The following is a 71,794-nucleotide window of genomic DNA, read 5'->3' on the forward strand; positions in this document are numbered from 1 at the left end:
AAGCTTATGTAAAGGTATAGCAGTTGGAACTCTCTACCCTGCCTCCCAAAACTGTTGTAACTGTAGGCTTGAAAATCCAGAATGTTCCAGCTGGGAGAAGTTAAAGGGGCTTATTCCTACAGCCCAGAGACTCAGAAAGGGAACTTTGGGGAACATCAAAGTCACCTGGGAACTTTAGGACCACCAGGTTCTTGGCACACCCAAGACCAATTAAATCAGGCCCTCTGGGGTGAGACTCTGGCATCAGTAGTTCTTAAAGCTCTGCAGGTGAGAGGGAGGTGACATCAGCCAGCAGAGGGCTAAGAGGTCCCAGAGTTCATCTCACAAAAACAAAAAACAACTACAAACCAACAAAAACAGCCCAGGGAAAGCGCTGGACTACAATGAACCTGCAAAAACCCTGCAGAGCTCAAAAACCGAGGATGGCCATGCAGAAAAGTACAGGAAACATTCCACCTGTGTCACCCATCCTCAAGTCAAGAGTGGCTGTGTGCCAGGGACATCCCTTCAGGGGAATTTCACCTTCCGGAGGAAAGGAAACAGGAGAACCCCAGCAAGCCTCACTCCTGTGGATGTCTGCAGCCTCTGCTGCTACGGTCTCCCCCAGTCTACACCAGTGCTGATCCAGCTGACGGAGCTGCCCCGAGTACCCACCACTGCGTCCACTCCACAGGGGCCCCATTCACTGCTGAGCCCCACTGTCTGGGATCAGGACCTCACAGTGCATCATCATATACAAGATGGGCGCCCCCACTGCCCTGAGCCCCGCCCTCTGGGTCCCAGGTCTCACTGTGACCACTACCAGTACCACACTGCTACTGCCCTGATCCCCACCCCCATGACCCAGGTCATCACTCTGAACCATCACTTCCAAGCCACACTACCAATGCTCTGAGCCCTGCCCCTGGGTCCCAGGTCAAAACTCTTAACTGTCATTGCTCAAGGAACTACCACTGCCCTAAGCCTTGCTGCCCAGATCCTAACACAGGGTTTTAATAGGCCGTGTCAAGGACGTGTTGCCGCTGTCCTACAACTGCCCACTGGGGCCAAAGCTGGGACTTCAACCCACATCCACAGGCCGTGCTGCTACTGCACCCTGTCCCCTGAGCCCTGGGACCAAGCCACAGCTGCACTTTGTCATCCCAAGGCCTGTGCCACTGTTCTGTCACCCCCCACCCCCGGCCAGAGTCACTGTGGCAAGACTCAGAGAGCCAGACTTGGTTCCACAGGTGATGTGCACCTGTCTACACCTTAGACACCAGGGCCACTGCCTCAGCAAGTGGTCCCAGGATGCCAGCTCTGCACGCCACACCACAGCCAAGAGGGATCCCATTAGCTAGAACTTCCTCCCATGGGAAAAAACTGAACAGCAGTCTCCTGCAACCTTCACCTTCAAGGCTCCCAAGGCCTTGGCTGCCACTGCTGCCCGCAGGACCTCTGCAGTCTTGGCCACAGAAGACCCTGCAGTCTGCACCTACAGTGACCTCAGCTGGCAGAGCTGCATGGAGACTGTGCTGCTGTGCCTTCCAAGAATGAAAGACACCGCATCCCACCGGGCTAACACCTTTGCAGCCACCTTTAGGTGGAAGTCTTTCCCACTGATAGGTGAATGCACCCTGAAATGCATGGACATCAATGCAAAGCCATCGGAAACATGACACCACCAAAGGAACATAACTTTCCAGTAACCAATCCCAAAGAAATGGAGATTTGTGAGTTACCTAAAAAGAAATTCAAAACAATTATTTTAGGAAGCTCAGCAAGATTTAAGAGAACATAACTTAGGGAACTCAGGAAAACAACACATGAACAAAATAAGAAGTTCAACAAAGAGGCAGAATCATTAAAAAAAAAATAGAAATTCTGAAGCTGAAAACTACAATGAATGAAATGAAAAAGACAATAGAAAGCTTCAACATGAGGCTCAATCAGGCAGAAGAAAGAATCTATGAACTCAAAGACAGATTTCTTCATATTATCCAGACAGGGGAGAAAAAAAAGTTAGATCGAAAAAGAGTGAAGAAAACCTATAGGAATTGTGGGATGCCATCAAGCAAAACAATGCCTGCATTATGGATGTCCCAGAAAAAGAAGAGAGGGAAAAAGGGACAGAAAACATATTTAAAGAAATAATAGCTGAAAACTTCCCAATGGATAAATGGATAAATTCCTAGAAACACAACTTACCAAGAATGAATCATAAACTAATAGAAAATCTGAACAGACCAATAATGAGCAAGATTAAACAGGTAATCAAAATCTCCAAACAAATAGAAGCCCAAGAGCAGATGACTTCACGGGTGAATTTTACCAAACATTTAATGAAAAATTAATACCAATCCTTTGCAAACTCTTCTAAAAATTGAATAGCAAGGAAAACTTCCAAACTCATTTTACAAGACCAGCATTACCCATATACCAAAACCAGACAAGGACACTACAAGGAAAAAAAATTACAGGTCAATCAAGAGAGAATAAACACCGATGCAAAAATCCTCAACAAGATACTAGCAAACTGAATTCAAGAACACATTAACATGATGACACGCCATGATTAAGTGGGATACATCCTTGGGGTACAAGGATAGTTGAACATATGAAATCAATAAATGTGATATATCACATTAACAGAATGAAGGATAAGAATCATATGATCATTTCAAATAGATGCAGAAAAAGCACTTAACAAAATTTAACATCCTTTCATGATAAAAACTCTCAACAAGTCAAGTATAGAAGAAATGATCCTCAGCAAAATAAAGGCCATATATGAAAAGCCCACAGCTACATCATACTCAATGGTGAAGTGCAAAAGCCTTTTCCTAAGATCAGGAACAAGACAAGGATGCCTACTCTCGCCATTTCTATTTAGCATAGTACTGGAAGTTGTAGTCTTAGCAATTAGGCAAGAAAAAGACATAAAAGGCATCCAAAACAGAAAGAAAGAAGTAAAATTATCTGCTTGCAGATGGCATAATATTATACATAGAAAACCCTAAAGACTCACCAAAAATCTGTTAGAACTAATAAATTCAGTAAAGTTGCAAGTTCAAAATCAACATGCAGAAATCAGTTGCACTTCCATACACTAATAACAAACTATCTAGAAGACAAGTTAAGAAAGCAATCCTATTTATAATAGCACCAGAAACAATAAAGTACTTAGGAATAAATTAACCAAGGAGGAGAGGTCAAAGACCTATACAATGAAAACTATAAGACATTGTTGAAAGAGATTGAAGAAGACAAAAATAAACAGAAACATATTCCATGTTCATGGATTAGAAGAATTAATATTGTGAAAATGTTCATACTACCCAAAGTGATCTACAGAGTCAATGCAATTCCTATCATAATCCTAATGACATTTTTCACAGAAATAAAAAAAAAAATTCCTAATATTTGTATGGAACCACAAAAGACCCTGAATAGCCACAATAATCATGAGAAAGAACAAAGTTGAAGGTATCACACTTCCTGATTTCAAACTATATTCAAAGCAATAGTAATCCAAAAAGTATGGTACTGTCATAAAAAAAAAAAGTCTCATGGACCAATGGAACAGATCAGAGAGACCAGGCATAAACCCACCCATATACACTCAACTAATAAATGGTGCTGAGAAAACTGGGCATCTACATGCAAAAGAATGAAACTGGACCTCTATCTCACACCACATACAAAAAATAACTCAAAAGGATCTAAGACTTAAATGTAAGACCTGAAACTATAAAATTTCTAGGGGGAAAGACCTTTGACATTGGTCTTGGCAGTAATTTCTTGGATAAGATGTCAAAAGTACAGGCAACAAAAACTGAAATAAACAAGTGGGACTGCATCAAACTAAGGCTTCTGCACAGCAAAGGAAAACAAGCAATAAATTTAATCCAACCTATAGGATGGAAGAAAATATTCACAAAACATATATCTGATAAGGAGTTAATATCCAAACTATACAAAGAACTCACACAACTCAACAGCAAAAAAGCAAATAATCCAATTTTAAAACGGGCAAAGGACCTGAATAGACATGTTTCCAAAGAAAACATACAAAAAGTATATGAAAAGGTACTCAACATCACTAATCATCAGGGAAATGCAAATTAAAGACACCTCTCACCTATTAGGATGGCCATTATCAAAAAGACAAAAGATAACAAGTGTTGATCGTGTGGAGAAAAAGGAACCCTTATACACTGTTGGTGGGAATGTAAACTGGCACGGCCATTATGGAAAACAGTATGGCAGTTCCTCAAAAAATTGAAAATTTAACTATCATATGATCCAGTAATCCCACTCCTGGGTTATATCTGAAGGAACTAAAATCAGCATCTCAAAGAAACAGCCATACACCCATGTTCACCGCAGCACCATTCCCAATAGCCAAAAAGTGGAAACAACCTAAAATGTCCTTCAACAGATGAATGAATAAAGATGTGGCACATATATACAATGGACTATTACTCAGGCATAAAAAAGAATTACTCAGACATAAAAAAGAAGGAAATCCTGTCATTTGCAACAACATGGGTGAATGTGTAGGGCATTTTGCTGAGAGAGAAGCCAGACTGAGAAAGACAAATACTGTATAATTTCACTTATACTGTACAATTTTAAAAAGCCCATTTCATAGAAAGAGAGAACAGAATGGTGGTTGCTGGGGCTGGAGGGAGGGGAAGATGTCAGCCAAAGAGTATAAATTTTCAGTTATCAGAAGAGTAAGTTCTGCAGATCTAATTAACGCACAACATGGTGACCAGTGAACACGGTATTGTGTACTTGAAAGTTGCTGAGAGAAACCCTTATGCATTCCCACCACACACACACACACACACACACACGAGTCAACTATGTTAAATTGATGAGGTAATGGATGTGTTCATTATCGTGATCTCCGTAATCATTCTACAATGTGCATATCTATCAAATCATGTTGTACACTTTAAATATATACAATTACGTTTGCTGATTATTCCTCAGTAAATTTTAAAAAAAAAGTAGCTCCACATGGGATTCCAACAGCTAAGGCTGGGAGGTGAAGGTGCTCCCACCTTCACTGTCTGAGTTTCAGGAGGCCCGTCACTCAGTGCAGTGGGTCCCAGAGGCAACCTGAGAATCAGAGGTCTGTGCTGCCCACCTCTTCACACCCTCTACTTGTCCTGAATGCCCTTTTCTCCTAATCAGCTCAGAGTCTCCCTTTGTGAAAAGGGCAGAGTGAGAACTGCAATTGTTAACTGTCCTAGAAACTGCTAGGTAGACGCCATGCAGTCCTAGGTTTGGGCTCTCGGTCTGGCTCCAGGCACCAGAAGGCTTCCAAATGCTCAGGGCCAGAGCTGCATGGCTGGGCAGGGACCCTGGGGATAACGGGAGGGCCAGAGATCGCCCGGGGACAAATTCCTCAGGACGGGAGATGCCTGCCTTGCGTGATCGCCCTCCTCTTCCTGCCCCTCTAACAACATCTGCTGCTCTTTATGGGATGTGGGTCTTCACGGTGACTGGGAGGGGCTGGAAAACTGAACTTTGACCATAAAAGGTGAGGCTGGAGGGAGAAGGCTTGGCCCCCAGGGACTTCTGGGCAGGCCTTCTTTCTTCCCAAAGCTCAGCGCTGCCTGGTTCCTTGTGGCCAGGGAGGTCGCCCATTATAACACAAAAACAAGACAAAACCAAACTGCTCTGAGGTGACCCAGCCCCACCCTGGACCCTAGGCTGCCCATCTTTGGAGGCAGGAATAGGTATAACTGACAAGTGGTAGACTTGAACTCAGACACTCCTGGGGTCAAATCCCAACCGTACGATGTGAGACACGTCACCTGGCCCCTCTGTGCCTCAGTTTCTTCGTCTCTAGTAAGAGACGTAATACCGCCTTTCACTCCAACCCTCTGATGCTGCACATATTCAAAGGCCCACAGTCAGAATCGCATGATCTAGGGTCAGGTCTGCCTAACACTTCACCTCAAGAGCCCGTGAAACAACCATTAAATGCCTGGGACCAGGGGCAGCAGTGGGGGCTCAGGCCCTCCCTTGGCATGGTCAGTGGTTTGCAGACAGCGAGCCCTGAAACCACCCAGGGGTTCACTGCAAATGTACATTCCTGGACCTACCCCTCCACCGGAGAGTCTGATTTAGTGGGTCTGGGCTGGGCTCCTACAACCCGGCCATTTCTGACGCCAGAGGGAGGGGACCCCGTTTGGCAAACATGCTCTTGATAAAGGCTCCACCTGCCTGTGACCCAGGACAGCCCCCTCCTCAGCCCGCATCACTCCACGCTCACCTGTGGAAGACTCTGGGCCACGTTACTTCCCTCCTCTGAGCCTGCTTCCTTTTCTATAAATGTGGCTAATAACCCCCTTCCTCAGGGTCAACCTGAAGACAGGATCCCTGGGCCCTGAGTCTGCTCCCCCACGTACCAAGGAGCCTTTTTTCCTGTCAAGAGCAGGCAGTGGTCGCACCAGAAGGGGGCGCACTTAGACATAGCAGGACTCCAGGACCGCAGGACTCCAGGACCTCAGCCCTCCCTCCCAATGTTCTTCCAAGGGCGACCATTCCAGCTACAATTTGATTTGACACGGTCCTAATCAGGTGAGGTCAGGTGCCCACCTAAGCCTGCCTGTCTTGCACAAACCCAGCCACAGGGGCAGGAACATTAGGAACGTGGGGCCCAGAGGATGACTGAGGTTTGAAGCCTCAGTGTGTGACCTCAGCAAGAACTCTACCTTTTCCACAGTTTTGTTTCCACATTTACAGAATCACTGATCCTTGTAAGGATTACACAAGGCGATACATGTAGCACGCGGGGCAGAGGGCCTAACGCTGCCAAGGCTTCCCCATCGTCCTCAGATCAACAAACTAGACCTGCCTGTGAACAAGTGTTGGCCAAGCATGGGAAGAGGGATATAATGCTCCAACAGGAACTAACCCTACTTTTTTTTAAAATAGCTTTACTGAAATACAACTCACATGCCATACAATTTGCCCGTTTAAAGTGTCTCATTCGATGGGTTTCAGTATATTCACAGAGTTGTGCAACCATCACCACCATCCATTTGAGGACATTTTCATCACCCTCAAGAGAAACCCCCTCCGCCTTGGCCATCTCGGCCCAATCCCTTTAGCCCCCACCCCACCGCAGCTACTGACCAACCTTCCATCTCTACAGATTTGCCTGTTCTGAACGTTTCATGTAAATAAAATTCTATGTGGTCTTTGGTGACGATATTCTTTTATTTGGTGTAATGTTTTTAAGGTCCGCCCCTGTGCCGCGTGTCAGTACTTCGTCCCTGTCTACAGCTGAGTAATAGTCCATTTTACGGGGAGCCCACGTCGTTTATCCATTCATCCACTGGTGAACATTTGGGTTTGGGGCTGTTATGAATAACGCTGCTACGAAGATTCAAGTTCACGTTTTTGTGTGGACATAAGTTTTCAGTTCTCTCAAGAATGAATCTAAAAGGGGAATTCTTGGGTCACAAAATAACTCTATGCTTATTAACCTTTTGAGGGGCCGCCGAACTGTTTTCCAAAGCAGCTGCACTGTTTTACTTTCCCACTGGCAGTGAATGAGGGGTCCGATTTCACCATGTCCACAACGCCACCTCGTGCTACCCACCTCGTTTATTACTGCTGTCCTAGTGGGGCTGACGTGGTCACCTTCCATTTGTATTGAATTTTTTATTTTGGGGAGCATTGTTTTGAAATTTACTCATAGCCTAATGTTAAAACTACATGGAAGAAAATAAAATTAAGTAAGAAAATATCCCCTCAAGGAAAGGTTACAACAGAATGACAGAGACAGAGAAGTGCCCCCTGCAAGGCGGGAGGGAAGAGCCCCCGAGCGAGCAGACGGCACTGTTGTACGTGGGACACTGCAGTGTTGCCTGTGGTACCATGACACTGGGGTCTGCGGCACCTGGCAGGGATGGAGCAAAGGACATCAGGCCTGCTTCTTCCCTCCTAATCTTCCTGCTCCCTTTAATTCACACATGACTTCCTGGATCTGTAAAGCAAAGCTCTTTTCCAAGTAAACCAACATGGCGACATCCGTAACAAAGCTCCACATTCAAATGTCAGCCAACAAATGAAAATAGGTTTGTTATTCTTTCTCCTCAGGACAAACTCTACTGCCCAGCACTAATCTATCACCCAAAATGTAGCTGCTGTTGACCAGCTGAGGAGCTAAAATAAATTCCCCATTTCTGTCCCCCACTGGCCCCTCTAAGAGGGTGTCCAGGTGCTTCAGTGAAAGCCATGTTCACAAAAGTACAGCTCTGCTTTTCTAAAAGGTTATTATCAGTCTCCACCTTCAGGCAGAGGCACTTAAAGTGCCCCCGTCTGAGGACGGCCTCCTCTATTTTTAGCTTGAAAGATTCGAGGAATGCCTCAAATTATCCCTAACTTCTTGCTGTCTGTTCCCTCAGGCCAACTCAGCAGCTGGAGGTTTACCACCCACAAACTCCGGAAGCAGATACCAGCAAGGTGGATGTGTTAGGAGTCTCAGACAAGCCCAAGGCCTCGTAAAGAGAAACCAAAACACAGGAAGAAGGAGAAAAATGGCAATGGGGGCGGGGCGGTGGGTCAGAGAGGGGAGCAAGCAGTCCTGCTGGTAAAAGGCCTCGCAGGCTGCCCCGCTGCGTGGGCGGACACGGGCTGCTGGCCCTCGCAATCGTGCGCAAGGACAGGCCAAGGGAGGTGGTGTGTGGCCTGACTGGGGTTTACCCTGAGGGCCAGCTTGTCAACCCACACGTTTCTTGCAAAGAGTCTGAATGCATACATACACCAAGCACTGCCTGCAAACTGAAAGTCTTACACCGCTGTTTTCAAATAAGCCTGGATCGGTTGTGGATGATGAAACGCTTCTCATCTTGAGTAGTTCCTTTCTGACACTGACCACTTTTTCTAATCCCAGATGACTGAAGTACAACGATTACCACGTGGGTCTGCGAAGTTTTTCGTGTTAAGGCAGGGCTTTACTTTGGAAAGGTGTAAATCACCATCAAGTAGAAATTAACATGTTTAGGTTGTAGAAAAGGGAACCTTCCTACACTGTTGCTGGGAATGCAGTTTGGTGCAGGCATTATTGAAAACAGTAAGGAGATTCCTCAAGAAACTAAAAATAGACTTACCCTATGATCCAGCAATCCCACTCCTAGGCATATATCTGGAGAAAACTCTATTCCAAAACCTAATGTTCATAGCGGCACTATACAATAGCCAAGACATGGAAACAACCTAAATGTCCATTGACAGATGACTGGATAAAGAAGCTGCGCTATAATTATACAATGGAATACTACTCAGCCATAAGAAAGCTAAAATAACACCTTTGCAGCAACATGGATGGACCCGGAGATTGTCACACTAAGTGAAGTAAGCCAGACAGAGAAAGAAAAATACCATATCACTTATATGTGAAATCTAAAAAAAAAAAAAAAGACATAAATGAACATATTTACAAAACAGAGACAGATTTACAAACATAGAAAACAAACTCATGGTTACCATGGGGGAGAGGAGGTGGGGAGGGATAAATTAGAAGTTCAGGATTTGCAGATACTAACCAATATATATAAAATAGATAAACAGCAACATTCCACTCTATAGCACAGGGAACTATATACAAGGCCAACTTGTAATGGCCTATAATGAAAAAGAATATGAAAAGGAATATATATATGTATAAATGAATCACTACGCTGTGCACCAGAAAATAACACATTATAAATCGACTAGACTTCATTTTTAAAAATTTGAAATATGTGCATATTTAGGTCCTAAATGCCCACCAATAGGGGACAGAAAAAAATAAACGATGTTGCAGCACAAGGTCAGCACACTATGGCCAGTGACCTGTCTTGGTGAATCAAGTCTTACTGGAACACAGCCAAACACGCCTGCATATTGTCTACGGCTGCTGTACCATGCAGCTGGGACCAAGACTGTATAGCACGGAAAGCTTAAAATATTTACTATTTGTCCCTTTATAGAAAAAGTTGGTGGACTCCTGGTATAGCATATCATGAAATACACTGCGGCTACTTAAAAATAAAGTCAACACCAACTACATATATGAACAGGGAAAGATGTTCAAGCTATAATAATGAAGATGTTTTATTTCTAACTCTGACTCCTGAGGTGAGCGGGCCCGTTCACTTGTTTTTGCTGCCCCAGGAGAGGAATTAATTCGCGTTCTGGGGAAGGATGGAAACCTGGCAGGGAAAGCAGGAGGGCTCTGGGCAACAGACCCGTGGGGCTGGGGCAGCCTAGCACAGTGAGGGGCCGTTGCTCCCCAACCTGAGCGCCCTGGTTTCTCTGCAAGGCTCTCCCCAGCCCCGCAGGCCGGCCAGGGGTCCCCCAGGCCAAAGACTGTCAAGGGCTGAGGAGGCAATACCCACCCCATTCCCACCCTGGTTCTGAAAAGGATAAAATATATATATATACTCTATAGTAAGTAAGGATCCAGGTCCAAATATGCCCGTGGCCTTGGGTCGGTCTCCCTACTCGGAGCCCCAGAATCAAGCAGGCGTCAGCAGACGCACAGCTGTGCCGGTGGGGCCGGGCCCCCCAGGGGAGAGGCCCACCCAGGAGAGACCCCAGGAGCCGAAATGGAAGCGCTGAGCAGGGGGCCAGTCCTTCTCCCCGAATTAGCAGTTGGGTAAGCCCTGCCTCAGGGACGCCACAGGCCAGGAGCTCGCTGAGGGGAACCGTGTCCTCCTGGAAACCCCGAGTGTCCCCGAATCCCCGAAGGCTCCTCCGACACCCACCTCAGCGCGTCCACACCGGGCAGGCACGCGGGCCCAGGAGCTGTGTCCACAGAGCAGGAACGAGGCCCTCGCTTCCGGGGTAGAAGCCTCGTCCGCCGGACCAGCCGACCGCGCCTGCGCGCTCCCGCCATCCTCGGGGAGGGGCCGCGCGCGGACCAGGCGCCTGCCCGGGTCGCGGGAGGAGGGACGGGCCAGCGACGTTTCTAATCGAGACTCTTACGTCGTCGCACCGCAGGGAGAACGAGGCCAACCCGTCTGCAGTCCCCTCAGGGAAACCTGCAGCCAAGCGGCCGACACCCAGCAATGCTGGGGTGCGAGAAAGCGGGGAGCTGCCTTCTGCACGCGGGCGGACGCCAGCTGAGGTTGGAGGAACAGGTGTATGCTCGCGTCAGGACGGCAGGGGAAATTCTGGCCACAAACACACCACAGCTGTGAACCGTGTCCCTCCGAGTCAGGTGGAGGGGCATTTTCACTCCACCACGTCCTAAGTTTGTGATCTCGGGCCATTTCTTCACCTCTTTATTTGTAAAACAGGGCAGTTGTGAGGCTTCCATGAAACACTGCACATCAAGGCTGGAGCAGAGTGCTGTACTCAGTTAATATTAACGTATGGAACCAAATTTTGGTCTGCTCACTTACACGCAGTGAAGCCAAGCTGCTGACACCGGGTTGTGGTGAAAGAAGGTGCAGTGTTTACTGCAGGCACCAGACAAGGAGTCTGGGTAGCTAGTGCTCAGCCCCAGCTCCCTGATGGGTTTCAGGGAATGGTTTTTAAAGACAGAGTGAGGGATGGGGGTTGTGGGCTCCATGATGAGCTGATGAACATTATTCTGACTGGTTGGTGGTGAGATAATCAGGAGTCAACATCATCAGCCTTCTGGTTCCAACCAGTCTGGGGTCTACCTGCTTGTAGGCAGCATACAGTTAACTTCCACCTGGTGGGGGTTTCAGTAGCTGCAAAACAGCTCAAAGGACATGGCTCAGAATATTATCTAGAGCCCTTGAGGAGGAAGGAAAATCTTTGACTTTGTTTATTGGCTAAACTATCATTTTGTGTTGCTTGGCTGTTTTCCTTTTTGTTCCTGCATTTTCTCACTTCTCTGGTTAAATTTACTCTTTGGAACTTGGGGAAGGCCTAGGAAGCTAAAGTTTTTCTACAGACAAGAGGCAAGCAAAAGACATAGTGACAGGGGGTGGGGTTGTTTGTTCTGGGAAGACCCCACAGGGTCCTGCTCGGTGTCACCAATATTTAATAAATGTTACTATCACATGTTTTGACAATGTCCAGCTTCTATATTAAGCACGTATTTGTTTCTGTGATGTATGGTAACACATGCTCTGACCCTTCACAGTTAATTGGCAGGCATGAGAACACTGTGAAAAGTATAAATCCAGAGCCAAGATCTAAAAAGTACTAATTAGAGCACATTTTATATAAAAACCATACTCAGAGTCAAGTTGACAGACTGAAGTACATTTATTATTAGGAAAAAAAGGCAAAGACTCTTAACTCAAAATGACCAACTGAGCAAAACATTATCTCCTATTCCTCCTAATACCCGCATTTAAATAACAGAAAAGCAGCAGAATAAGAGCTATCCACCCCTCCAGCCCCCCAACAAAAAGATGGTAAAGGGGCATCGGCTGACAAGAGATTTAAACACATTCTGGAAAACTGTCAATGCGGGAGGACTGGAGAGGCTCCACATGTCTCCTGTTTAACGACATCAGCCTAATTTTCCGTGCACAGAAATCTGTCAGCCAGCACTGGACGGTCCCTCTCATGATCTAAGCCCTGGTCCTGACAGCAGTGAGGCAGAAAACAGGAGGGGCAGCACCACTGGGGCCTCTGCCTGATGCAGGTGCTGGCTCCTCAGCCCTTCTGCTGGGTCAGAGCACGAGGGACCCCCTTTCCAGCCCCACAATCTCATTTTCAGATGGAAAATCAAGGATGAAAACTTCAAAGTGAGCCGCTTTAGCTCAGAGCAGCTGGGGGTGGAGCCCGGCTGGGACCCAGGACTTCGGTGCGCCCCTCCCATTCCCCTTTCCAAAGCCACCCACCGCCACAGGCCCCAACCCCTAAACCTGCAGCATCAGAGCATAAAACAGCACGACTTCTTGCCCTTTTACAGCTGCTGAGTCAGATGAGAAGCAGGACACCCAACAGAAGACCACACACAGAGCCCCGGGCCAACTCCTGGCCCCTCACAGCCTCCTCTCCTGTTACAGTTGATACTTTCCTCAGACTGCTTCCTCCAGGGCTGTTTACTCTGAGAGCACCTGAAATGCCGTCAGGACAGCACACCCATCCTCACCTGCAGGTACTCTCCAACGTCCCGAGCAGCCAGCACGCCACCCCGCAAACAAAGAAAAAGCAGAATAGGATTAAGTATATAATTGTTTAATAAAAACTCTTCATTGACTGTAAATAATTCTATATAAAATAAACTTTATTTTAAAAATGTTTAAGAAGTCACACCCAGCACAGGAGGTGATCAGATGCAACTGGGTGAGGTTACGTAAAAGCTGTTTGCAAACTGGTTAGGATCTCAGCAGAGGCCTGGAGAATCTTCAGCTCTTCTGTCCACAGCGTTTCTACCAAAGTTAATTGGTTTATCAAAGCCGATTCTTCATCTTTCATATGAGAAACCTGGAAGTTATTATTTTTATTTTTTTAGTGTAGTAAAATATACATAAACATGAAATTTAACATTCTGACCATTTTTAAATGGACAACTCAGTGGCACTAAGGACATTCACAACGTTATATAACCATCACCAGTATCCCATCCCCAGAACTTTTTCACCATCCCAAACAGAAACTCTGTACCCACTGAACATAGCTCCCTACTTCCCCTTCCCCAAGCCCCTGGTAACCTCTCTTCTACTTTCAGCCCCTATAAATCTGCCTATTCCAGGTATCTCATATAAGCAGAATCATACAAAATTTGTCTTTTAGTGCTCTGGTTTATTTCACTTAGTACAATATCTGCAAAGTTCATTAAAATTAGTTTTTAATCCCAGTAATGTTTTCATTCAAATAAGCTGATTCTTCATTTAATTAACAAATCACTAAATGAAAAGGAAAGAGTGCCTTAAAAATTTACTACCAAGAATTCATGCAATAACTTTACCTATTAAAAGGTATAGATACATGTTAACAGTCAAAAATCACAGAGATTCAAATATATGTATGTATATGCATGACTGGGACATTGTGCTGTACACCAGAAACCGACACGTTGTAACTGACGGTACTTCAATTAAAAAATTTTTTTTCATTTTTAAAAAATTAAAATGAAAAAAACACAGAGATTATGTCAACATCCATTTATTAAGGCATTAACAGCACCCTAATAAGGTGGACTATCCTTATCCAACAAGCACAAAAGAACTTCTTAATCAAAACACCTCTTTAAGAAGAGAATGCAATATTCCAGAAGCATACCTTTTGGAGCACAGCATTAGTCTCCTCTATGAAATAATGACATATTTTCTGGGCTATGTCCAAACTTGTCTTCTCATTTGTATCTGAAATTATTTCCCCAAGAAGTACTTTTTTCCAGCATGTACTAGAATCAAAATATTCAGTAAGATCATTTCAGCAGGTTCTCAAAAAATAAAGAAGGCATTTCCACTTCAACACAATGCACATTCTCGTCTCCTATTTTTTTCAGAAACATAGTAACTCATTCCATCAGCACATTTCCTCAAAGCTCCCACCACATGTGGTTCTTGTGTTGAAGCAGACAAGGTATTTAAGAAAGAAGAGGGAACCCTGAGGATAAGAAGAGAAGGGCCTGGTGCTCCTGGCAGGGACTGAGTGACAGCATCACAATCCTGTGTCTGGCACGTAAGTCAGCAGAGTCACATGCCCTGGTCACGGGACTAGAACAGGGGACAGACAAGGGGGTGAGTCCACAGCCAAAGGACTAAAGACCAAAGAGCAAAGGCAGCAGTTTTCCTTTTCTGCAAGCGAGTCTTTCCCAAAAAATGGCAAACTGAACAGGACATGTTCCACAAAGTAAAATGCTCTGCACATGGAAGGAGGGATCTACAGTGAAGCCTTTCTCTCCATGCAGGTCATTCCAATTTTATACTAAAAAAGTCTGTAGGAAATGGGGTTCAGTGGGCTGGGGGGGCCAATTCTCTGCAGGCAGAAGAGGGCAGGCATCTGGGGGTAGGCAAGAGGGAGCCACAGCGCGATGCCGAGTCAGAAGGCAGCCAAGCCAAATCTACAGTCTAGGGAGAAGCACCAACCAGGGAGGCGGGCAGGGAGGAGGCACAGAGTCTGGATGCAGAGAATCTGGACACGGAAGTGGTTGAGGAGGGAAAGGCCAGGGGTTGGCCACACCATCCGAGTAGAGGTCACAGGGAAATTCAGAACAGTCTACGGCCAAACCACCCTGAATTTACCCAGTCTCATCTGATCTCGGAAGCAAAGCAGGGTATGGCCTGGTGAGTACTCAGATGGGAGACCACCTGGGAATACCAGGTGCTGTAGGCTTTAAACAAAAAAAAAGAAAGAAAGAAAAGAAATTCAGAACATCAGACAAGCCACACAGGAAGTCAAGTCTTAGAAGTCTTTAGTTTTAGAGACGATGGTGGCAACCCCAGAACAGAGGGGTTCTCAGGAAAAGAAGTAAGGAAAGACATTAGTCTGTGCCGGGCACAGTGTTCTACGTGCAACCACTACCTGTTTTAATCTTCACAACTGCCTAACAAAGAAAGCACTGTTATACCCACGGTAGACACAAAGAAACTGAGAATCCACAACAGTGAAGAACTCACCCTAAGTGACAAAGCTAATGAGAGGGAGAAACAGCATCACACACCCATCAGGCAGAATCCCAAACACATGCTTTCCCTGCCACACCACTCCAGACAGTCAGGAACAACTCAATGGGAAGAAAAGAGGCCTCGGGGGGACCTCTGGCAAACATCCAGTAGTTTTAATTTGAGGTTGACGTGTCTGAAAAGGATTCATACCTTTTCCCAAGAAGGATTTAAAGAAGCTGACGTGGCTACACATGAGATAAAATAAAATGTAAGATGAACAGAGAGAGAAAAGAAGACAAAGGGAAGATGAGAGCAGGAAAGATGAGGTACAGCGAGCAAAGAGTCAGTGACAAACTGCATGCCTTAAAATGCTGCACACTTGGATGGACCACAGATCTGCCTCTGAGTTTTCTAGCGAGCAATAATCTGATCTGAAACGTATCAGATACAGAAACCACAGTGTCTGTTACACAAAAACACACCGCCTGCTGAGAAGAGACACAACTATTTTTCGTGCTGAGACCGGGCAGTAGTTTTTCTCCCTGAGTCCCTGCAAAAAAGGAAGCAAGCAATGTCATCAACAGTGACGTCACAGGCAGGACTGAATGGGCACCAACTACTTCTAGGCATTATCACATCTAATCTCCCCAACAGCTGGAGGATGGGGCTCGACCACCTTCAGGAAGTCCTCCCTGAGCTTTCACTAAGTCGTAGGCATTATTCCCCCGACTCCCTGACCAGAACCCAGGCTGCAGGAGCTCTAGGGCTGGGCAGTGCTCAGCTCTATGTGCTGATGGTCCTTCCCACGCTGAGGGGAGGACCGACAGCCTCTCGGGAATGCTAAGGAGCCTGACCAGGATGCACATCTCCACCAGGGGCTCTTCCACCTGCCAGCCCCATGGAAACTTCCAGGCCTCTCCCTGAGCAGGGGTCAGGGTGGTGCCTGTGGTCAGGAGCTCTGTTTGTTCCCGGGAAAAACCCACCTACTCAAGAGACTCTCCTCTGCACACGGCCAATGCCCATACTTTCCAAAGTGTTTACCCTGAATGACGAGCTGCAGGTCACCAGGGGGAAATATCTGAGTACAGACCAGTTCTCAGGACCATGTACTCTGATTATGACTAAAATCAGAGTTCCAAAAACAGTGGAAACAGAAGAGACACACAAGATGGGCAAGCTACATCAAGAATAAGCAACCCCAGTATTCAATGGCATTCCTTTCTTCTCTGAAGTTGGGCATTTGAATGTAAGCCAAAAAAAGCCAAAGTTATGTCCAAATAGTTCATGACCAACACACACGGAACTTACAATTCTTCAGCTTCCAGACATAACAGCTTAAGAGCTGTGAGTAATCGCCAAGACGGTCCATCCCAGCCAAACGTCAAATTTCTAAAGTAGGAAAACGAATCTGTCACTTGGTACATCTTTAGACCATGGCAAATGGCTAAAAAGCCAAACACTTTTTAAAAAGGCCACTAAACGTTACCACCATCTTAGTCACAAAGACAAGAGAGAAAAATAAGTCTGCAAATACTCAAGAATAAAGCCTGAGTAACAAAAGGTTCTTTGTGTTAAGAAAAAAAGGAAAACACTATTTTTATTGGGTAAGAAGCTGAACTTGGATAAGGGGACCAGGCTGAGATGAATGATGAAGAATCTAGATTATCCTGAGGCTCAAACGGTGGCCACCATGCTAGCTGGCTCTCACACCCCTGCTGTGTTGTTTAGATAATTTTATCTCTAGAAGAAAATTTGAAAGGAAGGGTCTCAAATCCCATTTATTGCATTTGGCGCAGAATCGCCCAGGCACCCCCACCCCAAGAGCCCGTTGCTGGGTGACCGACAGCCAACCTGAGCTGCAGTAGCCCAACGCCACACACACCCATCAATCCAGACGGGGCTCTGCTGGAACCATAATTTAATATTTCAAGCGTATATCTTATGTCCCCAAAAAAGTGTCCTGACAGGCATCTCACACTCCTCGTGTGCCCCATAACAACCATCACAATGGACTGCACATAAGTCCTCAATAAACAGCTACCTGTCACCTGATATGGGTCAGGAGGTAGCTCACATCTATGTAAGGAAACCCTAACCCTCCATTTTTTTCATCAAAATTCCTTAGAGTGAGAAGCACTTACTCTATAAAGTCATGATCCTTTAAAATGGAAATCTTTTTGTTCATCTGCTTATCTGTCGATGGAAGATATTTAACAAGGGTATCTACATAAAAAAAGAAAAAATCAGCCTGAGATTTGGGGTATAATTCAGACCGTTCCTTCTCAGCTCACCTTCTTGCCGGTCAGCAATCAAGGCACGTGTAAACAATTTTACCTAATTCACACCCAAAAAAAAGAAATCTATTCTTCAAGTCCAACTCAATGAGAGCATCATTCAGCCCTTGAAAAGCTACAATTCCAAGGCAGGGGACAAGACACCCACTGCCTCAGCTCCCACTCCCACTAAGCAAACCAACCGGCAGAATCAGGGAGTGAAGACACCAGCAGGACGGCTGGGAAGTCACGGCCACTGTGCAAAGTACAGGCCCTGTGCAAACAGATGTTTCCAAGATCAAGTTTTTAAAAGTCAGAATTCAAAACTCTCTGAGTATTAGTAATTGTAATCATAAGCAACTGAAAATGGATATGTAAAAATTAACAAAGTTCTTTGGGATAGTAGGGTAAGGAGGGATTTCCTGTTTTAAATTTCTTCTTGTATTTATTTTTTAAATGCAAAAAATAACTAAAGTGTAAGTTTTGTTCAAATTATTTAATAAATCAGCATTTCACGGTCAATACGAAAGTTATTTCAATAACACGAGGCTAATCTCAAAGCTCTCTTTCTAAGGGGCCAGCAAGACCCAGTTTTCACTTTTCTATTTCATTTTGAGAAACAACATTATTTCTCTGCCTATAGGATAGAGCAGTAACTCCTTGACCAAGTTTCTATTTCCACTAGAACTCATATTAAAACTATTATACAGTCAGTAAATCTCTAACCATTTCTTCAATGCCTAGAAAACTGTTTCTCTGCTGCTTCAAAAGAAAGGGGGAAGAAACCAGCCCTCTGGGTACTACTTTTAATACTGTATTTGGAGTTTTCATAGCATAAACTTGATAGGCAAGTCATTACTTTAGAAAGAGTAATACGAATGATGACGGTGGGTAACAAAAGACCCGGAATTGAACCCACGCTTTATCACAGCATTAACCAAACAAGAACTGGCTACCACCACACTTCTCCTGTGATCCGTGCGGTGCCTTACGCACAGTGGGTGCATAAGAAATATGTTTTATTTGCTGCTCTCTAATCCTATTCTGTCTGTAGTGACAGTGTCTCGGTACAAAAACTTCCGTTTCTTTCCGTCTGTTAATACTCTAATTCCCCTAGCAGTCCTCCTCATCTTCCATTCTATGGTCTGCCCTGATGCATAATAATTTTCTCAGTTCTTATCCTCAATATCGAGCAAAGCTTTGTTGTTTTCACTTCCACACTGAAATTACATGGTCAATAAAAATTAGCTTCGCCTTACCTAGGAGAAAATACGATATGCATTTTAAGAGTTTGCCATTTTTATAAAAACTTAACCACAGATGGGGAAGAAAAACTGTATCATCTTAGTGATAAAATGATACAAAGTTAATTCTAACCTTCTGAGACATAAACACAAGCATGAGGGTTACGGACAGGAACAAATCCATACTCCAGGAGCAGACGGTGGTTATCGTGAGGACCATAGCAGATGAAGACCTCTTCGTGTTTTCTACAGCTTGTAGCCGTTCTAATTTCATAACAGCGAGTTTCCTCATTAAATGCTGCTTTTACCTAGAAAGGAAAATTGTAGAAGAGTTTTTTAAAGCAAGGTAGAAAACTAAACAGATTGAGTGATGGTATAAATTTACGCCCGATGCAGCTTTCAAGCACTCGTGGGGAAATGATCTCCATGCAGAAAAAATGCCACGTCCGCACATCCGCCTCTTTTATTGGCCTCGACTTCGCCCCATCAGTGAGAGAGGGAGTCCCACCTGAGGGCTCTGATGGCCGGACACGTGACACCTGACAACGGACAGTTGAGTGACAGCAGTTGTAGGTCACACGTACAGCCCAGGGTAGAGGGGAGGACATGGCAGGCCATAGGAGGGCTGCGCTCAAGAGAAGAGTGACCAGCAGGGGCCACGGGAAGCAGGCTTGAAGGAACAAGAGGTGACCCCTGGTTCCTGTGGGAAGATGTGATTTGCTTGTTTGAATAGTTTCGAGGGCTGGCAGGGAGGTGAAATCCATCAGATGGAGGACCAGGTGGCATGCACCTAGTCCAGCTGACAGGGCAACTAGCCAGGTGGGAAGCCTTGCCCGCTGGGAAATACCCAGTGACAGCAGAGGAACTCATAGTCAGGGCTCTGGGGCCCTGCGAGGCCCAAAGATACCAAGGCCGCACGTGAAATTCCAGGTCCTACAATACACAGCCCTTGGGCAGCACGGTATTGGTGGATACCGTCACATGGATTTAGTGACGGTTTTGTTAGTTAAGAGACATAGAGGAAAAGACAAAGAAGACCTAACTGCTCCCACAACAAGGAGTGGGTGCAAGCACCAGGGCCTCCTTACTAAACAGCAAATCCCAGCGAGATAGAACTCCTTCCTTGCAGCACCAGATTAGGGCCACGGTTTGGAGTGTTATGTCAAAAGCCAGCCGTGGCGCACCTTCCACCAGGGGTTGGCAATCTTTTCCCATAAAAGGCCAGAGAGTAAGCATTTTAGGCTTTGCAGGGGCCCTGGGACCACATGCCCACAGGCTACACTCAGCTGTGAAAGCACTGGTTTAGAAAAAATGCACTAACAGCTGGATAAAAATAAAGTCACACCCATGGGGACTGAGTCCCTGTGTCCAGCACCCTATGTACTGCAACCCCTGACTTTATTTCATCAACATCAGCCACAGAAACACCCATCTAACTTCAGGCTCCTCTGCTTAATTTTGTTAGAGATGCAGCTTTCTACAAAAGTAACGAGCGGACAGGCAAGGAGATGGCCCTAGCCGAAGAAAGCAGTAGGGTCTCCCCACGCTCTCCTCTCACAGGCACGTGGTTAACCAGATGGCTTTGACCTTCATGTGGGTCGTGAAGAGGACAGTGTGAGTGCGGGTCCCCGCCAGTGTGCCTCCCAGCACACCCTGAACAGGTTATGGGTTAGCTGATACACAGACATCCACTGCCCCAAAGCCAGACCTTGACCCCACTGTGTCCTGCAGATACAATCACCTCCTTAATGTGCCAGAGGGGAGATCTCTGACTCCCAAAGCAGGACTCCTTAATGATGTCCCAAAAATATCCATCCATTCAGAAAATATTTAGCAAACGCCTACTAGGTGTCAGGCCGTGGGGTTACAGAAAGGAACAAGGCAAGGTCCCCGTCCTCTAAGACTGCAGAGCGCCCGGCGGAAGGAGTGAGTCTGTCAGTGATCACAGCAAGGGTCAATCCTGACAGCGATGCCACCACGTGACACAGGGAAAGGGACAGGAAAGCAAGCGAGACTTTACTCCCATGTATGGAAAGAGGAAGGGGGCCGCTGCACCATGGCCGGGGGTGGGGGATCAGGTCGGGGGAGCTGCTGGTTCAGGCCATCCAGGGAATACAGCACCAGGCTCTGTGGGCGTGGAGAGCAGAGGGGGAAAACAGGGCAAAGGAACAAAGCCCTGGGAGGAAGGACGGGAGCACACCTGACGGCGGGAGGTTGACCAGCGGCACCTTTCCCTGGGGTTTCGCTTACGATTCCTCGTCACAGGTTCTACACGTTAGAGTCCCTCCTACTGAAACAGAACACGGGTCCCCTTGTTAGCGGCTCACCTGGACGCGGGGGCTGTGGTTCAGCAGATCCAGGTAGGGGGCGAGCGCGTAGGTGTCTGGCTCTGCAGAAAGGCAGGGCCTCGGCGGGCGCTTCATGTACACAGCCCTGGTGTTGACGGTGCACCAAGCCCACAGGAGGGCGCTGTGGCTAAAGATGCTCTCGACAGCCTGGGAAAACAGAGGCTGCAGGGAAGAGAAAAAGCCTCTGGAGGAGGTAAAGAACTCCCGCACATGGGTTCTCTGCTCTCTGGCCTTTGCTTTCAGAGGTCTGGGAAGAAGATTCACCACTTCCGGCTCCAAACAAACAGGGCAGGTGTAGGCCTCTGGTAACACCTCCAGGTAAGGCTTCCAGGGCGACTGATTCCCAGCATGCTTTTCTGAAACCAGAAAGGCGCACAGAGCCAGCAGGGGAGACGGAGGAGGCTGCCACCTTTTCAAATGAAAAGCCAGAGATTAAAGGGATTACTTTCATTCAAAATATGGAGTAAGCAAAAGATACAGACATCTAGTGCCTAGTTCTGCCCCCAGAGGGACTGTGGCCAAGCTGGCAGTACACTCCAAGTTTACTTACTGCACCCAAGAGAGGGCCTTCCTTCCTCAAGGCCTCCCTCCCTGGACCGCACCCCAGTACAAATGCTGTGAACAAGTCACAGTGATACAAGAACGGCTTCAACTAACCCAAGTTCCAGCTTTGTTGGCAAGAGATTCTTTTTCGAAAAACCTCTTTGCTTCCAACTTGGTTCTTCAGTTTTAAAGCTTCTGCTGAAGTCCACGTGTTTCTCTTGGTTAAGGGTATAAAACTTGGGAGGGCGGGGGGCAATTGGTGGAAAGAACCTAGAAGTGACCCCTCCAACACAGTAACCACTGGGTACATATGGCTATTTCAATTTTAATTTTTTTAATTAAATAATATTGAAAATTCAATTCCTCAGTCAAACAAGCCACATTTCAAGTGCTCATCAGCCACATGTGGCTGGCTAGTGGCTACCACACTGGACACTGCAAAGTGAAACATTTCAATCACTGCACAAAGTTCTATTGTACGATACTAACCTAGGCAGACAATTGAATATGCTCATTATATACTTGTTACAGTTCTAAAGCTCTTGTCTTAAATTTATCCATCCTATTGCAAATTATACACTGCAGTATTTTTGTTACCAATAAAAAGATCTCATGTTGCATGAATGTATTCAGAAAGGTTTTCATTAATCCTTCAAAGTACAGATACCATGCATTCTATCCAAAATTTCAGAAGGATACAGAAAATGTTAATACTATGAGCACCCTTGCCTTTACTCAGGCCAATGAAAATACATCAGCCCTCTTACCAAAGTAAGCCAGGGGGAAAAGGGTCCAGAACTTACTCTGGATTGAGAAACAATACAATCTTTCAACCCTTCTAATTTAGAAACCCCTTATGCTGAGAATCTCACTCGCTCTGTTCTCAGAAGTCCCCCAAAACGGAGGCCCGCTGTAAAAGAAGCCAGAAAATAGTTCTCAGCTCCCACATTGACCTCCTCTCTTCTATGCCAAATAAAACCAACTCTTTCATACTGTCAACAGCTCTTCATAGCTAAAAGAAATTTCAAGTAAGTACAATAAGGGTAAAAATTAAAAAGGGTAAATAACATTCGTCAGAACCTACTCTGATGGAGGACAGTACCATGAGTCAAGGCACTCAGTCATCATTTATGTCTATTATCCCATTTAATCCTCATTTTCTAGTAAGGTTAGATCAGGATTCAAACTCACGTCCCAGGCAGCCTACTAAAAACCTTAAAAATGCAGTTTACAGTGAATTAAGAACCAATTTCACATAACAGAGTAAACCTTTCAAATCACTTCAGATACTGATCAGCTATACACAGGGACTGTGTTCTAACAAACCATGTCTTGGATGATATATTTGCCAATGACAGAGACTTCAAAGGAGAAGCACTTGTCCCAGATGAGCAGGTGTGCAGTCACTTACTTAGCAATGTACGCCCCTAAGTAGCTTCTAATCACGGTGTCTGTGGTCAGCAGGCAACTCTCAGGCAACGAGATAATCATCTGTCCCGCCTTACCAAAAAGAAAGTGAAGTTTAGAACATCCATACTTTGGGAAGGACCTGTGTGAGTCTGTTAAAGGCCCTGATTGCACAATCATCTACTAAGAACGCAGGAGAGCCGAACCACAGACCACCAGAGACTGGCTCCCCAGCCTCTGAGTCCGCAGATGCAGGCAAGGCCACTCCCACGCCAGGTACCACCCCAACAAGACACCCATCACCAGTCAACCTTTCACCAGAAAGGAACATGTAAATACTCTGACAACTCAAATCATATTGTTCCTTCATGTTCTTAGGCCAGGAAATAGTATGACCTACAGGCAACAGACAGAAACTACTCAAAAAAATTCTTCCAGGGAAATCCACGTGTCCAGGATTTGTTCCCAGCAACGGCCTGCCCCCCATACAACCTGCGCCAACTAGCTGAAGACAGGGCAGCCCACCCAGCACCAGGGTCTCATTTTACCACCTGCAAAAGCATAATTTTCAGTTTCTCCCACGGAGATAGAAACATAGAAAGAAAAATTAAGATGTCAAGGAATAGACACCAGAAACAAATCAAGCACTCAGAAGCCAAACATAAGGGATCCTGCTTTTTATCATAACTGACATCTAATTTCGTTAAAAATCTCAGCCAAAAATCCTCTGGGTTCAATCTCTGGTCTCCTCATTTGCAAACAAGGACTGAGCTGGGATGACCACTACAATCCCTTCCTGCTCCGGGATCCCATGACTTTCCGATTCAAAAAACGGCCATTTCATAAAATGTCCTATACCTTGACTGGGGTAAATTTCTTCATCGTCAAAACTCATCAAACTGGACACAATATCTGTGCATTTCACGATGTGTAAAATATGTCTGAATCTTCAAAAAGTCTTAACAAAAAAGCCACATTTGAAAGTACTGGTAAAGCAACTGCCAATTATCATTTCATGATCCAAATGAAAACCACACACAGTCACTGCTCTATTCACGAGAGGTATATTTCTCCTCCCCAAATTCTGCTACAGAATAAAGTCATATACCGCCCCTCAAAAACCAAAATATTGCACAACGTGAAGTACTTAATACTACCGAACTGTATACTTAAAAATGGTTAAGGTAATAAATTCTATGTTATGTATATTTTACAAATTAAAATGTTTAATAAAAAAAACTAAAATAGCATAACCGAATTACCACACTGAAAGCTACCACTCTTTAGGCTAAACATACGTACATAGCTGGATTTTATATAAATTAAGGAATTAAAAATAATTAATTTTTTGAATAATAAATTAAAATAATTAAAAATAAATTAAGGATCTAATTTCTAGCTCTAAAAAAATTGTACATCAGGTGTCCTTTAAATAGCACAGAAGAACTAAAAGAGACCTTGGGGTGCATCTGCGTCATTGACCTCCTCGCTTACCGGGTGAGGAAACAAGCCCAGAGGCTTAGGAGCCTTGCTCGGCGGAAGGCAATCCCAGGAAAGGCTCGGGGGCCTCCTCCCGCTGCTTGCTGGGTGGCTGGGCTCCACTTACTACATGATGCTCAGATGTGAGCAGCTCCCCCTCCACCCCACCCCACCCCCAACACATTTAAAATATGATCAGATTTACAAAACTTCTTGTGCCAGACTGCTGACTGCCTACCCCAATGGGCCCTCTCTCCTCCTCCACCCTAATGCGACCCCATCTGAAGGGCATGGTGCTTCCGCAGCCAGCTGGGGCTGTGCACCTGGTTGCCGGTAGATGAGACAGAGCTGGAATTTCCTGGATGAGAGGAAGTGTGCCCTTCTTCACCCCCTTGCTCTGTCCTGCTGCTCAAGCTCCGGGAGCTCCAGCCTGGACTTGAGGGTGCGGGGCTCCCTCTAAGGATGTGCACAGAGATGGGTGGAGTCCCTGCGACCCCCACACCAGCCAGGTCTGCCTATCCAGGCTTGTTTACACCACAGCAAAGTAAACTTCCGCTCTGTTACTCTGGATTTGTCTCATTAATGCAGCAAGATTTAATTCTAACTGACAGAACTATACTCAAAAAAAAAAATCCTGTATGTCTAAAATATTTTTACTTCATGTGATCTGAACCACAAAAATTAAGCAGCAAAATCTACTTTGGGTTTGAAGAAAGAAACTCTCACCTGTAGGGATGTTTTGCTCATCAGGCCTCTTCCTGTACCTAGGAATGCAAAGAAAGAAAAAGGGTAAATCCTACTCTATCTTAAGATCTTAAAGACACTGTTTTGAATAAAAAGATGTGGATGAACTTCAAAATTACAGTAAGCCAAAGCTGGGAGTCTCGAATCCTTTGACTCCCAGGGGAAACAGAGGATTAAGAGGTTGTTCTGGAAAACGTCCCGACCTCCTTTCCGGCTTATAATCTTTGAAAGGCAAAGTCAGCTTCAGTGTTGGCATCTAAAGATTGTCAACTTTATACAGATCTGCTGCTGGGTCTCTTACAGGAAACTTTAAGCTGGACCCTCCCCCCGGGGGGCCTACCTACCCCACCAGCTGGGGTTGAGGCTTCCTCCTCATGCCCACCCAACCTCAGAGGCTGGACCCTCAGGCCACTTTTACCCACTACCAGACCCAGCTTTCCCCAGTAGTGATCTCCAGTCTTTGACTGACTGCCTAGTAAAGCCCACTCAGGTCCCACAAAGCCTGCTGACCACACCCACCCCTCCCCAACCAGGCAACCCATTAGCCACGCTCTCTTTGAAAGGATGAGCTCAACAGGGTAGGTCCAGGGCCAGCTGCTCCCTGCAAGCCAGGGCCTTGGCCAGAGCAGTTACAACAGAACCTTCACCAGCTGTACTGTCAACGCCACCGACATGCAGAAGTTCACCCCTCCCACGCCCAAGGCTGCCCTCCTACTGCACCGTCGGATAAGGTTTTCTGGCAGGCAGAGGTCCAGTATGACCTACAATTATTACAGGGAGTCTCTACTCCTCAAATTCATAGTTCTTGACTTTCTTCTCTCAGCTGGGAGGGAATACAATTCTGCAAAGATCAGTGCCTGCGGGACCAATGGGAGCTCCTGGTTCTTGGAGAGAGTGCCCGCCTCCAGTCCTGAATCAGGTGTCTGGCGAGTTTGATTTGATGAGTCATCTCCCCACCTAGAAGCATACGGTCTGCTCAAACACAAGGTTTTGGTTTAAAGAACTTATTTAATTTCTTCTCTGTGTCCCATGATGGAGTTAATCAGCCCAGTGGGTCAGAACCCTTTCTGAAACCAATTACTAAAGGGAGGGTTTTTCTCTGCGGGATCATCCTTTAAAAAATTCATGTGCTAATTTATGTGGAAATTTCTCTCTGAACAGATATGAGAAGAACTTAGCATATGGAATAAATCTGGAAGATACCTATATGTCTATAATATAATGCTCAACAGACAGAAAACAGATCACAGTAATCTGCACCTGCTAAGGCAAGGTGGGAAGAGGCCATTAGGATCTTACAAAAGTGAAGCTTATTACAGACTTCCCACTGCCTTATGATTCTGCTATCTGGGAGGATTTGGCCAGTGCTTTTGGCCAGTGTTAAAAGGAAATACTCAGCCAGTTCCCAAAGCATAAATCAGGTCAGAGTCTAGAGACTGAATCTTGCCTGCAACTTAGGAGCCTTGCCCTGCCCTCCACAAACTAAGATTAATTCCCTAGAATCCTGTACACTTTGTCAGACTGCCATAAACATTGCCTCCAATCACACTCTGATTAAGAGCTAGAGATACAGGAAGCACTTAGGGAAGGTGTTGTGGACTAAATGTTTGTTTCCCCCAAATTCAAATGTTGATTTCTTAACCCCCAATGCAATGGCATTAGAAGGTGGGCTTATGGTAAGTGACTCGGTCATAGGGTACAGCCCTCATGAATGGGATTTAGTGCCTATACGAGAAGAGAGAGGAGAGCCTGCTCCATCTCCCAGCTCTCCACCACATGAGGACACAAGAAGACAGCAATTTACAAAGCAAGAATCGGTCCTCACCAGATGCTGAATCTGCCCGGACCATGATCTTGGACTTCCCAGCCTCCAGAACTGTGAGTGAGAAATTGTTTAAGCCACCAGCCTATGACAATTTGTCACAGCAGCTCAAGCTAAACAGGAGGCTCCTTGCCCCCAGAACTGTAAGCACTGGGTTCTGAAAAGCACTGGGTTCTGACCACTGCCGAACCGCTTTGCTTTAGCTCCTCCATGACCACGAATCTGGAGACGGGCCCAGAGAAAGCTGTTTCCACTTTTAAAACTGGTAACTTTTCACTGCTCCAAATTATAGACAGATTACTTACTTTCAGGCATTCCATTTAAACCACATGCCAATTCCTGCTTAATGATTTTAGATCTACCCTTCTTAAGGCAAAGTGACATCCACGCAAAGAGCAGGCAGGCCTTAGGCACAGCGAGTCCTCTCCTGACACAATTTCCTCTTGGTCATCTCATTAAAAACTCCATCCAGCAGATACTGACCACTATATATAAAACAGATGAACAACAAGTTCCTACTGTATAGCACAGGGAACTATATTCACTACTTTGTGGTAACCTATAACGAAAAAGAACATGAAAAGGAGTATATGTATCTACATGTATGACTGAACTATTGTGCTGCACACCAGAAACTGACACAGTATTAACTGTCTATACTTCAAGGAGAAAAAAAAAGAAAGAGCTCCATCCAGTAAAATGTAAAAGTATGGGTTTTACTTACTGTTTATTGACACACAGAAACAGAAAGTTAAACACTCTGTCAGAAGCTGACAAATACAGTTCACCACCATAAAGTACAATCATAAAATCATATAGCTCTGTTTGGTATCCTCATCCCCGCCTTCATCTTATTTGTCTACTCTCATTTCTCTTTTTTTAACTTTTAATTTCACTTCACCATTTTGGAATTTCTCTCCACGAGCCACGTTAACTCATTTTTAGAAAAAGGTAACGATTAAATAAATATTACAGCTACAAGGCAAGAAGCCTAACACGCAACAGAAGATGTGCTTCCAGAGAGAACACAGCCCACGTGCAAGAATCACCCCCACTTTCCCATCACCTGTGCCCACGTCTCTCACGTGCGAGCTGAATGCCAGACCTCACCTGGAAAACGAGCAGGTATTAAATTTGCATCTTCAAACTTCCTATCTTTCAGCCACTTCTTAAGCTCTATAAATTCAGGCTTGTAGCTCTCATTCACTAATCAAGAGCGGAAAGAAAAACTGATGATTAAAATCACTATATAATTAGCGTTTCACCGTATAAAATCACAATATAATTCCTTTTCACCATTTAAAAAGTAAATCTCTGATGAACCGTCTCAGTCATATAATAAATGGGAATAAATTTTAAAACATGCACAAATAATGTAAAGTAAAATAGAAAAACCATATGACCACCTCAAAGATGCGGGAAAAGTGTTTAATAAAAGCTAACATTTATTCCTGATAAATACTCGCAGCAAACAAGGAAAAAAGGGAACTTTCTCAATCTGATAAAAAATTTCTAACAAAAAACCTACAGATGACATATTCAATGATGAAAAACTAAGTGCCTTCCCTCCAAAATCAGGAACAAGACAAGGATGTCTGTTCCCCCCACTTCTGCTCAACACTGCACTAGTGGTTCTAGCCAGTGCAATAAGGAAAGAAAAATAAATAAAAGGCATCTATTATGAGTTGAATTGTGTATCCTAAAATTCATATGATGAAGTCCTAATCCTCAGTACCTCAGAATATGACCTTATGTAGAGACAGGGTCTTTACAGAGGTAATCAAGTTACAATGATGTCATCAGAAGGAACCCTGATGCAGTATGATTGGTGTCTTTATAAAAAGGGAAAATTTAGGCACAGGCATAAACAGAAGGAAGATGACAAAGGAACAAAGGGAGAAGAAGCCAAAAAGAGAGGCTTAAAACAGACCCCTCTCTTACAGCTCTCAGAAGGAACCAATCCTGCTGACACATGCTTCATAGATAAACCCTAAGGGCATTTCAATAATTTTCAATAAATGAAATAAGATGTTCACAAAAAGACAAATGCTGTATCATTCCACTTATATGAGGTATCCAGAATAGTCAAGTTCATGGGACAAAAAGTAGAATGGTAGCTGCCAGGGGCTGGGGGGAGTGGGGCATGTGGGGTTATTATTTAATGAGTATAGAGTTCCTCAAGAATTCTGAAGACTGGCTGCACAACAATCTAAATGTACTTAACATTATTGAACTACACTTTAAAATTGTTAAAATGGTAAATTTTATGTTACGTATACCTTAATACAATTAAAACTAAAAAATTTTTAAAGCTCTTAAATGAATAACCTAAGCAAATGGAGAGATACATCTTGTGTACGGGTTGGAAGATTCAGTATTGCTAAGAAGTTAAATCTCCCCAAACTAATCTATAGATTCAATACAATCCTAAAGGAAATTCAAGCAGGCATTTTTGGAGAAATTGACAAGATGATTCAACTATTCACATGGAAATGCAAAGGACCTAGAATAGCCAAAACCACTTTGAAAAACTGAGTTCAAAACTTATTACTATAAAGCTACAATAACTAAGATTGTGTGATACTGTTACCAAGACAAAGAAGTCAATGGAACAGAAAAGGCAATCAATGGAGAAAGGATAGTTTTTTCAAGAAATATTGCTTGGAACAGTTGGATCTCCATAAGCAAAAGAAATGAACTTTATCATATCTTATACAATTTACAAAAAACAATTCAAACTGAATCATAGACTTATAACACTAAAAATACAGTTACCCTATGATCCAGCAATTCCACTCCTGGGCATATATCCAGAGAAAATTCTAAATCAAAAGGATACATGCAGGGGGAGGGTATAGGTCAAGTGGTAGAGTGTATGCTTAACATGCACGAGGTCCTGGGGGTTCAATCCCCAGTAACTCCTCTAAAACTAAGTAAACCGAATTACCTATCCCCCCACTGCCAAAATAAAATTAAATTAAAAAACAAAAGGATACATGTACCCCAATATTCATAGCAGCACTATTAACAATAGCCAAGACACGGAAGTAACCTAAATGTCCATCGACAGATGACTGGATAAAGATATATCTATATAGAAATAGATTTGTGGAATACTACTCAGCCATTAAAAAGAATGAAATAATGACATTTGCATAGATGGACCAAGAGATTATCATACCAAGTGAAGTCAGAGAAAGACAAACATCATATGATATCACTTATATGTGGAATCTAAAAAATGATACAAATGAACTTATTTACAAAATAGAAACAGACTCACAGACACAGAAAACAAACTTATAGTTACCAAAGGGGAAAGGGAGGAGAGAGATAAACTAGGAGTTTGGGAGTAGCAAATACAAAATACTATATATAAAACAGATAAACAACAGGTTCCTACTGTTTAGCACAGGGAACTATATGTAATATCTTGTAATGACCTATAATGAAAAAGAATATATATATATGTATGTATAACTGAATCACTATGCTGTACAGCTGAAACTAACACAATATTGTAAATCAAGGATAATTCAATTTAAAACATAATAATAATAATTACAAAAATGCACACTATATGATTAAATAAAACCATAAAACACAGACAAATCAATAGTGATAGAAAGCAGATCAGTGGTGGGCTGGGCATGGGGGGAGAGAAGGTTCAAAAGGGGCAAGATGAAAAGATCACAAAGGGAAACAAGGAAACTTCTTGGGGAGATGAATGTTCATTATCTTAATTGGGGTAATGGCTCCCTGAGCGCATACATATGTCAAAATTTATCAAATTATACACTTTAAATATGTGACATTCATTCTATGTCAGTTATACCTCAATAAAGCTGTTTTCTAAAAAATGCATGATCCAAAATACAAAGCTCCCAAAATATTTTATCACAACTTAGAGAACATATTTTACAGTATGAGTATTTAATCAATGAGCATTTAATAAGCAACTACTACACACAGCACTATGTTAATCACCGTGGAGAACATTCAACATGTTCTCCATCCTCAATAAGTTAACATTTTAGTTGAGAAACAAGACTTCCATGAAAAACAACTGGAAAACCAGTAGGTCTTAAAGAATAAGATCCAATATGCACAACAGCAGAGTGACAGCAGTGAGAAAAGGAAATGGCATGACCAAACATAAGACCTCAACTCAGTGAGAGAGAAACTGAACAAGCAAGGAGAAGGGAAAAAGGAAATGTGGGGGGCGTGCTCAGAAAGTGGTGAGTAGAGAACATAACTTCCAACACACGGAGTGGCAGGGTGGAGCCAGGTACCAAATGAGCTGATGTCAGGCAGGAGCTGGGATAGCAGACAACAGGGAGTAAGAATCCCTGGAGGCCCCTAAGCCAAAAAGGAAAGGAGACACCAGTCCCTTATCAAAGTGAGACTGACAGCCCCAAATGGAACAACCAGCAGGGAAGAAAAACAAGGATGTGGTAAACCAGCAAAGAGCCAGCTGAAATCACCCCTGGGTGGAACACAGAAGGAAAAGTTAACTGAAGAAAGGCCAGGTGAGGGGTGGGAGCGGGTATCACTCAGTGGTACAGCGTGTGCATTGTGGGCACGAGGCCCTGGGTTCAATCCCCAGTACCTCCATTAAGCGGAAATAAGTAAAAAAAGAAGGAAAGGCAGGTGAGAATTAGTAGGACCTGGGCTACAGAAGGCAAAGGATAGTCAAAGATTACCTCGAATGGTGCTGCCATGCTTGGGGTCAGCTAGGAGTGTTATTAACTTTTACCAAAAGTAACAACTGCATTTATGTACTACTTTCTAGTTGGCCAAGCACTTTGACTAGTTTCAGACTAAGTAACACTGAACTTGAAATGATAAATTTATCTCCAAACATTGATATCCCATAGGTAGTTAGAGGTTAGGAGAGAGACGAGGACCGGAAACAGAAACCTGGGAGTCAGCCCCAGTGAAGACATAGTTGAATTAAGATATCCATATTCCCACAATACAAGGGCACTATTAAAAAGAGTATTCTTTAAGAAGTGTTCTCTTTCAACATTGCCCATGTGCCTTTGGGAAAAGCTACGTGTGTCTGTTAAAGCCAATCAACAAATGATCCCTTTTTTCACCACAAACTATACCTCTGCTAGATTCGGGGTTTCTCAAGAGTTTTCTTCTTCTGATCCGGCTTGTTCTGCCTCCTCTTTTCTTCATACTAAAATTGCAGTTTGTTTAATTGCCCAATCTAAAATAAAAAGCATTTTCTTTGCCTTCCTTTCCAGTTGTATGATAATCACTGTTCTCTGTACCTATAGGGATTTAAACATACAAACGTGTATTAGTTGGTAAACCATCTCTCAGAAGCGTTTTCTGTACAAATTGTCTATACCGTGAGCTAAATCATGACCCCTTGTGCAGTAACTGAGTGCCCATTATCTTGGTCTCTCTAAAACAGTTTTATCTTGAGGTCCTACTAAATGTTGATTAATCTTGGAAATCCTCATAACTCATTTCTTAATTGTGTGCTTTGGTGACGTACACATCTCAATGCAAATCAACACTTACTGCATCAACCTAAATGTACTTTGAATATAAGTAGCCATGAAACCCCCATCTGCTATGAAAAAAGAAAATCCTCCCTCAGTGTAAAGTAAATAAAAGTTTGTTCTTAAAGCCAAGATCCTGAACTAAATTTAATTAAACAAGCAGTTTGCCAAAGATTTGGGAGAAAATGAGAGCCAAGGGAGCAGATAAAGCACAGAGATAATTATAAAACCTAAAATGACTATTAGTTTCTACATGTGTCTTTCTTGGAAGCATAAAATTCACTAAATACACGGGCATAATACACGTAATAAAGTATTATGAAGCCATTAACAGGAAATAGGTGCTAAGAGGTAAAAATGTCCAAGGGGTATTAAGCGAAAAGATAAAGTTGCAGAACAAAAATTCAATGATCCTTTACGGGTTTGCTTTTGAACACATTATATATGTTTATAAAACAAGAGGATTTAAGGAAGATATTCAAAAATGTGCAAGGGGAAACGGCTTTTACCTTTACTTTGTATTCTCCTATTCTGTGACTTACATATGTATGAGTACATAAGTGCCATAATATGAATACTATTTATGCGCATACATGTGCGTTTTAACCATACAGTTGTTTTGAAAAACTGTTACTAAAAACTACCAGACAGAAATGAGTAACAGGAACTCCAGGCCCTGCCACTATCCCACTCCAGCACTGGAAGGTTCAACGATCCACCCCAAGTTGGCTGCGCGCGGGTCCCGGGTCCGACAAGCCAGCCTTGCACGTGGAGCCAGGGTGGCAGCTCGGCTAGCGACACTGACTGCCCTCGCTTCGCAGTCCTCAGACCCCGGAGACACCCTCTGCACCTCCCCGCACCCCCGCCGCATTCCGGCCGCTGCCGGAGAGGCCTCAGACCCCGCAGGTTACAAACTCCCGGCCTGAAGCTCCTTCGCGTCCCCGGAGCGCCTCCACAGCGGCTTCTCCGGTCGACATCTGCCAAGTGAACGACTCCCAGATGATGAAGGCCTTAATATAATGCGCAGCATCATGCCAGGACTGGTGGGAGTACGCTATCCGAACTCGGTTCACCTTTTCACACCAAAAAATAAAACAGAAGGGGCACAAGCCGCTCCTGTTACCTGGGCAACGGGAGGCCCGCCCCGGAAGTCGCCAGGGCTCAGGGAGGCACAGCTCCAAGACGGCGGCGTCAGTAGGTGGGCTCAGGTCACGTGGAGACGCAAGCCAGCACGCTGGTTTTTCGCAAGTTAAAGAAGTGCACCCAAGCAGCAGAGGGACAGGCTGAGCTCCGTCAGGCCCGCCTCGAGTCCCCTCTGACCCACGTCCTCAGTCGCCAGGCGGAGCTGTCGCTCTGCAGCGGGCCTCTGTCCCACCCCCCCGCCACAATCCCAGCCCCGCAACACCCACACACCGGCGTGCGCATGCGCACTGTTTTCCGGAGCCGCCAAAGTGAGCCGAGGTCTGGCTACCCCCAACCGCGGAGCTGAGGGTTAAAAAAAAAAAAACAGTGGCCTGTGTAAAGATAATCTGCGCTCTAAAAAGTGGACCTACGGAGTCTTTCCTACCGTAGTTCCAGGCTAGGAACCGCCAAGTGCACGCGTCCCAGGCCTGACCCCAAGGGCAGACCCCACCCCGCCCAACTTCCGCCTCGCCCTCTGGCCTAGCAAGCCTGGGCCATTCCCCGCTTCTTGGCTGACTTTGCCTCGGCCCTCTGCCCTCGCCTCTCCTCGGGGCGGGGCTCGGCCTCGCCCAATTGCTGGGCAGCCCAGCCCCACTTAACCCTGCTGGCCCTCTTGCCCTAGCTGTCAGAGGATCAGCTTTACAGGAGAATTCCAATCGGCTATGATTCAACTCCTCCCTGCAGGAGGTTGGTTTCTGCTCCCTCCTACCCCCACCCCCACCCCACCTTGATTATTGACTTACTTCCAAAAGAGCCCAGTGGAAAAGTACCTTTACAGTGTAGAAATATGGCAAACACTGCCTTGACCAAGTGGTTAGAACATAATCAGTGATGAGTCATGGTGATAGCATGTTCCCCAGATACAGAAAGGGTACTTCACCTCTGTGGTATTACTCTCCAAAATCCACAATCCCACTTGTGTAACAGAGAACTAACCTGACTCCAAATTGGAGCTACACTTTTCACTCTAATTTTTTTGCTCTGTTGCCTGTGCTTAGTCATGCTGACTCTACACCTTTGTGTCATTAAACAGTAAACAAATGTTATCTATAGCCTGAGATATACCTAACAGCCTTTTCTCAAGGCTCTGCCTCCCAGGCTTGAACTTTAAAGGCATAGCACTTTTCATTCATATAGAGATAAAAAGTTACAGAACAGAAAATAACATTTGTCTTGTTGAAGGTATACAGGAGCATCATGACCAGGACTATGTGGAGAGCTGCAAGAACAAAGGATTAACACATCTCCCCCGGAGTGTGTTCCTACCAAGAGGTCTGCAACAACCAGCCACACCCCCTCCCCTTTTAGTATAAAAGCAGCCTGAATTCTAACTCGAGTGAAATGGTTCTCTAGTATACTAATCCACCATCCTCTCGGTATGCTGATTTTCCAAATAGTTGCTATTGTTTGCCCCAACACTTAGTCTCGCAATTTATTAGCCTGTTGTGTGGCTAGCAGTACGAGCTTGGACTCAGTAACAGTTCTTCCTGGAAAATAACATCAGACAAACCCAAAAGCACCTAACCAGTCCAGCCAGCCCTTGTCTGTGGATTCAACCAATTGCAGATCCAAAATATTAGGGAAAAAAAAAAACTCCAGGAAGTTCCAAAAAGCAAGACTTGAACTTGCTGTGCACCTGCAACTGCTTATATAGCATTTACGTTGTATTAGAAATTATATAAGTAATCTATATACTGTATAGCACAGGGAAATATATACAGGATCTTGTGGTGGCTCATGGTGAAAAAGAATATGACATGAATATATATATATGTTCACGTGTAACTGAAAAATTGTGCTCTACGCTGGAAATTGACACAACATTGTAAACTGACTATAATTCAGTAAAATAAAATTTTAAAAATAAAAATTATATAAGTAATCTAGAGATAACAAAGTATTTGGGAGAATGTGCCTAGATTATATGGAAATACTAGACCATTTTATATGAGGGATTTGAGCATCCTAGGATATTGGTATCCAAGGGGGCATCCTGAATACCAAGGGACAACCGTACTCATAAAAGCTGTCAAAGGTCATGAAAAACAAGTAAACACTGAGAATCTGTCATAAAGCAGAGGAAACGAAGGAGACATGACAGTTAAATGTAATGTGATATTCTGGAGGGAATCTGGAAATAGAAAAGGGATATTAGAGGGAAAACTAACGAAATCCAAATAAAGTTGGAGTTCAGTTCACGCTACTGTTCCAATGTTGTTTCTTAGTCATAACAAATGTACCATCATAGTGTTACCAAACTGAACTTGGGTCTGCTCATCCCCAGCAAAGCCAATTTAGTGAGCCCGGGTTGTGGTGAAAGAAATTATACCATTTATTGCAGGGCCCAGCAAGGAGTATGGACAGCTCATGCTCAAAAGACTGAACTCCTCAATGGTTTTCAAGGGAGCACTTTTAAAGGCAACATTTGTGGTGAGGGCTGCAGAATTCATGTCATTCTTCTGATTGGCTGCTGATGCTTTGGAAATCTCAATCATCAGCCTTCTTGTTCCAACCAGCCTGCTGTCTAGTGCTTGTGCTCAGCCTGTAGGGGTGGTGAGTGGGTGTCTTAGTTTCTGAAGAACAACTGAAAGATGTCTGTCAGATTCTTACCTTTGAGGAGGAACTGGGACTCTGTTTTATCAATGAACTATTCTCACTTTCTCCTTTGTTTTTTCTTTATTTCTGCATTCCCTAACTTCCCTAATTAGTAACTATCTGCTCTTTGGAACTCAGGAAGACCTAGGAGACTAAAGCCTTTTTCTACAAACAAGAAATGAGGGACACAGAGGAGCTTTTTTACCTGGGAGGGCCCCACAGGGTCCTGCTCAGTTTCAATAGTAAGATGTTGATAACAGAGGGAATTTGATGTGGGGTATTTGGTAAATCTCTATACAACATTTGCAACTTTTCAGTAAATCTATTCTAAAATTTAAAGTTTATTGGGAAAAAGGGGGGGGGCTGGAAATAGATGGTCCCAGATTTGGACCCAAGATTCACTAATGTCATTAAAAATCAAAGCTGTTCCTGATTTTCCACAGTACCATCCTCAGAGAGTCAGCAATTCACCACTTAGTTTGTTTCCTCATGATCTCAAGATAGCTGCTGCAGCTCCAGGCATCACATTCTCACACAAGTACATTTAAGACAGGAAGAAAAGGGGCCAATGAAACAACCATTTTCCTTTTATGAGAGAGAAAAATAATGTATACTCCCATTTTCCAGATGGGAATTGGCAAAGATTCTCTTCTTGACCAAACTCTAGCTAGGCTCTTCTAAGCCTTCTTTCTTCTTGAGTAGAACTCAGCCTGGGCCCATAAAATCTACTGACGGAGCACAACTGACTTCATCCACTCCCCTCCCCCTACATTAAAAGATGTGAACATTAACATAGTTTCTACAAGCTCAGTGCTGCTTGCCTAGGATGAACTCAGCCCCCTTAATGAGCTCCAGGCTGCCAGAAGAATTTACTATTTGTTCTAGCCAACAGCTAACAATAGGTCCTTTACCACCCTGTCGTAGAGCATTTACTAAACAGGACTTAAAATCTGTGAATTCTTCCTCTGTCCATTTGAGATATAGCTATATCTCCTACAACTCAGGACCTGAAAGCCATTCCTTTGAAATGAAATTAGAAAGGATAGGGCCTCTGTGTCCCAGATTCTGTGGAGCCCTGATGGGCATTTACACTTACCAGCCCTTTGTAATTTTCCCCTGACTCTACTCAAGCCCCTATATCCCCCTCCACTCCTTCAATCTCCCTTTAAAACATCCAGTCACCTCTGTAAAAACCAACTTGAGATCAATTCAAGCTGGAACCCCTTCCCTACTACAATAATACAGTACTGATTAAAATCTGTCCTTACCACTTTAACTAGTTTCTGACTTTGTTTGATAGGATTAAATAAATTGCTTGGAGTTAGAGATCTACGGAGCAGCTCAGCCACAATTTGATTCTGGGACTCAAAGTCCATGCTCTTACCCTTTAGGAAGACTTATTAAACAACCTAAACAAACATAAAGTATAAGAAAAGCCAGGGTCAAGTAGAGTTCTTTAAGGTTAAATAGCCAACGGCAAAGGAAATTATAGGCGCCATGGAACTGTGTACCTTAGGACAAGTGTAATAACTGCTTCAAAACCAGTAGGTAGTAAACATGTGCGTTTATTCCACAAATTAATAGATGTGATAAAATTCTCCAATGATGAAATAAAATTCATATTTTATGGCAAGATGAGAAAAATTTAAACATAAAATTTTTCTCTGCCCATTTGGCCTCCTCCTTTTCCTTCAGTGTGTATCTTGCACCTGCATTAACCAGACCTCCTTAGGAGATAATATTCCTTCTTAATCTTTCAAGGGGCCACGATAACCCATAATCCTCTACTCCCTTTGTAGATCTGGGTTTTGAAAACTGTCAATAATACATCATTTAACGTACAGCCCTCTGCCTCAAAAACTTATGTAACTGTTTGGACTTCTAATGGGCAGAACAGTTCTCAGAGCTTTCTGAGACACTATTCTCAGGTTCAGATCTCAGTTTGACTGGAATAAAATTTTCCATTTCTTTCTTAGATCGACTATTAGACTTTCTTAGTTTGACATCATTGACACCATATGGCAGACAGGATGATCTCAGACTTAACTCTGACAACTAAGAAGTATCTAAGTTAGCCATTAGCAGTGATAACAATGATCTGGGATTTCCGTCTTTAATCTTTTGTTTCATTTCTCAAATTGTTCAGAGCCCAGACAAGGGGCTTTGTATGGGAGGAGTAAGGGGCTCAAACACACCACCAGGATCAAGACTCAAATTTGACAGATGGGAAAAAAAATAATAAAAAATCATCCAAGGAGACCTTACTTCACTGGCCTTAAATTAGCATGTTTTTCAAAAAGTTTTCCATAGTGAAATCTGTCAGTTCTTTCTTTTGTGATTCTTCTCCTGTTCTTATGCATACAGAGTCATTTTCCCATACTGAAAAATATAAATTTTACTTACATTTCCCTATACTTGTTTTATGGTTTCACTTATAAAATGATAAATTTTGAAAATGAGAAATCACCTTCTGTCTCTCTTTAGAATTTAATTGGCATATATTTTAAGGTGAGTATCTTCTTTTGTTTTCCTTTCCAATCATTACTCTCTTTCCCCAGTACTGTTTCTGCGGAAGTTCTTTCTTTCCTCCTTTAACTGTTAGTGCCGCTTTGATCATGCCAACTAAAAACTGTCACTTGTCATCTTGCTGTGGAAGAATGAAGTCACTAACCACTGCAGTCACTCACCTTCAACATATACGGAAAGGAGTTCAGGGTGGAGATCAGGAATGACGTGTTCTGTGCTCTGGGGAAAAAATAGCAGCGTAGGCCTCCAGATAGTTAGATAATAGGAGAGGATTTTATAAGCCAAATTTCTTGCAGTATCTCGTACCTAGAAAAGCACTAAAATCCTTAATGGAAATATCTCCTCCTTGTGACTGGCAGCAACCTTCTTATGACCGGCAGCCACTTTCTGCCAAAAAGTGTGCTTGGTTGCACGTAACCCCCTTCACCCAAATCACATATATACTGACCTCCCCACTTACCTCTTCGGAGTAGTTCTTCAGAGCTATCTGAGAGGCTGTCTTTTGGGCTATAGTCCTCATTTTTACCCAAATAAAACGTAACTCACAGCACTCAACTTGTGTGGTTTTTTTTTCAGTTGACAATCATATACTCCATTCTTATTACTGCATTATATTTAACATACTGCATTTTCTGGAGCATTCTGCCCCATTGATCTGTCAATCCCTGTGTTGGTACCAGTGCTAAAATGATAGATAAATCAGGCTGAAAATCAGGATTCATGACCCTCTTAAAATTTGCCATTTGAAACAGCAGGCCCCTCACCTTGCGCAAAATTCCCTGCACACCATGTGCTATCGCTCAGTGCTTCTGTTAAGGAACTTAATACACCCCGCTTCCTTCTGACACTGACTCACCCCAGCTATGGAAGAAAGAAGCTAGTGATGGGGAAAGAACAGCAAGTGACAGAACCACAACACATTTGGATCAGGGAACAAATCCTAAACAAAGCTCTTCATTATCCTGAGTGAAAAAAAAAAAATTCCACAAGTTTACATAACGTACCACAAGATCTATGTAACATTTTTGAAACAAAAAATTTTAGAAATGGAGAACAGATTAGTGGTTCCCAGGGGATTGGATTGGGAGGAATGGGGAACAAGAGAGAGGTATCGCTGGTTATGAATGAACAACAGGAAGGATCATTGTGCTGATGGAAATGTTTTCAATCTTCTTGAGAAACAAGTCTCCATAGGTGATAAAATGATACAGCTACACTCACGTGCGTGCACACACACACACACACACAAGTGAAACTGAGGAAACATTAATATGTTTGGTGAATTGTTTTATGTAAATTTCCTGGCTAAGCCATCATACTGTAGCTTTGCAAAATACTATTTGTGAGGAAAACTGGGTGAAGTTAAGGAATCTCTGTGTTATTTCTTACTGCATGTGAATCTACATTTATCTCAATACAATTTTAAGTCAAAAAAAGCAAAGATCTTTCCCTGATTCTTAGTTTTGTGTTTTGCAACTAATTGGAAAACTGCCTTCAAATTGCAACATAATTGGAAAGAATCTAAGGCATGGCTGGTTCAACAGAACTTTCTGCTCTGATGGAAAGAAATATCATACAGGCACCTGCATTGTTCAATACAGCAGTCACTAACACATGGGACCATTTAGCACTTGAAATGTGGCTAGTGCAACTAAAGAACTGAATTTTAAATTGTATTATTTTGATTAAATTTACATTTGAATGGCCACTTGTGGCTACCAGAAGTGTGTGGACAGTCACCTGCCATTTCAGGAAACAAAGGATGTTGGGGCCATCAAGATATCAGCCTCAGCAGTTGCCCCCAAAGGTGCACCCTGAGGGGATTCAGGAGGGTGAAAAACAGGATACTGGCCCTAGGTAGTTATGCTGCATATCAAAGGAATAATTTCAATGAGCACAAACTCCTGCATCTTCCCATACATTGAAAAGCACTAAATTCATTAACTTCGGATGTCTGCTTTTCTTTAATTAACAGTAATCTTTTGAAGTTCGAACTACCTGGGGTGTTTGGCTTTTTCAAAAAAAATAAAAATAAAAATAAAACTCCTATATATCCTGGGTCTTCCCTTACCTCTTCAAAACAGTCCCTTAGGGCTTTCTGAAAGGCTGTATCCAAAGCTTAAGTCCTCATTAAGTCCCCCAGATAAAACGTAATTCCCAACTTTTAGGTTGTACATATTTTTTCAGTCAAAAAGAGACGGCACCAAAATGAAAATAATCTCATAGGCCTCTAATTCTTCAGTTTAAGTAGTATACAGTAAGGAAGGAAATTAAGTTCTCGCCACTGAACTAATTTATGAACTTTCTGAGGATCCATTTCCTCACTTTAAAATGGGCAGAATCAGATGCATTCTGGTAAGCTGTTCCAAGCCTGAGAAAGGACCACTTCCCCCCTGCACACTGGGGGACCTGGATACAGGTAATGTGACGACTCTGCAAGCGTCTAGGGAGGTAACCCTGCGATGGTTAGTAACCACTCTCCACCAACACGTGAAAATGCGCGGAGGATAAGCCAGTGGTTTTGCTGTCACATACTAACGGGAGAAATCAACACACATTTGATCTCTTCTCATGTTCTCAGCTTATTCCACAACTCTAGGTTCCAAAAATTTCAGTTCGACTTACATTTTTTTAAACACCAGTAAAAAAAAGTCCGTAAAAATTAACATTTCCTCAAGCGCAGGTGGGATTAGATAAATAGTTGGGTGAATACGAGGAAACCCTCTTAGAGAACAGAGGATAAGGGTTCTGTTTAAACACACTCAACAAGGCCAATGAGAATGAGTCTCTGCTGCCAGGCGGGCAGGCGCCCTCAGCGCCTCTTCAGCGGGACTGACGGGCTCACTTCAAAGGTCTCCAGAAGCTCTCCGCTCCCCTGGGAGGTCCCCCGGAGCCCTGGCCTGAAGGGGCGGGGCTGCGCCTGAGCCTGCGCCTGCGTACTTAAGCCAGGAGGCTCCGCCGCTGGGTCCAGCCAGGGCACGCTCGGGAGCTGCCGCGCGGTTGGGGAGAAATCAACCCGGTCCGCTCTGCGAGCGGCTGCACCGCTCGTCCTGTACCTGACTATGTCGTCGACCACCCGCGTGGCACTCGTGACCGGGGCCAACAAGGGCATCGGCTTCGCCATCGTGCGCGACCTGTGCCGAAATTTCTCGGGGGACGTGGTGCTCACGGCCCGGGATGTGGCGCGTGGCCAGGCGGCGGTGCAGCAGCTGCAGGCCGAGGGCCTGAGCCCGCGCTTCCACCAGCTGGACATCGACGACCTGCAGAGCATCCGCGCCCTGCGCGACTTCCTGCGCAACGAGTATGGGGGGCTCGACGTGCTGGTCAACAACGCGGGCATGGCCTTCAAAAGTAAGGGACTGGGAGCTCACAGGCAAGGCGGTCAGCCCCGAGCATCTCCCTCCAGGAGATCTGTCCAGATCTGTAGGGGAATCGCTGCGGTGGGGCTTCTTCCGCCTGCCCGGTCCAGAATGACAACCTAGGGAGGGAGATGGGAGAAGGGGTGCAGCTAGAGCAAAAGCTGCGGGGAATTAAACGCTTTCTAGACAGAGGGAACTTTATGTTTCTTAGGCTCTGAATCCTGGGGACCTTTGCCAGCTTGTCCCACAGCTTCTTTCTGATTGGACTTTAGGGCAGTTGGATGAATTTTTAATGCATTTTCAAATAAACAAGAAAATTGCAAAAGCTGGTTTGCAAAATTGTAAAAAGAGATCCCATGTGCGCACTTTTTGCACAGCCTCCCCCAGGGCATCACCTTACAAAACTGCAGTATCAAACCCAGAAATTCACATTGGCACAATGCTATTAACTAGCATTCACAATTCAATACGACAAAATTCAATAGATTTCACATGCAGTATTTTTTTATATGATTCTATGGAATGTTACCCCATGGCTAACCATTCACTCTATTTTCCTTCTCTACTGAAAGCTGCTGATACCACACCGTTTCATATTCAAGCAGAAGTGACCATGAAAACAAACTTCTTTGGTACCCGAGATGTGTGCACGGAGCTTCTGCCTCTAATAAAACCCCAAGGTAAGTCTGACTGGAGCCCAAGCTGCAGTGTTTCCGACCTCCAGTTTCATCTGCTGCTCCCCCACCCCATCTCTCATACTCATCTACACTGGCCTCTGTGCTGTGTCTCCACCTGGCCAGGTGCCCATCTGGTGGCCTCAGGTCCCTTCACACACTTGTCCAGGTCATTGGGGTTCTCTGTCCTGCTGGTTTTGTCCAGCTGGCCCTTTTATCTCTTCCAGGTCTTAAAGATCTCCTCCGGGAGCCCCTTTTCTTGCTCTCTGCCCATCACAGGGGGAATTCCCTTAGAATCCCATCCCAGACCATCTCTCCCCGCTCCCCCTCTCAGTGATCTTACTCAGGCTAGTGGAGCCTATGTTACCACCACTCATGAGGCCCCCTTAAAATCTGTCACTTGCCTACAACATTCCCAGAGCTCCAGACATACAATTTGTCTTCCTGCCTGTCCATCTTCTCCTCATTCTCACCCTTCCTCCCTTGAATCCCCCCATCGACAACAGAAATTTCCAAAGACTCTCATCCTTTCCCCAAATCATCTTGGCCACTGACCCCATCATCCACCCACCAGGATCCTGGGGGCCACCATGCCTGCCCCCAGCTGTCATTTACCAGGTCTTAAGAGTTGTCCTACTGAGTTTCTCCTCCATCCCAGCTCTAAAACACGCCCGCAGCTGTCATTTCCAGACAGTTGTAAACACTCCCATGAACACCCCCCCACCCCCGCAATGAGTCATTTTCTTTCTGCGCATCCTCTATATACTGTGCGCTCACTCCCTGCCCAGAAATCGTTCAGGAGCGAAACCCAAGCCCTCAGCATGGCTTGTAGGGATCTCTGATATCTGACCTGCCTAACTCCAGGTACATTTAGCTGCACTTCAATATGTTCAACGTTCCAGACAAAACAAATGCTCATACTCCTTTCGTTTAGACTACTGTGATACTTACCCCAAGGTAATGGGCCAGAGGGGAACCACCACTTTTAGAAAAGTTAAGGAGTGTGGCTTGAAATTGAGTGCATGCATTTACAGTTTACAGTCAGCTTCTGCCCTCCTTTCCCCATCCTGTCCTCCTGGGAAGTTGTACTCCTTCTAAGACTTGGGTCACTGGGGCCTCAAGTCAGCTCTTTAGAAGGTCACCTTATCCCTCCCCTCGTCCCAACACTTGGGGGCAGCAGTGAGTTCCCGGTGTCACCACTGCACCTGCTGGTCCTCTTGGACCTCCTACTGATGACTTGACACTGACCATTTCTCCGACTTAGCGGGGCCATTTCTTGCTGTGTCTGGACTTTGTCCAGGAGGAGGAATGGGTGCTCTCGGATTTGCTGAGGCAGCCTCTGTTTAACAGTTTATCTTGCCTCATGAAAGCCAGAGTTATTGGAAATTTAAATACATGCTATACATATAGTAAGAGCACAAGGTTTATTTACCTTTTGAAATAGGAGACTTCTTCTATTTTGTTGGGGAAAAAGCCACAAGAATTCATCTTATCCTGACTTAATCTAGCGTGTGATTCTGTTCTGAGTAGTCAGACCAGAAGGGTCAAAATCTTACCCAGCTGTGGGGAGCGGGCTCCACGTGCTGCTCTAATCCTTGGGGACGTGGTCGGTGGGAGGGACTGGCGTGGTGCACATTGGAAGATGAAGCAGCCACATCCAGGAGTTTATTGCCTCCAGAGAACTTTGGATCTGCTGATCAAGCTTCCGTAATACGAGTTCCTGTTTTCGCACTGACTCTAGACTTCCTGAGATAGACTGCTTAATACAGAATGAAAAAGAGGCTGTCATTTGGTCAGTGATTATAAGCAACCTAGAAGAAGTTAATAGCGTTTCCCTATCGACTGCCCAGGTGCAAGACACAGGAACACATGTCAAGGCCCTTTTACTAGCATAGCTGCGTTTCCTGTGTACCCGTTAACCATTCTGACTTCCTCTCCTGCAGCTTTCTTCTTTCTGTTTTGCCTCTCCAAATTTTGCGTTTTGGAGTCATGAGATATGTCATTTTTGTTATGAGAGAGGCTGATCATAATTTTGAGAGTGAAATTAAGTAGCCTATTTATAGAGGCTCTGAATGGTGCTCACTGCAGCATTCTGACAAACTGGTTCCATTCTGTCTTAAGGACAATGGCATGTCTATGAGTTTCCTAGTTGCTTCTTACTCCTTACATCTTCCAGGTTAGACGAAGGACATGGAATAATTGACCCCTTTCTAACGTGTCCATCTTAGAAGAATGCCTGGAAGATAATAAGACAGTTTCTCTAAATCACTTCATTCCGGAGGATCACTGAGTAGCAGTCCGAGAGCCATTTACTATCTGTTGATATTTCCTGAACTCCCAAACCTTTAGTAGGATGGAAATCAGTGAGCCACGCAATTTCTGTTGGCACCTCTTTTCCCCATGCGTGGGTCACAGGTTCACATTTTCGCCCGTGCCTGGCATTTTTGGTTGGAAACTGGACAATGCAGGATTTTATAGCTACTCCTGCTATTAGACATTCCCTCCCTCAGGCTTGTGAGTGTTCATTGCTATTGTTCAGTCAGTGGCTGGATTACTTTTTGCAGTCAAGTCTCCACCCGCCTCCGCTTGCAGTGGGTGAAGCCTCTGATGTCGCATCTCAGAAGATACAGCCTGGCTCAGACCCGCAGTCACCCCGGATGACAGTGGGGTTAGCAGGGCTCTCTTCTGCTGTCGCTTTCCTGGACCACACCCAGAGCTCGTAAGCTCCACTGTTCGCTGGCTGATCGCCCTACTGTTTTGAACAGTACACACCAGAAACCGCTCCTCAGATTGATCCTGACCCAATTAAATTCAGGCTCTTTTGAAAGGGTAGTTTCTGTGGTCTGTGTTTGAGATCAGTTCTCAACCTAGGAGGGCTCTCATCAGTATCTCTCTCTAATTTACTGTGGCCAACCTGCTGACTCATGTGATTTAACTCATATTTCTAACAAAGCTCCCGGGCTCCCCCTAATTGTTTCTCAACACAGCTGCCATTGTTTCTGAGAGCGCCCTTAGGATTGAACTTACCTGTACACTGAAATGAAATGACTTCCTTTTGGGAGGACTGGAGACCGCTCAGCATTTATGTCCTGCCTCTTTCTCGTGTGCAGAATCTCTCAGCCACTGTCTGAATTAGGGGAGGGGACGGGGCACACTTCTCTCTCAGTGGCACTCCTGCTGTAGGAGCTGGGAGGGAGGGGTGGGCATCTCTGGTCTTAGCTCGCCTCCCTTTGCGTGATCCTTCTGCCTTACAAACAAGCTGCGGCAAGGGCCGTCTAGGCCCCAGTGTTCTCACTATGCCCAGCCCAGGGTAGAACCTTTGTCCCACAAGTGAGGGCCGTTAGGTGAGCTGAAAGTGGAAGCCCTCACCTCCTGGATGCACGTGCCAGGATCTGAACTTCTGCTACAGGTGGCTGAGGAGCAGGATGAGAACGCTGATGTCCCACCCACCCTGGGAGCACACCACAGCCCGGCAGGTGCTCGGATGCACCATGAAAGTGTGGCCAGAAAGGGGGAGGGGACAGAGCAGGCCATGCTGGAAATACCAGAAACTCTCTATTCTGACCTGACTTATTGTAGATATTCTGGAATAAATGTTTCTTCATTTTTGCTGCATGCCCTGAGGACCATTTCCACAGACTTTAAATAGCTGAGTTTTTTAAAATAATTTTCACAAGTTTTTCTGGGTAGTAGATTCACAGAACTCTTTCCCTTGCCATTATTTATTTATTGAGTTCAAGTGAAATATTTTATTCCTATAATTTTTCAAACAATAAACCCCCAGATCCTTTCAATCCAACGTTAGAAATAACGGGTTGTTACAATAATCAAACAGATAAAACCCAGTGAGTACCCCACTCCCAAAATACGTTCTCATCCTTCCCTCACATCCTCTTACAAGAAGAAAGTCCTGTCCCAGATCGGGTATTCATCCTTCTGCTCGCTTTTCCATGTAACGATGTGTGTTTTATCTCAGGCAGAGTCGTGAATGTGTCTAGTTCTGTGAGTGTCATGGCTCTTAAAAACTGCAGCCCCGAACTGCAGGAGAAGTTCAGAAGTGAGACCATCACAGAGGACGAGCTGGTGGGGCTCATGAACAAGTTTGTGGAAGACACAAAGAATGGGGTGCACAAGAAGGCGGGCTGGCCTGATACTGCATATGGAGTGACCAAAATTGGTGTCACCGTCCTGTCCCGGATCCATGCCAGGAAACTGAGTGAGCAGAGGAGAGGGGACAGGATCCTCCTGAATGCCTGCTGCCCAGGCTGGGTGAGAACTGACATGGCCGGACCCAAAGCCCCCAAGAGCCCGGAAGAAGGAGCAGAGACCCCGGTGTACTTGGCCCTTTTGCCCTCAGGTGCCGAGGGGCCTCACGGCAAGTTTGTTTCCGAGAAAAAAGTTGTAGAATGGTGAGCTCAGTCACAGCCCTGCCCATGGGGCCGATTACGCTGCCTGTCCCAGTTTCACCAAAAGGACACTTACACTGTCAAAAATATCCCTATGCAAAAAAAAAAAAAAAAAAAAAAGAATCAAAATATCACTATCAAGTCCTCACTGGGAGATGGCTACTAGTTTTTGAAGCCTTTTGTGATTTCTTCTGCGATCCAGAGGAAGGAAAAGTGGAACGGAGGACAGATAATGAATAAAAATCAATAGATGAATAAATGGTTTGTTGCAAAGGACCGTATGTGCAGACTGGTAAACGCTGAACCGTCTCATTGATTCTTAAGTGTTGAACCAGGCTGGGTTGACGTACGCGGGTCTAGTATTCCTTCAACTTTTCTCTTTGAAAGCTTTCAAGACAAACATCTGGAACCAAAAAGTCCTGCCTCTGCCACCTTCCTGGATGGCTTTGAGCAAAACCCAGCATCTGCTGTATCCCCTCAGCTGTAACGTGGGGATGATAGTCATAGGGTTGCTGTGAAGCTTACTTGCACGATTTGGGTGACAATGTTGAAAACACAGTGAAAGTGCCGACTGTCCTCTGTCATGAGTCCCCTGGGTCCAACACCACCCACAGCAGTGACCAGAAGCTTCATACTGCCCATCGCTCAGCCTGGCTTCCCCAAGGCCCCAGGGATTGTCCACCAAGTTCCCTGCCCTCCCAGAAGCACACCATGGAAAATTCCCTAAAAGTAACACATGATTAGATGTACCACTTACTAACTTCACATGAAACAAAACCAAAGTGTAGGCACCTTTAGCAATCCTGAGGATGATGTAACTATTAAAAAAAAATCCAGCTACTGGCTTGGCTTCATAAACAACATCCCACCGTGGGGACACACAGGGAATTCCAGTGTCAGGCACGCTGCCCACCAAGACAGTCTAATCACGGGACCATTTCCCCCAGTTCCCTGTCTGGAATTACTCTTAACAGATGTGGGGGAACTACATGCTCAGAAGCAATCACCCTAAGTACTTTTTTTGCATTTTAGGAAAAAAAGCAACCATTCCCATTCTGCAGTGATTGATGCATCCAACAAAACACAATTACTCTGCATTCCTTTTTCTCCTTTTGGAAATCTCCCTAATAGTTTTGATCCACAGCCAGAAATCCCTAGCCCCCTACTGACCCTTAGCCAATCAGTTTTGCCTGGGGGGAGCACACCTCTTCACCCTGCAAACCACTGCGCATCTCAGGGGTGGGATCAGAATATAACCCTGTCCTGGTTTGGCTCAAGATGGAGCACCAGGGAAGGGGGCAGACAAAGAATTTGGTCTTTAGAAACCTCCTGGAAGACGTGGCCCCTCCTTGGAGAAAGGGCAGGAGGCAGAGTTTATTTCTCTACGAGCCATAGCACTAGATCTTACAAATCAGCTCTTCCTGGCTTTGCTAAGTTTTACCCAGCCCCTGCCCCTTGCCTTACACACCAACCGCCAAACCCCTGCCCAGCCCCAAACCAGCCTCTGCTTGCCCAACAACAGCCCTGCACGTCCTGAAAGCAACCGTGTCATCCAGCACCCCCGTGGCGCCAGTTACCGGGGCCAAGAAGGGTATTGGCTTCGCCCCTGCGCACAACCTGTGCCAGCAGTTTCTGGGGGACGTGGTGCTCACGGCCCAGGAAGTAGTGCGGGGCCAGGGGGCCGCGCAGCATCTTCAGGCCGAGGGCTTGAGCCCACGGTCCACCAGTTGGACATCGACGACCTGCAGAGCATCTGCGCCCTGCCCGACTTCCTGCGCCAGGAGTACGGGGGGGCTCGACGTGCTGGTCAACAACGCGGGCGTCGCCTTTAAGAGCACCTGGATGTGGGCTCGGAGGGCACAGCTCCCGGGAGGGCGTCCAGCGTGGGCGGGGCGGGGCTGCTGCCTGAACCTTGGCTGTGGGCCCCATAGCTCCCGTGGGACCTAGAACCAGCTCCCAAGGGAAGGAGGACGGGCTGGAGGCTACAGTGACCTCTCTCACTGGGAAAGCAGAGTCTTTCGAGATTTGCAAGCCTTTCCAGCCACAGGGCCTTTGCAATACCTTTGATCAGATTTTTAAGGATTGCCTCCAGGTTTTGGTAGTGTCACTTAATTGGGCTTTGATGCAGTTTGGAGAATTTTTAACTTATTTTGAAATAAACAAACAGTTGCAAAGAAAGCTGCATAGAGATCCCATTTGTGTTCCCTTCACCCAGCCTCCCTTGATGGTGCCACCTCACAGAACTATAGCACCAGCAAACATGGAAAGTCACATGGGAGCAACAGTGACAATCAACCTCAGACAATAATTAGATTTCAACAGATCTGACAAGGAATAAAATCGTATCATTCTATGCATTTTTACCCTATGGCTCGTACTTATTAACTCTGTTTTCCTTCGGCCCTAAAAGTTGACAATCCCACACCTTTTCATATTCAAGCAGAAGTGACCATGAAAACAAACTCTTTGGTACTCGAAATGTGTGCATGGAGTTTCTGCCTCTGATAAAGCCCCAAGGTGAGTCTGATTGGAACCCGAGCTGCCGTGTGTCTGGAAAAGTCTGGGCCCTGCCCACCTCAGGTTTCATCTATAGGCCCCCCTACCTCTGGCGCTCAGCTACACTGGCCTCTGTGCTGTGTCTCCACCTGGCCAGGTGCCCACCCAGAGGCCTCAGGTCCCCTTACACATGGTCCAGGTGATTGATGCTCTCCGTCCACCTGCTTCTTGCACAACTGGCTCTTTCTTCTCTTTCCAGTTTTAGCTCAGAAGTCTCAACTTACAGGCCCTGTGCTTGTTCTGTGTCCATCACAGCTGGAGTTCCCATAGGATTTCATCCCAGACCTTCTCTCCTCCGACCCGCTCTCAGAGTGACCTGATTCAGGTTTGTGGAGCCTAGACAACCATCAGTTCATTAGCTCCCTGGAAGTTCTTCTGTGTCTCATCAGCTGGGTTTGTTTTTATCCTACCCTTATAGTGCGTTATACACACTGGTTTCTAGATGCTAAACCATAGTTTGGTCTTTACAAGCTCAGGAGGTCCCCAAACCATCCTCAGATTCAGTAATTCACTAGAAGGACCGAGAACTCAGCAAAATGCTGTCATGTACAAAATGTCAGTGAATTTAGAAATGTAGAGGGATTCAAATCAGCTATGGTAAAGGTCTCATGGCACAGGGTCTAGGAAAGATCAGACTTGGAGCTGCCCGAACAGATCCTGGGGACAGCACGCATGCCTCCCCAGTAACGTATGACAGTACACGAGGAGTACTGCCAACCAGGGGGCTCACCCAAGCCTTGATATCCACTATTTTTGGTGGGAGTTGGTCACATAGGCATGGCCCACTGCCTTCTTGTCTGACCTTATCCTCGAGCCCCTCCAGAGGTCCAGCTGGTACCAGGCACCAGGTACCAGGCACCACCATAATCACGTGTTAACACAGATTATATACCCTGACCCTAGAACACCAAGTCAACAAGGACAGTCTTCTCAGGTAGGACATTCTAAAGGTTTAACATTACCTCCCGGATACTCGGGCAAAGGGCTGAAGCTTCATTTGACCAAGCTTAGTCCTTTGCTTACAGAGACCATCCCCTGGGTCCTTCAGCAAGGCTGAGTCCTTCTTAGATACTCTCCAAGCAAAAGAATCATTGAAGATCTAAATTTACTACAAATTTTTTTTAAAACAAATACAACAATTGTGTTAGAAATATACATAACGTTTGGAGGAGCCAGTGTGGGGGAGGGGTAGCTTTTAAGCAGCAGAGTATCTGTCCTGTAAAGCCAATCCTCACATTTTCATGTGTGAGGATTCACAGGTTGGTCACTTGGTGTTTAGACCTTTTTAATACAACTGTTTGTGCAGAACAACTTACTATTGTTTAGAGATAAACTGAGGCATACAAAATTTTAAGGTTTATCTGAGAAAATATCTATTTGAATCGGGAGTGCCAAACGAGCAGCGGTGAGGATGGCTTCAGCAACAAGTACCCAGGAAGAGACCATCGTGAAGAAAAGGCTGAAGCAAAGTAAGGAGATGATGGATTGTCTGCAGTTCCTGGCCTAGATGGCTGTTTGTGTCTGGTGGTCCTTAGGTTTTGATTTTGGAACCTTGAGATGTTTACAGGCTTAGATTTTGGTTGGCTTACATAGGCCACTAGGGTACGAGAGCCACTCAGTCTAAGGGCCTCCTTGTTTAATTAATTAACAGCATAGAAATTAATTGATAGTGAGCTACATCCAGTTCTCCATCGGGCCAGTCATCTTTCATCACCATTACATCCTGATGACACTCTAGCTCAGGCTCCCCAGTACACATGATCATCACGATCAGTATCATCCAGTGATTCCGTGCCTCCAGTTTACCTATGGTGGTTCAGTATAATGCAAGGCCAGTGACACTCCACAGGATGGTACTACCTGTAACCTAAGAGAACATGACTGAGGAGTTGCTGGCACATTGCTAGAGTCCTGCTCAGTTATTCACAGTTGGTTCAGTTCATCACTGCATCCTAGGACCACATCTCAGAATGATGCCACTCAGATTCCAAGGCTTCTGTTCAAGCTTGTTAGGTCCCAAAGCAGAAATGGTGTTGACAACATGTGGCTTCACCCTGTCAGGCATCTGGTATAATTGAGCTAAGAGACAATATTATCTCCTGCTCTCAGCCCCACCAGGAACCAATGTGGTAACGATTTCTCTTGTTGCATAACCCATTTAATCATTCACCCTCATTTCTATTTCCTCCTGCTCCCCACTTATCCTTAACATTTAACCAAACTTTCTCACCTTTCAAAGGGATGTTAAGTTTGGCCACTCTGCTCCTCCTGATTGTCCACAGCAATACAAGTCTAACAGTGTCTTCCCATACTCCACCCCCATCATGTAGGTAGGGTTACCCAGGCCCAGAACTAGGGGGTTCCCTCTACCACTAATTAGTCAATTCAGCTGCATTTGCTGTCACTCCAGATCTGCCAGATGGGCTGAAGACACAGTCCACTCCATCAGGCCCTTAGGAATTCTGGCATAAATATTTAAATCTATAGGTAAGTTCCTTCCTTAAGGATTATCCCCTGACTTCCATATCCACAATTGCAGCCCTTGTCCCTGGACCATGATGACAGGAGGAAAAAAGAAACTTGAGGTGATGTGGGGAAAAACTGTGGGTTAGCCCCAGCATCCTCCCCACCCCCCCTTCCTCAGATCCCCCAGAGAAGCAGAGCGATCCGCCCAGTGGGGACTCTTCAGAGGCCCCCCTCATGCTGAGTTGACCATATGCCAATGTTCATCCCTAACTGGTCATGTTTGAGACGACTAGTTTCATTTCTGTGTCAAACCACTACTCTGTGGATGCAAGTGTGTTTCTTGGCCTGAGGAATTATAACTTGTCAGTCCAAATTGGGGCAGTGTCTTCTGTTCCAGTCCCATTAGAACACTCGCACATGTGGATCCACTGCCAGGCTGCCAAGCCAGGTCCCGAGACAGCATCTAATCTTGTCAGGACACGTTTGTGGCTTCCCAGGGCTACTGCCTGCAGCCAGACTTGCCAGCTCTGGGCCAGGCCTTTGCTTCAAGGATTCTGTCACTGACCCAAGGCAGTCTTTGTCTCTATTGCTGGCAGACAAACTGGTCCCTGGCATTTTGTGCCTCAGAAAATGCAAGAGTCACAAATAGCAAGTATCCCATCCCGAGGTAACTACAGCACCCCTCACCTCATGGACCCAAAGAGCCACTTCAAATAAGCACCCTGAGTATCTACTCAATGGCTCCAAGCCCCTGGCAACCCAGGAAGTGGTTCTGTTGATGGGCATTAACATGCCTACCTCAATTCCTCCCAACTTCCCACTTGACTTCCACAGTGCCGTGCTCCTGTGGGCGGCCCTCAGATAGTCCGGTGTCCCCTGCGCCTCTCTGTGCTCACACAGCCAGGACTTGAGTTACCACTTCGCAGTTGATGAAAACCCAAACCCAGAGACAACAGCATGCATTCAGCCCCCTGAGCTGATTCAAGTTCACCTTCCTCCCTCCAAGCCTCCCAAACCTGATGCTGTCTGTTCCTCTTGGAACCACCACCCATAAACCCATCAGCTCTTTGCTGGTCAACAGAGACCTGTCAGAGAGCACTGCCCAAGGGACCAAAAGATCCTCAGATGGTCCCAAAGGAGGCCACTACTCCTCAGTGCAGTGAGGACTCCTAGTCCCTGAGCATCTTCATTTTCATTTCTCACAGAAATCTGGGCACTGCCCTCCCCATTAGAGCATTTCTTTCTCTGACATCACCCTAGACATTAAGGCTTGGACAGATTATGAGACCAGTTCCTGTCCCTCTCTCATAGAGGCAGCCTTAATTCATCTCATAGAAAACTGGTAATTGGCTCTCAAATGGACATTTTGCCTCCAACATCCCAGCGAGTTGGGTATTCATCATTCTTGTACATACCTTTCTACATAATGATTTGTGTTGTGTTTTAGGCAGAGTTGTGAATGTGTCTAGCAGAAAGAGCTTCGTAGCTCTTGAAGACTGCAGCCCTGAACTGCAGGAGAAGTTCAGAAGGGAGGCCATTACAGAGGATGAGCTGGTGGGGCTTATGAACAAGTCTGTGGAAGACACAAAGAATGGGGTGCACAGGAAGGAGGGCTGGCCTGATACTGCATATGGAGTGACCAAAACTGGCGTCACTGTCCTGTCCCAGATCCATGCCGGGAAACTGAATGAGCAGAGGAGAGGAGACAAGATCCTCCTGAATGCCTGCTGCCCTGGCTGGGTGAGAACTGACGTGGCTGGACCCGAAGCCCCCAGGACCCTGGAAGAAGGAGCAGAGACCCCTGTGTACTTGGCCCTTTTGCCCTCAGACGCTAAGGAGCCTCATGGTCATTTTGTTTTCGAGAAAAAAGTTAAACAATGGTGAGCTTAGTCACAGCTCTGCCCATGGTCCTGCATATATTTCCTGTAGATTTGACCAAAAGGACACTTACAGTGTCAAAAATATCTCCTAAAAAAAATCAAATATTTCTATTGAATATTCAAGTATCACTTTGAAATGGCTACTAGTTCTGTGAAGTCTTTTCTGATTTCTTCTATGATCCTGGGGAAGTAAAAGTGGGATGGATGACAAATAATGAATAAAAATAATTAGATGAATAAAAGGCTCTTTCTAAATGTCCACTTGTGGAGACTGGTTATATGCTGAACCGGCACAGAAATCTAATAGACCAAAAGGTAGGTCTAGAGAAGTGACCTTACAATTCATGTGCACAAACATTATAGGTAGTAAGGGCAGACGGGAAATATTTTCAGCTTTTCAGCTTAGTGGTCTCTGTTGGAACTACTCAGATATGCTCTCATGGCATGAAAATTACATGAGACAATATACAAGCCAATGTGCACAGCAAGATTTGGCCTGCCAACTTTTGTTCCCCAGCCTCCAGTATAACATGGACAACGCCATCAAGAGGAGACATCCGCTCTGGTGTCTTTAAACACCAGCGGCATTGTGCTTGTATGAAAGATACAGCCTCAGGAGAATGTGAGACGATGGGGAAGTTCAGTGTGGACCAGTATTGATGGATATGCGAGGTTACTGTCAGATCTCTTCAGGGTGAAGGTGTTACTTATGTGGGGATGAAGTGCCAGGAGGTCTGCAATATTAATCAGGTTCTGCGTAATATATGCAGAAGATAAACACATAAGAGAGTAACATATCCATAATTGTTGGACCTCGTGTGGAGACATACTTGTGTCCACTTAACTTTTGCATTTGAAAGTTTTGAAGACGAACATCTGGAATCAAAAGGCTCTGCCGCCCTCAGGCATGACCTTAAGCAAAATACTGCATCTGCTCTAGCCCCTCAACCGCAAACTGTAAAGGCACTTTTAGCAAATTTGTGGATTGTGTAACCATTGAGTAAAATATTCCAGTGAATGACTTGGCACCCAGTAAACAACCCTCCCACCTCGGGGCACACTGGAAATCCCACAGAGCCAGGTACTCTGTCCACACTAAAGTCACAGGACCTATTTCCTTTAAAACTCTCTCCTGCCTTTCTCTTAAGAGAGCAAGGGAAGTTACATCTTCGGAAGCAGTTGCCCTAAGCAATTTCATTGCCTCTTGGGGAAAAAGCAACCATTCCCTTTCTGCAGTGGCTAATTGTCCCATTCCAAAACAATTACTCTGCACTCCTTTTTCTCCTTTTGGGGTGGTCCCTAATGGCTTTTGTTTATCTGCCAGGAATCCCTAGCCTCCTATTTACCCTTCATCACCAGTTGTTCTTGAGGGGAGTACACTGCTCCACCATGCAAACCTCTGTGTGTCTCAGAGTTGGGATCAAAAGGGAGCTGTGTCTCAAGTTTGGCTAGGGTGCAGCCTCCGGGAGGGACATACCCTGGAATTTATCATTAGGAAGCTTCTGGAACATATAGCCTCTCCTTGCAGGGAGGGAAGGAGGCGAGATACCGGATCTGGGGCACCCACAACTGGGAGAAGCCCCAACCACAGGCGCAGAGGCAACCAGGTCCTGGCGTGGAGTCTAGGTGGGGCAGCCGTAGGCATTGTTGGCACTTACTCAAGCAGCATACCAGAAGCAGCCCAGATCTCTGGCGGTGGCTACTCTACCACAGTTATCTCCCGATATATGCCAAGAGTCCATGCTGACTCCACCTGCCCTGCGGTGTGGCGGAGGCTGGGAGCAGTGATCAGCTGTGAGGGACAAATGGGACTTGCACCCAAGGCTGTGTCTGAGCAGAGTGAGGGATTCCATCGCAGGCACCTGCACAGGCATTGCGTTAAGTCAACTTGGACTTCTGTCTGCAGCCCACGCAAGCTGAGAGCCCACTTGCTTCAGGGCTCCCCACTTCTGGGGCAAGCGTACTGGTGTGTGGAGAGGGGAACACACACACTTAAAGGGAACAGACCCAGCGTGGGCCCAACCCTCAGGACTTCTGCTCCAGCAACTTGGGATCAGACCTTGCACCCAATAGTGCGGTAATGGCCACCTAGCAGAGGAAAAGTCCAGCCTGACACCCTGGCTCCAGCTCTAGCTCCTCCATCTCTAGCCCCACCCCTTACCAAGGTGATAGTTCCAGCACACTCTGCGGAAAGACGTGACCTGCGCCCACATCCAATCAAGCTCTCCCGCCAAAGGCATCGGGCACACACAGTCTATGCAGCGATGCTCCCGTGTAAGAACCACAAGAGGCAGCTGCAGTCAATTTCACCTAAATTGATAGAGGCAGAGAAAGCTAAGCAAACTGAAAAGGCAGAGGAACTTCTCTCAATTGAATGAGCAAGATAAAACCCCTCAAAAAATAAATAATGAAACAGAACTAAACAATTTACCAGATAAAGAATTCAAGGCATTGGTCAAAAACGTAATAACAGAATTAAGGGAAAGATTAGATGTACACAGGGAACACTATAACAAGGAAGTAAAAAATATAAAAAGACCCAATCAGAAATGAATAATTCAATAGCTGAAATAAAAAGTACACTAAAGGAATGAGTAACAGACTATGTAATACGAAAGAAAGCGTAAGTGATCTGAAAGATGGAATAATGGAAATCACTCAATCCAGAACAGCAAAAAGAAAAACAAATTTTAAGAGATTCCCTGGGGTAACATTTAGCATAGCAACATTCATATTATAGGGGACCCAGAAAGAAAAGAGAGAGAGAAGGGGATGGGAAGTGTATTTGAGGAAATTATAGCTGGGAATTTCCCAAACCTGAAGAAGGAAACAGAAATTATTTTTAATTCATTCATCTTTTAGTTTTTACACTAGAATTGTGGTTTACACACCACCATTACAGCATCCCGGTATAATGTATTTGTCTGTACATTTACCCACCATTGAGTTTCTTATGTTCATATGCTTTTATGTTGCTGCTCAGCATCCTTTTGTTTCAACTTTAAGACCTCTCTTTGGCATTTCTTGTAAAGCAGGTCTAGCGGTAATAAACTTCCTCAGCGTATTTTGTCATTATCTCTCCTTCATTTTTTAAAATTGACGTACAGTTGATCTACAATATTGTGTTAGTTTAAGGCGTATCTCTTTCATTTTTGAAGAACAGTTTTTCCAGGCATAGTATTCTTGGTTGGTAGTGTTTTTTTTCCCCAACACTTTAAATACCATTCCACTGCCTCTTACTTGCAGGGCTTCTGCTAAGAAGTCTATTCAAGGGAGACTTATGGGGGCTCCCTTGTATGGGATAAGTTGCTTGCTACTTTCAAAATTCTAATTTTGACAATTTGACCACATTGGGTCTCCATGCAGAATCATCCCACTCTGGATTCGTCCTATTTGAGGTCTTTGGGGCTTCATGAATCTGTATATCCATTTCCCTCCCCAGATTTAAGAAGTTTGGGGCCATTATTTATTTAAATAAGCTTTCTGCCTCTCTCTCTCTCTCTTCTCCTCTTGGGACTACCACCGTGTGGATATTGGTTTGCTTGATGGTGTGCCGTGGGGCCTTTCCTTTCTTCACTTTTTTCTTTTTGGTCCTCTGACTGGATAATTTCAAGTGACCTTCTCTGAGCACACTAGTTCTTCTGTTTGATCAGGGATGCTGCTGAACTCCCTACATAAGATACTCGTTTGTATTCTTCAGATCCAGAATATCTGTTTCTTTTTTTAATAGTTTCTATCTTTGTTAAACTTCTCGTTCTGTTCATGTAGTGTTTTCCTGATTTCATTCATTGTCTGTCTGTGTTCTCTCGTTCACTGAGCTACTTTAATATGATTATTTTCAATTCTTTGTCATGCAATTTGTATATCTCCCTTTCTTTCGGAGGTTTATTTTGTGCATTTGATTATGTCATGTTTCCTTGGTTCCTTGTATTCTTTGTCACTTTGTATTGGTGTCTTTATTAGAAAAAATAGCCACCTCTCCCAGTCTTTGCAGACTGGCTTGAAAGGGAAAGACCTTCACCAATCAACCTGCCTAGAGATTCTGGGAGCCTGTCAAACTTTTTCTATGAATGTGCTTTCTCTGGACTCGTATGTGTAGATTCCAAATTAGAGGACTTCTTGGTTTCTTCCCTGACCCCCTACCCACCCAAGAACCTCTCTTCTCCCTCTGAAGTCTGACTACTGTGCTGTGGCCACAGTGTTGGAGGCATGATCCACTCCTCTTCCCTGTGGAGAAGCTTCTGTTTCTGCACCTTCTCTCAATCTCACAGAGCTGTGCCAGCCACAAGTCCCTGCCCCTTTCCCTTTGTCCTTAACTGCACCCAGGTGTCTAAACTATTCTGCTTCCATCAGCAGTCCACGTGAGGCAAGAAAGAAACCGGGCCCTTGAAAAGTGCACTGAAAGACCAGAACATTTGAGGCACACTCCACTCCATCCTTCCCCGCAAGGAGAATTCAAGGGCCATGGCACTCTCTCTCAGTGCTGAGCTGTGCTGGCTTAGGGGAGGGCCGACATGGGTAAGGTGAAGTTGCTCTCCTTGCTCATTTCACTGCAGCTTCTCTCAGTTTTGTGCTCATCTGGAGTATTGAAACTGCTTAACCAGATTCTGGACCTCGGTCAGATTGGTGTTTCTGTGGAGGAAATGAGGGCGGGGGCTCTCTATCCTGCTGTCTTACTGCAGTCCCTCTTGAGCCTGCTAGCCTACTCTGCTGATTTTGTCCTTGACAGCCTCCATAACTGTGTGAGTCAACTCCTTAAAATTCCTTAAAGTCCCTCTCTCCCTCCTCCCTCCCTCCCTCCCTCTCTCCCTGTCTCTTTCTCCCTCCTCCTCTCTCTATATGTACTCACACACTATTGGTTTATTTTCTTGGAGAGTCCTGATCAGCTGAATAATTACATGTGGCAACAGGTGCGATTGAGTTAGGATTCTGAGCAAAGGCGCTTATCCTGAATCACCCAGGTGGGCTCTAAATGCCATCACATGTGCCCTTGTGCAATAAAGGCAGAGCAAGTTTTGAGAAAGAAGAAGAGGAGGCATTGTGGCCACAGAGGCAGTGACTGGAGCGATGCAGCCCCAGGCGAAGAAACACCTGCAGCCCCCAGAAAGTAAGACACCCCAGAAGGTGGGAGAGGCAAGGAAGGCTTCGGCTCCTCTGGAAACTTACAGGAGCACAGCCCTGCAGGCACCTTGATTTCAGACTTCTGGCCTCCAGGACTTTAAGAGAATAGATTTCTGTTGTTTTAAGCTACCCAGTTTGTGATCATTTGTTATGGAAGCCCCCAGAAAGTAAGACACCCATGTTCTTTGCATATTTAGCCAACAGCTTGGCCACATTTGTGACTCAGTGTAAGCTTTGGAAGACCACCCCAAACAGCCATGATGTAAAAAACCTCTGGCGTCTCTTTTTTGGTAGCTATCCCTAGGATTATTGGCTGTACCAATGTGTTGCTATTGGAGAATAAGTAGCCCAGAAAGTTCCTTGCCTTCAGCCAAGGAACACAAACAATCAGCAATGTCTCTTCTTTTGTGTGAGCTCTTGGTCTACGTGGTAGGGTTCCCACCTCTCCCTGCAGATAGAACATGCTATCCAGTGGTACAGAGCACTGCTGGCTCTTCAGACAGTTCAAGAAAGGAGAGGCTACCACGTGGACCTCAGCCCAAGAGCAAGTGACTTTGAACCACCCGCAGGAAGGTGGGCTGATCTCTCTTGCCCACCAGTGACCTGTGCTATTTCTGAAATACAGGACCTAAACAGAGTGAATCGACTGTGAGGAAATCAAAGAGAAAGAAGTGGTAGGAACAAGAGAGGTTTTGTGCTGTGCTGGCTGAGTTAACAAACATGCTACAGCAGCAGTGTATCAAAGAGGTTGTTGGTGGAGCCACGTGGACAACGTGGTGATATAACAAAAGCAATTTGCAAAATTGTTCTGTAACTTGTTCTGGAATTTCTTAAAAAGCCGGAACCTCTGGCTTCTGCTTGAGTTCGGCCAGTGGAGCCCCAGCTCCTCCCCACTGGGCCCAGCAAAAGCTAGCTCAGTTTTGTGCTCAAGAGAGAAACTGTGGGCACAGACTATTTCAGCAACTGGTCTAATTTACAAATTTTTATCAATCTATGCCCACATCCCAGGCTTAATAATTCCTGCCTTTAAACCCCCTGATGACTACCTCTTCCACAAAGCAGAAACAAAGACAAAGACAAAAAAATACTTCATAAAACCCAAGTGCTCAAACTATTTGGAGAGGCAACTTGACTGGATTCATTTGCCCAGTAGCACCCTTGCCTGGCGAGTTTCTAATAAATTCAACTTGTGGGTTTTTTTTTAATCTCGAACGTTTTTATGGTGGCTTTTTATGGGGAGCTTTAACAGACTTGGAGGTCCTAGTGACTATCTAGCCAAAATCCCCTCCTCCTTGTTGGCCCAACACTCCACGTCAGTAACAGCATACATCCTAAGACCCACTGGGTGCCCTGATCTGAGGTCCTCAGACGTCACCGTCAGTAAGTCTTCAACATCACGTCCGGGCTCCCATTCGTTTTCATCGAGCTGAGATTATTTTAAATCCAATCATTATCCTTTAGGAGTTGTTTAACTTCCTATACCATTCTATTCACATTCCTCGTTGGACATCTGACAAAGCATTCATTTACCACTAATCACTCTTTTTGCCTCTCTGCCATAGATGTTTCCTGTCTAGAAGAGGAAGATTTTAGGGTGGGAGGCATACATAGTTCTGACAAGTCTACCTCCAAAGTGGCCCTGAGGATAAATGGTGAAAGGTCTGGGGAGTCTGGCTTCCCTTCCCATCTTTTTCTTGGGTCACCCATTAAAACTTCACAAGTGCTTTCTTTAGTCTCATCTATATGTAAGAAGTTGGCTCTAGAAGAAGTCTTCTCTTACCACACTCCATCTTCAAGGGCCATTAATTTGTCACATCAGTGACTGGAACTGGCTCAACTTCAAGTTGAGGGGCCCAAGACATGGGTTACACGTCCTCCTGACTGCTAGCCAATACCTACTAACAAGACTACCATTCTTCCCGGCAGAAGTCCTGACGCCTTCTTACATGTAGTTTCCCTCAATCTTAATACCTGCTATTGTCCCTGTATTATTTCATAATCCCACCAGGGTAATATGGATTTGCAGTGGCCACTTTGAAGAATTTCTGGTATGACAAAAATTGACCATCTAAAGGGTACCTTAAAACAGAGACAAACCAAAACCCTTCATAAACTTGGTCAGCATTTTTGATCGGTGTGAGGAAACTTCAAAAAGAAAATCAGATCCAAATGGCACCCTTACAATATAGCTTAGGCAAAGATAATGACAAGAGTGAAAAACTTACAACTGTGTATTCATTCGAGTCACCATGAGCAAAAACCAATATGTGTACCCTGCATAAAAATCTACCTCTTCCTCCCTTCTCTGTGTCCTCCCTAGCTTCTGCTCTCTGCCTGACTCTGACTCCCCTTTCTGTCCCTCTGGTCCACCTGAATCACCTAAATCTCAGTAGTCCCTTGGAGTCAGACAACTGGAAACCTTCAAATAGATTTGAAACCACTGCATGCATTAGAATTCAGAGCCATTAATGATTCTCCTAAAATTTTACTGAGAAACCCAGAAAAGTCTTATGAACTTATAATCCTGGACTGCCAGGCTTATATCAGGTAGTTCACACACTGGTGGGCTCCCCAGATGCTAAATGGAAAACAGTCACTAGCATGAGGTTACAGAGAACTTCAGGGACCCTGAGTTCCACGGGACAGCCAACAGGTCAGCAGGCTGTCACAACAGGACATACTCTTCTGAAGATCACATCAGAAATGTTCCCTGTAACAATTTCCTGGGCTTTTAGTTTGGTGCAGCCACTGTGGAAAACAGTATGGAGATTCCTCAAAAGACTAGGAATAGACTTACCATAAGACCCAGGAATCCCGCTCCTGGGCATATATACAGAAGGAACCCTACTTCAGGATGACACCTGCACCCCAATGTTCATAGCAGCACTATTTACAATAGCCAAGACATGGAAACAGCCTAAATGTCCATCAACAGATGACTGGATAAAGAAGATGTGGCATATTTATACAATGGAATACTACTCAGCCATAAAAATGACAATGTAACACCATTTGCAGCAACATGGATGCTCCTGGAGAATGTCATTCTAAGTGAGGTAAGCCAGAAAAAGAAAGAAAAATACCATATGAGATCACTCATATGTGAAATCTAAAAAAAAAAAAAACAAAACAACAAAGCATAAATACAAAACAGAAATAGACTCATAGACATAGAATACAAACTTGTGGTTGCCAAGGGGGTGGGGGTGGGAAGAGATAGACTGGGATTTCAAAATTGTAGAATAGATAAACAAGATTATACTGTCTAGCACAGGGAAATATATACAAGATCTTATGGTAGCTCATGGAGAAAAAAATGTGACAATGAATACATATATGTTCATGTATGACTGAAAAATTGTGCTCTACACTGGAGTTTGACACAACATTATAAAATGATTATAAATCTATAAAAAATGTTAAAAAATTTCCTGGGCTTTTATTCAGTTTTGTAAACAAGATAAAGATGAAACCATCGGGCAATTCAGAGACAGATTAATGAACGTATTTCACAATAGTTGGCATAGACACTGGAGTCAATTTCACTGTAGATCTTTTTCTGTCATTTGTAAATGGATTAAAAACTTAATCGATTTGCAAAAGCAAGTTAGAATGGAAAATAACTCCCTTACCTCAACTACAGCAGCCAGCAGAATACTTTTAGAAGGAAAGAGATCAAACTCAAACTAAAACTCAGAATAAACGGAAGATTCTCCAAGTTAAACAATGACATGTTTTCCACAGAAGTAACTGCTGGGACCCATAAATGGGGAGATTACTCAGGTAAGTGCAAGCAAAAAAGAAATGGGAAAAAAATAACTATCTTGTATTAGCTATGAAATAACAAAAGAAAATTAAGATGCCCAAACAAAGAATTCTCTGACAAAAAAACAAGCACCCAGTTCCCTGCTGATGCCTACTCTCGGGAAGTTCCCTGGTATTCATCAGGGTCCCACTGTCCCACTGATTTCTCCTCTAAGAAAAGGCAATCTCTAGACCTCTTAATTCAAGAAAAAGAAAACGTAAGCCTCAATTTAAAACCAGAAATCTTAACATGGTGGGGCGGGGACAATTCTGGGCTGCTTTATTCTGTCTTCGGGCATATCTAGCTTACGCCTTAAAGAAGGTCTAAGAAAGGGTGCAAATAACCCTGCATGGTGTGGTTCAGAGAATGACAGGAGAACCAGACAGTGCCACTAAGGCCAACATCTCCTTGCCAGAGAAACTCACAAGATTGGACAGGCAATGGGTTAAAAAATATATATATATATATAGCCCTCCTGGACAGAGGAATGCCTTCTCAAGGCAGAATATGTGCAATTGTCAGGGAAGAATGCTGTTATTTCCATCCCTACCGTCTTTTCAATGATCTTTGTCATTAATTAAAGAGATCTGGAAAACAACAGCATGAGAAAAGTTCATAAAAAAAAGGCTCTTCAAATTGTTTTCTTGGCTTAATTGGGTACACTTGGTTCTTGGTCTAGAAATAGACTATCAGCTCAGTGTTTGTCAGTGTTGCAATGATCAAATACGTGGTTCCAAAGAACCTTAAACATTGCCATGTAGCTGCTGTTTTATCAGATGATCTTATTGACAGAAGCTATAACACCTACTGAAACTCAAGTGACCTCCACCATAACCCTCTACTTAACTCAGTGGTGTAGGTATAGACTGGCCATCTAGGCTAGGATGTGGGCTGTCCCATAGACACGGTTGAAGTATGATCCGATAATTCTGACTGAGAGAGAGAAATGTGAAGCAATTATATCTCGCCAACTAGATGCAGAAACCAAAACCTTAAAAAACAGAAAGACTGAGCTCAAACAGCTCAAGCAAAAATTTGCTTGGTGGATTCATGTGTTTCCAAAAGATAAGCTAAGAAATAAACTGTACAAATACAAACCATTCTGGCAACTCTCCTAATTTACAAATTCTGACCAACCCCAGTTTATGTCTCAATTTCTAATTCCTGCCTCGTGACTTATAATCCAAGCAAAACCTTGTGAAACCCAATAGCTCAAGACCTTTGCGCAATCTATTGGATGAAATTCATTCAACCAGTGGCTTCCTTGCCTGACAAGTTTTTGATAAACAGAGGCCTTTTATTATTATTTTTTTGGTGACTTATCCATCTTTGTTATTTTTTTTAATCGAAGTAGAGTTGATTTACAATGTTGTGTTAGTTTTTGGTGTACAGTAAAGTGATCCGGGTATACATACATATATTCTTTTCCATATTTCACATTTTCCCTTTAGTAACCATAAGTTTGTTTTCTATGTCTGTGAGTCTATTTCTGTTTTGTAAATAAGTTCAACACAGATTTCTCGGATGCTCCTATATGGGGTCCTTGACAGCTCATTGGGTAATATTCAGGAAAAAGTAAATAGGGCTTTCTATCCTCTTGAATTTGCTTTCCTCTGTACTATTTATAGCCAGTGATTCTGGGATGGGGACTACAAGAATGAGGAAACGGTTTCCTCAAACAGCACACCCCCTTACTTTCCCAAATTCTCTAACAAGATGCTGCCATGCAACTCAAAACTGAGACGCAGAAGTACAGTAGCCACTGTCAGTAATGGAGCCATGGTGCTTCCACCAGGAGTGCTGGAGAAGAGTGTTGAAACCACCAGCTTATAAATCACCAACGCAAACCCACAAATGTAGGTGGTAGGAAAATAAGTCAGCATAACTGATTTTTTTAAACTAAGATTTCAAGAAGTACCTCTCCAAGTCACTGCTCCCATCTCTCTCCCATGTGATATGACCTGCTTCCTGGGTGGGTGAGAACTCTGTGTGTGAACCAGAGGAAGGACACACAGGGTGGAACCATCAGAGGTAGCAAGGTCACTGGAGGTGGGGTGAGGCAACATGGTGGTGTGCAGCCTGAAGCCACCATCACTGTCCACATTATTAGTGCTGTGGATGCTGGTTCCCACCCCCACCCCATGTCCAAATTCAGCATCCCTAAAGCACTGCTGTACTTCATGCACATCCACTCCATGCTAAAAGCTTTGAAGGGCAGCTACCACTGGAAATATAACCAGGCCCTTGGCAGGGCCGGTCTTTGGACAATTATAAAGGACACAGAAACAGACTGCTTCTAGAAAAGTGTTGGTTTGCAAACTGGCCCCCATACACAGAGGGCAAGGAGGAACCAAAGAAAGAGGCAGACCATTCCAGGTTGGTAGGTGGCAGGTTTAATAAGCAAAGCAACTCACCTGTGAGGCTCGCCTTGGGCCGTAAGATGAGTAGACCTCTGCATTCTCCTGACAGTACCTTGAAAATTTCTGTAGAGACCTTAACTGGGTTCAGTCATGTGCACAGACCAGATGATCTCAACGCCTTACTCTCTCAAGGCTGTGTCCTTGAAAACAGCTCCCACCGTGGGAACAGTGGGCAGAGCAAGCAGTCCAAGGACAGGGAGGGGTAGAGAGCCTCCAGTTGCCTGGGTCCAGCTGGAAGGAAGATCAGCTGGTGGTCACATCACGTCAATTACCTTCTCCAACAGAAAGCTGCGAGAATTCTTGAATTCTTGGAATCTGTGCATTAACTTACATCTCCAAGAAAGAGAAGACGACCAAGCTCTATCCTGGTGTTCAGGAGGAAGATCACAAGTTTCAAACAGAAGACACAAATCCAGGACGCAGTCTACAAGAACGTATCTCCTGCAAGATTCCAGTTGCTGATTTTGGAGAACACAACTCTGAACCCAGCTTATGAAGTCCACCTAATGGTGTGGACCCTCATTCACTACAAGGTGTAGAAAACTGACAAGGAAAATCACAGGACTCTCAGAATTTTTGACCAATAGGAACTGAAGTTTCAGAAAAATGTTCTAGGCTCCAAAGGACTCCTGACCTAGCCTGTTGCCATTTGGGTCCAAGAAACATCATAGTGACAGCATTGCAGTTGGGTCAGAGCGACCTCATTCTCTGAAGCAGGAACATCTGCTTCAGTGCAGGTAATCCCACAGCAGAATTCAGGTAGTTGATTTGAACTCCAAGGGTCACTTTAGGTCAGTGCTGTCAAGACCAGCTTTTGGGAGGTCTTGGCCTCTCAAGGCATCATCCCTGACGAGAAGCTCCTCCTCCAGATGACCAGTGGACAGAGCTCCGCAGCAGCCAGCTTCAGCTGGCGCAAGATGTCTTTGATTTCCCAGCAGGTGGCATCTCACCACAGATCCAGGGATCGCTGCTGCTTGAGACCACCTCCCTGGCTCCATCAAGATGCACAGGCTGGAGACTCAGGACGGGAAAGCACAGGACACTGGCCCCCAGATGGCTAAGGTGCACATCAGAGGAATGATTTCAATGAGCCCAGGCTCCTGCATCTTCCCACACATAGAAAAATGCTAAACTCCTTAACTTGAGATATTTGGTTTTCTTTAACAGTAACCCTTTGATGTTCTGACTACCTGATCTCTGTTGCAAAAATTCCTATATATCCTGGCTTCTCCCTTATATCTTCAGAGCAGCCCCTTAGAACGATCTGAGAGACTGCCTCCCGGGGTTGAAGTCCTCAGAAAATCCACCAAATAAAACATAATTCTCCAAAAAAAAAGCACAGGCTGACCTGAGCACAAAAATGACCATTCTGACATTCACAGGGTCCATCTCCAGCAGCTACTTCCCCACAGACCAGAGGCACCAAGGCGGTTTTCTGCCCAGGTCTCCATGCTAACAAGGTTCATGTTTTCAGCACTAGATGGAGATCGGGGTCTTCAGTGCTAAGGAGATTCCAGGGGTAAAACCTGGAAATGAAGTCCAGGCCCCAGCTGTGCTGGCCTCTGTGAAGTATGCCTTGGGCTGCCCGCTTCCTCCCCTGCACAGTCAGGGTCTCCAACCCTGCAACCAGCAGTCCGGGGCCTCTGCCGACAGCTGTGACATTATCTGCCCACATGACCACGAGGCTATCACCATCCCAGGCATGGTGGCTTTTTCAGAATCAGTCTCTTTCAGCCCTTCTTGGATTCCTCCCAAGCCACATTCTTCCAGATCTTTGTGCTGCTGGCTGGGACTCCGTGTTCTCATTGCCCCAGGATTTTGCCACCCACTGGGGCTCTGCTCCCATAATCAGCCTGCAGCACCACCAGAACCCTTCTCTAAGGCATCTCCAACCATGTTGTGCCTCCAGGGTGTTGTGAAGCCAGCACACCCTCCCCATTAATCAGCTCAAAAAGTCAAGTAAATAAACTGAGTCCCTGCAGGGACTTGCATGTCTCTGATAACAGTGACACCCCGAGTCCATGTCAGAGCTGGCCCCAGGACACTGAAGCATCTCTTGATGCAGATTTCACTGTCATGTCTGTTTCGACAGACCTAGAACTTGGTCATGCTCATTAGCTTATTTTTATTTGTAGGCGCTTGAAGATTGTTTTCCTTTATTGAATCTTAGGGTCTTAGATTTGCCTCAGATTTGACCCAAGATTGGCTGAGACTTCTGGCCATGTGCAGAACTTCTTCCTCGATTGCTAAAATCTCCTCCATTACCCTTTCTAAAAGCTCTACTCAGAAGTTTTCAGCAGATGAAATGACTGGGGTCAGTCTCAGAGAAAGGACTGACTCTGTCATTGTTGGAATTCTATTTCTCTCCAGGGAAAACTATTTTCCCTACTCTGGCTGAGAATTAGGGAAGAGAATAAACATGAACTTCAGCTGTCCTGAAGGAGCTCTCATCATCAACTCATGGAAACTCAAAATGCACGGCACAAATAAACCTCTGTTCTCAGCTTCATGGCCAGATGCCAAAAAGCCACATGAGAGTAAAGAATCAAGCTTTTTTTTTTCTGTCTTTTGGGCGAGTGTGAATCAAGATGTCTAGCCTTCTCATTTCATCCTTTGGTAAGTTGCTAGGGCCTTGGCCAGGCCCCCAGTGGTGCAGCCTGTACCCAGGGGACCCCATTCTTCTCTCTCATCACAGAAGAGCATCTGGAGTTGTCCCAGGAGACTTCACTTGCTGTACTGAGAGGCCACCGTGGTCTGCCTGTGAAGGAAGACGTGGTGGTACGTGTCGGTCTTTTGATACAATTCCCAGCACCTCCGCAGACCCAGGACTCCCAGTGCCATGGTGTGGGAAGGCCTCACTGGCAGGCAGCTCCCAAGGCTGCAAAACATTCTAGACAGCTTCCCGGCTGGCACCAGACCTCAGCTGGCTGCCCACGCACAGAGGGAAAGGCTGGCCCAGCGGGAGAAGCCTATTCTCCCAACAAGGAAGGGCTTATTCGATGGAAGGGGAAGAAGAAGAGACTAGAAGTTTCCCTCTCTTCTGGCTCTTCCTCATTCACAACCTCTGCAGTGTTCAGAGAAAGGCCCCTCTGTTCTGGGATGCGGAAGAGCCAGTGGGTGACTGGCCGTTCCTCACAGAGCTGTGGCTCTCTGCCTGCTGCCCTCAGGAGGATCTTGGGGCCCAGCCAACCACCAGAGTTGGCAACAGAAGGAAGCTGGTTTGTGATGGTCCAGGGGATTCTTGAAGACAAAGTATAAAACCAATCCCAAATTCCTGGAGCTAAGCTACTGGCTCTGTCTTCTAATGCTAGACACACAGGACATGTGTAAGAGCTATTCTATTTGTTTTATTTAACAAATCTCTATGACAGGCTTAAAAATGACCCTCCAAAGGTATATTCGCTTCCTAATTCCCAGCATCTGTATTGCCTTATGTGGCAAAAGAGTGACAATTACTTACAGGACAAAAGATGTCATTAAGCTAAGGATCTCTAGAGAAGGAGCTTATCCCACATCATCCAAGTGGGCTCCAAATGCCTCCAGAGATGTCCTTATGAAAAAGAGGCAGAGGAGAAAAAGAAGTAAAAGGTATCCAAATTAGAAGGGAAGAAGTAAAACTGTCACTATTTGCAGATGACGTGATGCTCTATGTAGAGAATCTTAAAGTCCCCACCCAAAGACTATTAGAGCTAATAAATGAATCCAGCAAGGTTACGGGATGCAAGGTTAATATACAGAAATCTGTGCATTTCTATATGCTAATAATGAAATATTAGAAAAAGAAAGTAAAAAAATAATCCTGCTTAAAATTGCATGCAAAAAAATTACCTAGGAATAAACTTAACCAAGGAGGTAAAAGACCTATACTCTGAGAACTATGAAACACTGATTTAAAAAAAACTGAAGATAATTCAAAGAAATAGAAACATACCCCATGCTCTTGGATTAGAAAAATTAATATTATTAAAATGGCCATACTACCCAAAGCAATCTACAGATTTCATGCAATCCCTATTAAAATACCCATGACATTTTTCAGAGAACTAGAACAAATAATCCTAAACTTTATATGGCCTCACCAAAGACCCTGAATTGCCAAAGCAATCCTTAGAAAAAAGAACAAAGCTAGAAGCATAATCCTCCCAGACTTCAGCCTATACTACAAAGATACAGTGCTCAAAACAGCATGGCAATGGCACAAAAACAGAGTCACATAGATCAATGGAACAGAATAGAGAGCCCAGAAATAAACTGACATACCTATAGTCAATTTGTCTACGACAAAGGAGGCAAGAATATACAATGGAGAAAAGACAATCTCTTCAATAAGTGGAGCTGGGAAAACTTAACAACTACATATGAAACAATGAGATTAGAACATTCCCTTACACTACATACAAAAATAAACTCAAAATGGTTTAAAGACCTAAATGTAAGGCTTGAAACCATAAAATTCCTAGAAGAGAACATAAGTGAAACACTTTTTGACATAAACTGTAGCAATATTTTCTTGGATCAGTCTCCTAAGGCAAAAGAAATAAAAGCAAAAATAAACAAATGGGGCCGAATTAAACTTAAAAGCTTTTGCACAGCAAAGGAAACCACTGAGAAAATGAAAAGATGACCTATGGAATTGGAGAAAATACTCGCTAACAACCCAGCCAACAAGGGGTTAATATCCAAACTATATAAACAGCTCATACAACTCAATACCAAAAGAACAAACAATCCAATCAAAAAATGGGCAGAAGATTTGAATAGATATTTTTCTGAAGAAGACATGCAGATGGCTAAGGCACATGAAAAGCTCAATATTGCTAATTATTAGGGAAAGGCAAATCAAAACCACAGTGAGGTATCACTTCAAACCTGTCAAAATGGCCATCATCAAAAAGTCTACAAATAATAAATGTTGTAGAGGCTGTGGAGAAAAGTGGGAATGTAAATTGTTGGGAATGTAAATTGATACGGCTACTATGGAAAACAGTGTGGAGGTTCCTTAAAAAACTGAAAATAGAACCACCATATGATCCACCAATTTCACTGCTGGGTATATATCTGAAAAAAATGAAAACCCTAATTCACGAGAAGATATGCTCCCCAATGTTCACAGCAGTAACATCTATAACAGACAAGACACGGCAGCAACCCCGGTGCCCATCACCAGACGAATGGATGAAGAAGATGTGGTACATGTGTGTGTATATATAGAGAGAGAGAGAGAGGGAGGGAGTAATATTCCATTGTATATATATTGTATATAAAATGGATAAGCAACAAGGATATACTGTACAGCACAGGGAATTATACCCATGATCTTGGAATATAATCTGCAAAAATACTGAGTCACAATGCTGTCCACCTAAAACTAATGTAATGCTGTATTGACTATACTTAACAAAAGAGGCAGAGGGAGTCTTCACAGACACACAGAGGGGAAAGCCATGCGAAGACAGACACAGAATGAACTGTGGCACAGCCACACCTAACTTAGGCTGCAGAATGTGGTCTTGAGCTGGGCACCCACATGCCTATCTGAAACCTAGTTGGTTTTTAAAAAAACGTTCTATGACTGAAAGAAATAATACTCACCTCTCCAACCAACAAGGGTCCCAGCCAGTTGCTGGATCCAGCAGCAGGAAATAGCTCCCCATCACTCAGGACCTGGAAGTGAGTTAACAAGTTACATCTCCCACTCGACACTCACCGATTATGCAATCATGAAATACAAACAGGGAAGCCGTGATCAAGATGCCCAGTGGGAAGCGGGAAGAAAGGGAAACTCACAGAGGCCAAGACACAGGGCCATAGCAATAGAAAAAAATCTGGGGCAGAAACCGTGAGGATTCCAGCCCTGACAATGATTCAGCCCAGTTCCGTACTCAGAGATGT

The 71,794-nt window shown here is 44.8% G+C and overlaps 2 protein-coding genes and 2 pseudogenes across 9 annotated transcripts; 3 read left to right on the forward strand and 1 right to left on the reverse strand.

Moving 5' to 3' along the window:
* Positions 1-13,186: 13,186 nt before the first annotated feature.
* SETD4 (SET domain containing 4) lies at positions 13,187-34,535 on the reverse strand. Of its 8 annotated transcripts, none has more exons than XM_031459323.2 (11): positions 34,480-34,535; positions 32,508-32,675; positions 28,507-28,602; positions 25,557-25,594; positions 23,356-23,444; positions 21,381-21,810; positions 19,187-19,361; positions 17,678-17,759; positions 16,845-16,925; positions 14,206-14,329; positions 13,187-13,407 (listed from the first exon to the last, which is right to left on the reverse strand). In XM_031459323.2, the coding sequence occupies exons 2-11, from the start codon at positions 32,578-32,580 to the stop codon at positions 13,273-13,275; spliced, it is 1,323 nt and encodes a 440-aa protein (XP_031315183.1). In that variant the 5' UTR covers positions 32,581-32,675; positions 34,480-34,535; the 3' UTR covers positions 13,187-13,272. The 8 variants fall into 8 exon arrangements, with proteins under 8 accessions (XP_031315183.1, XP_031315169.1, XP_031315180.1 ...); XM_031459309.2 differs by lacking the exon at positions 34,480-34,535 and adding an exon at positions 34,036-34,290; XM_031459320.2 differs by lacking the exon at positions 34,480-34,535 and adding an exon at positions 33,828-34,029.
* Positions 15,146-15,264, forward strand: LOC116155798 (5S ribosomal RNA; annotated as a pseudogene).
* A 7,615-nt stretch (positions 34,536-42,150) lies between the features above and the next one.
* Positions 42,151-47,783, forward strand: LOC105089844 (carbonyl reductase [NADPH] 1). Its single transcript, XM_010980995.3, has 3 exons — positions 42,151-42,566; positions 43,147-43,254; positions 47,225-47,783. The coding sequence occupies exons 1-3, from the start codon at positions 42,278-42,280 to the stop codon at positions 47,659-47,661; spliced, it is 834 nt and encodes a 277-aa protein (XP_010979297.1). The 5' UTR covers positions 42,151-42,277; the 3' UTR covers positions 47,662-47,783.
* Positions 47,784-47,904: 121 nt separating this feature from the next.
* LOC105089880 (carbonyl reductase [NADPH] 1-like) lies at positions 47,905-54,560 on the forward strand (annotated as a pseudogene).
* The last annotated feature ends 17,234 nt before the right edge of the window (positions 54,561-71,794 follow it).

Source organism: Camelus dromedarius, chromosome 2, assembly GCF_036321535.1.
Source record: "Camelus dromedarius isolate mCamDro1 chromosome 2, mCamDro1.pat, whole genome shotgun sequence".
NCBI classification, from domain to species: Eukaryota; Metazoa; Chordata; class Mammalia; order Artiodactyla; family Camelidae; genus Camelus; species Camelus dromedarius.

Bases quoted from the DNA above. Each gene is read 5' to 3' on its own strand.
- SETD4 (XM_031459323.2), bottom strand. From the start codon at position 32,580: ATGAAGAAAAGAGGAGGCAGAACAAGCCGGATCAGAAGAAGAAAACTC. The intron at 28,603-32,507 runs GTATAGTTTGTG...GCTCTTGATTAG, and splicing joins AAACCCCGAATCTAGCAGAG to TGAATGAGAGCTACAAGCCT. The intron at 17,760-19,186 runs GTTAGAATTAAC...TTTTTTATGTAG, and splicing joins TTGTGTTTATGTCTCAGAAG to ATACCCTTGTTAAATATCTT.
- LOC105089844 (XM_010980995.3), top strand. From the start codon at position 42,278: ATGTCGTCGACCACCCGCGTGGCACTCGTGACCGGGGCCAACAAGGGC. The intron at 42,567-43,146 runs GTAAGGGACTGG...CTCTACTGAAAG, and splicing joins CGCGGGCATGGCCTTCAAAA to CTGCTGATACCACACCGTTT. The intron at 43,255-47,224 runs GTAAGTCTGACT...GTTTTATCTCAG, and splicing joins GCCTCTAATAAAACCCCAAG to GCAGAGTCGTGAATGTGTCT.